Below are 72,089 nucleotides of genomic sequence, written 5' to 3' on the forward strand. Positions count from 1 at the left end.
GCCATATGCTAGTTTAGTTTTGACGTGGGCAATATGCAGATGAAATTTTAAATGTGAATCTAACTTCACACCCAAGCAGAAGCAGTAATCGCTTGCTGTAATTATATGCTGGCCAATTCGAATACACTTTGATGATGCAATAGTTATCTGGCTTGAGGTGAATAAAAGGAAAGAAGTTTTTGAAGGATTAATCTGAAGCATATTAAGTTCACACCAGTTTGAAATATGAGCAAGGTCCTTGTTAAGGTTACTAATTACAGTCGATACGAATTTGTCTGAAGTGAAGATTGTAGTATCGTCCGCATATAAGACGCATTTTGAAGAAGTCAGGCGGTTAGGCAGGTCATTAATATAGACAAGAAAAAGAAGTGGGCCAAGTATTGAGCCTTGTGGTACGCCTATATTAGTAGTTTTTTCATCGGAATAAATGCCTGAAATACTTACTAGCTGGCTGCGGTCTTTTAAGAAATTTTTAATCAGTTGCAATGATGGGCCTGTTATTCCAACCGCTTCTAGTTTCATGAAGAGAATTGAGTGGTTAATAGAATCGAATGCTTTACTGAGGTCTATAAATACTGCACCAGCGCAGTTTCCTGCGTCTATTTCCTTTTTAAGTTTATCTGTTAAATATAAAATTGCTAGGTCAGAAAAGCAGCCTGGGCGAAATCCATACTGAAAAGAAGAAAGAACATTAAATTTATCCAAATATTTGGTGAAGCGTTTTTCAACTAGCTTTTCAATTACTTTGCTGAAAAAGGGGAGTACACAGATTGGTCTATAATTTGTTATCAAGGAGCGGTCACCTTTCTTAAACACCGGAGTGATTCTGCCGTGCTTTAGTTCGTGAGGAAAGATTCCGGTCTTAAACATGCTATTGATGATGTTAGAAAGAACAAGAAATATGGGTTGAGCGATTAGTTTTATATAGCTAGGGTGAACACCATCGAGACCTGCGCTGGTTATTTTTAGAGAGGAAATGATGGAATCAACCTCGTCAGGACTTGTTGGGAATAAAAAAAATGAATAAGGTGGATGATTTGTGCCGAATTCGTAATGGGGTGCCGGCACTGAGTTATGATGCGAGAAGTAATTACAGAAAGCATCGGCAATTTCTCGAGGGCTAGAATAAACAACATTGTCGTGGGTTACAGTCGTTATCGGCACCTGTTGTGCATCTTTATTTACGAATGAGTTAATTACTTCCCACTTTTTTTTAGTGTTGCTGCCACAATCGATAATTCGCTGTTCAATAAAACGTCTTTTAGCATTCTTTAATTGCATGGATAGGCAATTGTAGAATCTTTTGTAGCGAGCGCGAAGCTTGATATTAAACGGTTTTTTCTTTGTCTTTTTGTAAAGGTTGTCGCGCGTGCGCATTGCCTTTAGGAGTTTATCGGTTAGCCATGGGTTTTGGGGTGACGCAATAACTTTTAAAAATAAAACAGCGCAAAACACACAGACGAAAGAATAGAAACAGACACCACAAGCGCTGAGGTTCTATTCTTTCGTCTGTGTGTTTTGCGCTGTTTTATTTTTAAACCATGTATCACCAACTCGCCCGCTTTGCCATTCTGTTGCAATAACTTTCTTGCATTTACGTCTCTGGGAGTTAGCATGAATGAAATATATCAGGAGCGTTAAGAAACTCGAAAAGGCTTGTTGTGGGTCGTTCGCCGAGATAAGTGAAGACCAATCTGCGTTAGTAACTGCAGCGACGAACTTTTCTTTATCAAGCACAACTTTGGTATACGAGATGGCGCTGTGTTCAGGATGGGAATTGAAGCGCATGAAAACTGGGTAGTGATCAGTAATGTCAATGTTCAGAATGCCGGCGTCTGGTGGAAATGCTAGGTTAGATAGCACGTGGTCAATAATGAACCTCCACCACCAATGACACAACGCGTGGGCAGTGTAATCAGGGATTCAAAACCAAAACTTTGAAAACATGTAGCATAATTCACGGTATCAGAGGAGCAGGTATCAAGAAGATTAATATTAATATCCCCTGTAATTATGATGTTCTTAGTTTCGGCAGTTAAAGTCGTCATGACACGTTCAAGAGCAGTACAGAAGTCTGGGACAGATGAAGATGGGGAGCGATAGATGCATCCAAGAATAAAGTTTTTTTGTTCTGTATTTATAAAATTGTTGGCAAGTTCCACCCAAACAGATTCACAGTTAGCGACATTGATTTCTAGGTCGTGCTTGCGTTTATATGGGATGTTGGACCTTATATATATAGCTGAACCACCATGGTTAGTCGACTGCCGATGTGAGTATTACGATGCATAGGAAGGGAAACAGAACAAATCTTTATCATCGACGTTTAGCCAAGTCTCCGAAACAGCAATTATTGAAAATCGGGTACCCAATGATGAAAAAAGACTGTCAAAGTCATCAAAATGCTTGCGAATGCTACGCGCGTTAAAATGGATTATAGAAGGGGAATGATTTTGAAGAAATCTGTTCAGCTCACTTGTCGTAAAATAGGACGCCATTGTTCTTTAGTCGGCAATGCAAACGCTCCAAAAGTGTATCTATATGACTAGCAGATTAGCGCCAGATCAGACTCGTCAGAGATGCGATACACATGGCTGGTGGTTGTTTTTCTTGCTTTTATCTGACAGTTGTCCGTCCACAGAAATTTCCAGCTCTTCGCTTTCTTGAGCCTCAGTGCTTTTGAGAACAGATCTTTGTTTCGCGTGGTTAGGTGGTCATTCACGAAAAAGGGGCTGTTTTCAGGAGTTGACAAGCCAATATCATGCAGACCAAGCCTAGCTTTTCGCGCACCGCTGACGAACTCTGATTTTTTTTGAGTGTGCGCAAAACCTAGCGATTATATTTTTTTTGTCACTATCTCTCGTCGCGACTCGGTGAACAATGTCCAGATCAGATGATGCAAGAGGGCATCCAACTTTGTCTGCAATGGTGAGTACGACGGCCACCCAGTCTTCGTCCTGTGTGACCGGAATTCCTTTAATTTAACTCTGTAAGGTTTTTGGCCAATAGAGGGTGCGCTTCCTGTGTTAATTTTGTGCTGTAGCCGAAAAGCTGGGAAATGGATACCCGATTCATTTGAGGCAAAGTGGAACACTTTGGCATGAGTTATCAAAATGTCTAGCAGAATACGACGTTCATTAGATGGGAGCGGTTTTTTGACCATACCCTCAAACTCAGCACAATATTCAGACTTGTCTTTCGCGGCTTCTCTGCAATCGGAAATAATTCCAACGGTATGAGTCACATAATTCTCAAATCTCGCGACTCTCAAACCAAAAGGAAGACAAACAGGCTCTTCTGACACGTTCACAGCCCAGAGGTATACGCGACCACCTGCCGCCTCCACGACGGAGCGTGGCACCAGAATATTTTTTTTTCGTTCCATTCGAGACATCTGGCTCGACGACTATTGAATGTTTACCCATGAAGGATTCAGATGACTTCACGGGGAGAAACGTCGTCGTCATCGCAGGCAGCAGCACATCTTCTTTCAAGGCGAGAACTCCTTGATAACTCTGAGACATGTCATCTACAATAGCGGGGATAATGTTCGGCTCCAAACAAATTTCACCGGCACTAAAGTGTAAATACCGTAGCAGTCTGGGCGTGTCGGTTATTCATGATGGAAAAATACAGCGCAGAGAAGGACGAGGACAAAATGAAGACTCATAGGACACACGAGCGCTCGTGTGTCCTATGTGTCTTCATTTTGTCCTCGTCCTTCTCTGCGCTGTATTTTTCCATCATAAAGTCTAAAGTCGCACCGCACTCGCGCAAAAAGTCAACACCCAAGATAACGTCATGCGTGGCACGCCTCAATATAACAAATTCTGTCCTATAGCACTCGTCACCAATTACAACTGAAACTGAGCACAGGCTTGCCGGCTTAAGTTTCACCCCCAACTCCACAAAACGTAGTGTTTTTGTCCCACACAAACATAACTTTCTGTCGAAGGCGGTTCTTAAATTAAAGGATCATAACTGACACAGCGGCATCAGTGTCAACGAAAGCATCTGGTTTAACATTATCGACGCGCACTGACACTTTGTTCTTTAGCATGACGATAGGTAGAGGTATGCGTGAAATTGACCGTCCGGCGACCTTACCTCCATCGGTCGCACCCCCCAGTTTCCCAGCGGTGGAAAAACGAAGCGGCGACGTGGGGATAGCGAACGGGGTTGTCGCTGCGGAGGGGAAGTGATGCTGCCATCAGACACAGGGGAGTCATTCTGTGCATGGCGTTGAGGGGAAGAGGGCCGATAGGAGGTAGAGGGTGGCTGTTGCTCCCACTGGGCACCATTCGTGAAGCGCGGTGCTCGTTGGACAGGGGGTCGGGAAATTTGACGACGCGGGCAAAAGCGGAATATATGTCCGCTTCCCCCCCAGCCCTAACATACAGGTGGCTGGCGGCTGTGGTAGTTCACTTCAGGATCCCTTGCAGGTCGAGATGGGGTAACTGAAGCGCGACGAATAGCACCACGAGGCACATCATCCGGATGGGCTGGACGCTGCTGGAAATAAGGGTGCGATGTTGGTTGCAGGGTCCGCTTCACGCCGTTGTTGTAAGATGGTTCGCCATTATTTTGTGCAACCCATGGCATGCGTTGTTCCCATGATGATACGTTCCTCGATGTCGGTTGGTAGGGTACACCGAAATTTGTATGTTGCCGCTGAATATCCAGCGCCTCGCGTATAATCCTCCTGACCATAGAAGCGATGTCTTCAGCCTCCGGAATGTCGATACCGGCAACAGTTGCTACATTTGAAAGACGGCCAACTTTGGGCGCTATCCGACGAGCCTTTAACGCCTGAAGTGCCCGGCTCTGCTTGATGACATCTGCAACTGTGGCAAGAGTGTCCCGCGAAATAAGAAAGTTGTACATATCCTCAGCAATCTCCTTGAGAAGGTGCCCTACCTTGTCTTCTTCCGACATCTGCCGGTTTACAATGCGACAAAGGTTCAATATTTCTTCGATGTAGCGTGTGCATGTCTTACCGGGAAGCTGGGCTCTCTGGGAAAACTGATGCTCAGCGCGGTCCTTCTTCGCAAAGGTATCCCCAAAGGACTTCGTAATTGCTTCAACAAATCGGTCCGACGTCGTCAGGTTTTCCTCGTGGTTATCAAACCAAGTCAGAGCCGTGCCAGCGAGGAAGAAAACAACATTTTACAGACGTGCGATTGAGTTCCATCGGTTGTACTTGCTGCATCTTCCGTAATGTCGGAGCCATTCCTCAACGTCATCTTCGGGCTCACCGTGGAACGTACGCGGCTTTCGCTGGTGGGGAAAGGCCGTCGTCTCTTCAGATGGCTGTTCATGAGTCTGCGTCGTGTGGGTGGTAGCCATTGGAAGGTACTGTTAGCATATAAAGGTGGCAAACCTCCTACACGACGGCTGCAACGAGGTACTGGCGGATACAGAACGTTTTTACCCAGCGCTTAGCACCAAATGTAACAGATGAAATAGTTTTATTACAGGTGAACTTCGTATGAAGGACGGACGCATACAGCTAAAAAAAACCTGGATCAATCTGCACGCGCCTCGCTTCCTCCGCTTCTTCTTCTGCTACTTCTGCAGCTTCTCAGTGCATCGCTACGCGGCGTAACAATATGTATGTTATTTGTTTTTGCCGCGAAACCTTCAAAACTCTATTTGTTGTTTTTCAACAGTCGCCTGCATACAGGCTTATCACTCTGATTCTGGATTGCGTATCAGTTCCGTAATTTTTGTTTGTTAATGCTCGATGTGGCGAGTCTCACCTTTATCAGTTTCGTGGTAGCGCAAGATGCACCGAGATCTATCTCGAAGATTCCGGCCACTCGTGTTTCTTTCCACAATGTTCCAGCCCGTGCTGGTAGCTGTTTGCGACGTTATCTAGATTGTTGTGTGCAGCCTTTAAATTCAGCGTTGACGAGTGTGACGAGCATTCTTTGTTCGACGATCGACGAGCACGTTTGTTGCTATAGCCGCCGCCGAGTTGCTTAGTTCTTTTGCGGGCGCAAGTCAGCCCAATAAAGAGTTAATTTCAGTACCAGCAAGCCTGTGTCTTCTTTTTGGTGTCAACGGCCTTGTCACAACTACGTGACATCTGGTGGAGGTGCCGCCATTGATCTTTAAAGCGAAGATTCCAGCCTTGTTCCTGTTACCCTGGAATAACAGCCAACAGGCCACCGAACCAGTCGCCGGCTTCAAGGCCTCCAACCTGAACACGGTCTGCTGCCGGACCCCATTCGATCTCGGAAGGCAGCGACGCTGACAGTGGCCCAGCCTACAGCACCGGTTGTTTTCGTTCAACCTCGTGAGCCCCCCTGCTTCCATGGATGACCATACGAAGATGCAGAAGACTGGGTGGACCTTTTCGACCGTGTGGCAGAATTCAACGGCTGGAACGACACCGCGAAACTCAGGCAAGTCTACTTTGTTCTTCAATGACATGCCCGAGTTTGGTTCGAAAATTTTGAGGCAGCTATAAAGGATTGGGAGATTTTCAAGGAAGTGTTTTTGACTGCCGTTTCAAGCCTCTTCCGAAAGGAAAGAGCCCAGGCCCTCCTTCAGTCAAGACTTCAACTTCCTAACGAGCCTGTCCTGGCGTACGTTGAGGAGATGAAGCGCTTCTTTCGCCGCGCCGACCCTAACATGACCGAAGGTGAGAGAGTCAAATTTTTAATGCGAGGCGTCAAAGAATCGCTTTTTGCAAGTCTTGTCAGAAATCCGCCAGAAACCATGGCGGAATTTGAAACGGAAGCGTCTGCCATCGAGAAGACGTTGGACACCCGGATGCGCCACTACGAGCGACCACTTCAGCCGGACTACTCAAGACACTACCCCAGCGCATCTGCAAGCGGAGAGAGCCTTCGGGTCCTCACTCGGGAGATCGTGCGAGAGGAGCTCCGCCGATTGATGCCATCCTCGCAACAACCCCAGGTGGCGACGCTTGCGTACGTCCTCCGTGAAGAAGTCCAGCAGGCGCTGGGCGTTCCTCATGCGCCGGCTGCGACTGTTCCAGCACAAGAGGCAACAGCGATGACCTACGCTGCTGTTACGTCACCATGCGCCCCGACGTGATGACTTTCCGAGCCCTCGCCGCTACCGTCCTGTTCCTGAAAACCGCTCCTTGGCCCCCGCCCGCCAAGCCTACCAACAAACCCCAAGCCCCAAGAAGTGCGACGCCTGGAGGACAACAAACAACCGGCCATTATGCTTCCATTGCGATGAGGCCGGCCACATTCTGCGCCACTGCCCGCACCGACGAATCGGTCTCCGCGAATTTGCAGTCGACGCTCCACGACCACGCCCAGGTGAACGACCGCAAGAAATCGACAACTATCTGCATAGCGATGTGATTGCACCACCAAGCCGTCGGTTTAGGTCTCCATCGCCGTACAGGGCCCGCTTTGCGTCGCCAGGCCGTAACTACGATGAAAGTGTGCGCGGAATGTCTCTAAGCCCGCGCAGGGTAAACTAAATAGAGCAACCTTTGGAGGTGAGGTTGCTCAACGGCGAAAAGACGAACATCCTCCGCCGCCGACGGCCACTAACGACGACGCAGCCATTTCACCGCCGCTCCACACGACAACATCGACGACAACACGACCACAGTGCAAGCCGACACCGCCGCCCAGCAAAGTAACAACGGTATGCCCAGGCCACGACCTGAAGAAACGACGGAGCCGAGATCGGACACAAAGGCCCACGTGCAATGCGAGGACGCGAACTAGTGGCCCTGAAGTTGATATCGACGGTCGCACAGTCACTGCCCTAGTAGACACCGGAGCTGACTATTCAGTCATTAGTGGACTGTTGGCCTCTCAGCTCAGGAAAGGTACCACCGCTTGGGATGGCCCACTGATTCGCACCGCAGGTGGCAACCTGATTACTCCATCGGGACGATACACTGCAAGAATAACCGTAAATGAGAGTACTTACCCCCCCCCCCTCCCCCAGCTTTGTGGTCTTGCAGCACGTGATTTTAGGCATGGACTTCCTAAATGGACATAGGGCTATCATCGACCTGCGCTCCAAGCTCATCAAGCTCTCTGCAGACAAAGCCATTCCTGCTACGACGACGACGATGCAACACATTGCTCTAAACGTCCTCGATGAAGAATTGATCGTCCCGCCCCGATCAAGGATCGCAGTCTTCGTAGGTAGCGCAAGTATCGAAACCGCTGAAGGCATCGTCGAAGGAAATATCAAATTGCTCTTAGAACGGGGTGTCGGCATCGCAAGAGGCATCGCGAAATTCCGGAGAGGTCAAGCTCAGGTTCTGGTAACAAACTTCACCAAAGAATACCGGCATCTCAACAAGGGCACGACGATCGCTTTTCTCGACCAATCAGCCGACCTCAAAGACGTATTCGCCCTCCACGACCAAACGCTGGAAAACGCACCGGACCAATTCCGTCACCCCAAATTTGACATCAACCCGGCATTGCCCCACATCAGGAAAGACCAGATTATCAGTCTTCTTCGAAGCTACGGGGAGTGCTTCTCGTCATGATCGAAGCTACGACAAACACCACTGGCCAAGCACCACATTATAACGGACGAACACGCACGACTTCTGCGCCAAAGCCCTTATCGTGTATCGCCGCGAGAACGCCAGGTTATACGCGATCAAGTTGAGGAAATGCTGCGTGATGACGTAATCCAGCCATCGAACAGCCCCTGGGCGGCACCAGTCGTTTTGGTAAAGAAAGACTGCACACTTCGCTTCTGCGCTGACTACCGCCGCTTGAATAGCATAACGAAGAAGGACGTCTACCCGCTTCCCCGCATCGAAGACACTCTCGACCGGCTCTGCAATGCACGGTACTTCTCATCGATGGACCTGAAGAGCGGATATTGGAAAATTGAGGTCGACGAAAGAGATCGCGAGAAGACAGCATTCATCACACCGGGCGGTCTTTTTGAGTTCAAGGTGATGCCATTTGGCCTCTGCTCCACACCAGCCACATTTCAACGAGTAGTGGACACAGTTCTGGCAGGCTTGAAGTGGCAAATTAGCCAGCGCTAAATGCTCGTAACTAGAACGCCTAATTGCTGAAGAGACGAGTTATTTGTGTGGTCATGCATCAGCCGAACATTTGTTTGAAGTGCCTGCATAATTGGACCTGTCTTTCTCTGGAAGTGTTCGGCCCAACCTGCAAAAATGAACACGCTTCTTCCATACCGCCCTGATGTTTCTGAATCGAGAGCAATAAAAAAAAACACATGTATTTCCACCGTGTGCTTTTTCTGAGCACTGGCGTTTCTTTTTCCTATGCTTGTGAAAGAGTGGCCGCCAATTTCTCAGGCTGCTCGAAGATCGTTGAATATCTTCACCCACTCTGCGCGCTGCAGAAGTGCTTGCAACATTGCAAGACTATGTTCTCGCTCTTGTGTAACAACATCGTAGACCATCTGTTCTGTTTTCACCTTGGCATCTTTCGTGCGATCTACAGAGGACGGCATGTCAGCTGGAATCACTGCTGCGGGAACTTCCTCTCGCACATACTTTACAGAAGCCGCACTGCGAATATCTTCGACGGAGACTGAGTTTCTGTGCTGTAATTGTCACTCATATTTTGATCAGGGCGACTGTATGTGCTTCTATCGTTTTCTTTTGGCGGCTTCTGGGAGCCTCGATTGAAGTCGCTATATCCTATAAGTCCTTGCCAGTCTCGTACCCCCGCAGGCCGATAGGTCGATTCGTTTTGATGGTCGCTCTGTGTGCATGTTGCCAAGCGCACGATCCACATGGTACGCTCATTTGCAATAGTTCGTTGGAGGTCCGAAAACAGTCTCGCTTTCAAACAGCACAGAAGCCTCTGCTCACCTTTCAACGGTCGTAATTGGTTCGATGCTTTTTTTACTCTGAGACAGCCCTATCTGGATCGGTGTCTGATTGCAACAGGTCTCACCAAAAGTGATTCCTACAGTTCAATAGGCGCTCCTGGGTGACTGCTGACATCGTTCTGAGCGCACTTAGAATCATCACTCCTATCAATCACCGTCCGTGATGTTTCGGTGTACTGGGTCTTAAGCACTGATTCGGGAGATGGAAAGTCAGGCATTGGTATGACTTCGTTGGAACTTGCGACTTGCGTCATTTTAAGTACAATGTGAGAATTGGCGGTTTAATCGATAAGGTGATTTGGCGAATAGCGAGTGAAGCTTTTAAGGGCTTGTGTACACTGCAGCTAGAGGACGCTGGGTAGATGAAGTCGTCTGGAACGACTCGAAGTCTTTCTTCGTGCCGTTACATAAATTCTCACTACGCCACGCCACTCTTTTGAAATTTCCCTTGCAGCTTTCTACATGTCCAGAGAATGACTTCTGAATGGAAGGGTAGTTTTCCCGCCGTGCGCTCCACTTTCCCGTTACGTTTTATCCAGCGGCTTCTTTCGTATAGGATGCGGTTGCTGCAGGGAGCTCTACCATTGTCTGTCGGCAACAAAGACTGTCGGCAACTATAGTAGGCCCTTTAACAACCTCGAAGTGGTGGCAGAGGAGAGTAACTGTCTGTAAGGTAGTTTTCTCGTACTGTAGTGCAGCTGCGGCGTATTTTGCACAAACGGTGCCTCTAAAAGCCTGCAACTTGTCATTCAGTACGCGCAATACGTCGTTGCATACTTTTAGTCTCGCCTGAAAGAACTTTAGCGCAAGAATATTTACTGCGTTCGAACTGAAAAGTTCTATTGCCTGATGTAACTGCCGGGTCAGAAAATATTGTTGAATATCGCGTGTCCTTTTGATACGTTCCATGGTGTTTTCATGCAGCCCTCTATCTGTCCGGTGGGGTTCAATAGCGAACCTCCTGGTAAATTCCTGGATGGTCGTCGGTGTTCTTCCTGCTAACTCCAGGAAATATCTTTGGAGGAGCTCACAATACCTTCCCGGGTTTTGGCCCCATTAATTATACAAGAAGTAGGGCAGACACCAGGACTCCTCTAACACTGCATTTAATTCCCGGCTCTCGCCTCGATTCTCAATGCGCCAACATGGCGCTCAGCCTTTCGCGCACCCTCAGTCAACACACCTCGTCTTCCTTCTTCCCGTCGTTCTGTTTGCAGATTCTTGCCTGAATCTGCAACAATGATTAGGGGTCCTTCAAACATTCACCAGCACTCTTATTTTTTAATTCTGCGGTAAATGCAATAGAGACGAAGTGCGATTGTACGCACGCAGAGAGAACAAGGTTGCGAAAGAATGCAGAATTACTAAAGAGCAGTCGACTTGCTGCGTTTGGTTCTTCATTTAACGATGCAGTAACTACACTGTTGACACTACAAAAGGGGCCCAATGAGCGCTATATGTCCCATGGGAAGAAGTCAGAATGCGTCTGGCTCTGTCTTTCTTCAGAAATGTGAATTACGGCGAGAAATGTTTCAAGCCTTGCAGAGAGCCCGAACTCGCGTTCATTTCAAAAGTGCTCTACCTGTTTTGTCACATCCTACTTTCTCATCTTTGCTTCTCGTTAAAGATTGTCATCGTCCCTCTCTGCTAATAGCATTGTAAAGATTCGCATGGGCTTTTAAGAATCTAAAATGCTGTTTCTCGCATGAAATGAAGTGATTTGTTTAAGCGGTCGCTTGTCGGTCATTCCTTGCCTTTTATTGCACTATCACGAGTAAGATAATAACACTCAAACATAATACGTACAGAGCTTGCCATTAGTCTCTGCTCCTAAGCAATGTTTGTTACGGTCAGTGTTGGACACATACTCATCAATTTCTTCCGCCACTCACCTCTGGTATCCTACATAACTCAGTAACTCAGCTTCAGTCGACCTGCCTTTCACGAGACCAAACTGAGCATTTGTTAATATGTTACACCGATTAACAAAACTTATCATGCGTTTATGAATTAACTTCCCCAGGCATTTGAAAAAGACAGGCAGAATTGATATTGGTCTGCAGATAGATAACACGTCCTTGTAACCACGTTTAAACACTGAAGTTACTTGTGCAATTTGGAGTTTTGAAGAAAGCAAGCCAGAAATAAATACATTGTTTATGATTTGTGTATGTGGTTGTGGGATTAGGTTATATAGACGCTTAATTGGTAGAATTTGCAAAGCATCTACGTTACAGCTTGTGGGGCCCCGCAGCCGCTTTTAGTGTTTCAAACCTCGCGCGCTTTTTTCTGTTTGTGTTGGTGTCCGCCCGGGCAGCGCGAGTATGCATGAGCGAGCTGCCTGGAGCGGGGGCGGCATGTTATCGGCGCGAGACCGAGGGTAGAGAAGCGCGTCAGAAGCATGGCTCGTGGCTTTTTCGCCGGGCGGCCGGCCAGCGAAGGGCGGCGAGGCAGCGTCCCAGGCCGGCGGGATGTACACGGACGACGGAGCGGGGTCCTGCCTGACGAAGACGGACGCGGTGCCTACAAGAATGCTTTAGCAGTATTAGCGTGAGTGCTGCCACGCGAAAAGCATTGCTTTTGTACCGTCGTAAGCGCTTTGGCCCTATTACTCGCCCTATCCGCGCCGCAGTGTGCTTTTTGTTGCTGCGGTGAAGCCCTGACTCATGTCCCGTATTATTCTGCATATTCCATTGTCGCGCACTTCGACGGCACGCTTGCAGCGCAGTTTTGAGCAATGCTGTTTATTTTTATTTTATGCTTTTCTGTTGATCCGAAATAAAGCGGTGTTTTAAGAAAGACGGTTTTTCACTCGTCGGGCGAGGCCATCGCTCGCGGACCCGTATTCCAGAAGGCGAAGCCTTCATTTGGCGCCCATTGTGATTTCTGCTCCAGCTTTGTCTTGCCCCGCGAGTGTCGCAATTTGAGGTTCATGCGGACTTACCGGGTGCAAGCGACCAGTTGGCAGAGACAGTTCGGCCTCCCACACAGGCGGGTTCCGGGCATGAGCAATCAGAAGACAGGAAAAGCGAACTGTCGGAAATTTGTTACGGAATTCTTGGCCTACTGTTCGAGCTACTTAATCAAAGGCACATTTCAGAGAAATGGTAGGAAGCGAGGCAGTTTTGATAAGGCCCACTCCATTGTATCGCAATAATCAGCTGCAGCTGAATTTGACCGTGCCAAGGTTTGGAAGATACCCCGACAAGAAATCTGTTTGCAATTTTCTTTATGAAATGGACGATTATCAGATGGTAATGGCAATTTCGGAGCGCGCTCTGATCACGCGTGTGCTTCCCGTAGCTTCGGTAGGTTCGGCAGCAACCTGGAAGCGTAGACAGCGGCCTTTCACTACAAAGCAGGATTTTATAGACCGTTTGCGAGAAGCTTTTTTGCCGCCTGAGTATGACATCCGTGTGAAAGACGAGCTTTGCACCAGGACGCAAGACGAAAACAAGGGTTTGCTTGAGTTTTTGCGCAGTTTTCAAGAGCTGCATGAGCGGGCAGATCCTGCAGTTCCGGAACCAGAGAAGGTGGCTCATGCCATACATCGGTGTCATCCAAGGTACCAGCCATATCTCCGGGGTCGCCAGTTCGCGGACTTCGATGACATGGCTAGAGAAGCATCTCGCATCGAGGCATCTTTCCTGACGGAGCTCCAGTACAAACCACCTCCCCCGGCGGAGACCTGCCTTGAGCCGTCCTGTGCGTGGCTTGGATCATCAGCAGCACGCAGCCTGGAGACGCTAAGCTGCCGTGCGGGGGCTGGCGATTTGCACGGGGTCACAAGCCCTGATGCGCATACTCAGGTGACGAGCCGATTGCATTGGGTGACAGGTCAGACGGGGCTCCGTGTCTTCTTGCCATACGGAGACGCTGGGACCCCTTGTCTGGCAGCAGTTGGGTCATCGAAAGTCAGAACGCGCAAATCACGGACACCACCTGCAGGAACTGCCGTCTACCATGCACCTACGTGTGCAGCGTGGATGTCAGCTACGTGTGCAGCGTGGAAGTCACCTGCGGGTGCAGCGTAGACGTCACCTACGGGTCCAGCGTAGACGTCACCTACGGGTGCAGCATGGACGTCACCTACGGATGCAACGTGGGTGTCGCCACTGGGTGTAGCGTAGACGTCACCTTCGAGTGCACCGTGGACGTCACCTTCAGGTGCAGCGTGGATGTCACCTTCGGGTGCAGCGTGGATGTCACCTTCGGGTGCAACGTGGGTGTCGCCACTGGGTGTAGCGTAGACGCCACCTTCGAGTGCACCGTGGACGTCACCTTCAGGTGCAGCGTAGACGTCACCTACGGGTGCAGTATGGACGTCACCTACGGATGCAACGTGGGTGTCGCCACTGGGTGTAGCGTAGACGTCACCTTCGAGTGCACCGTGGACGTCACCTTCAGGTGCAGCGTAGACGTCACCTACGGGTGCAGCATGAACGTCACCTACGGATGCAACGTGGGTGTCGCCACTGGTGTAGCGTAGACGTCACCTTCAGGTGCAGCGTGGATGTCACCTTCGGGTGCAGCGTGGATGTCACCTTCGGGTGCAACGTGGACCTTTACCTTCGTGTGCAACGTGGGTGTCACCACCGGGCGCAACAATATCACCTTCGGGTGCAACGTGGGTGTCGTCACGGGGTGCCATAATGTCGCCTTCGGGTGCAACGTGGGTCTCGCCACCGGGTGCAACGTGGGATTCACCTTCGGATGCAATGGTGTTGCCATCAGGTGAGACGTGGGTGCCGCCGCCTGGCACAACTTGTCCTATGATTCTCAGATTCAGGAAAACGCAGGGGAGGGTGTTTTGGTCATCACACCATCCAGCGGCCAGGCCGCACAGACGTGGCCAACCACCGGGAGGGCTGATTCAGTCGCTACCTTTCTTGCCTGAACAGATTCAGGTGCCTTCGACCCAGGTGCCATTGATGCAGGTACCATCGTCACCACCTGCTATCCTTGAGACAGACCCCGAGAAACCCTACAAACACTCGGTGAGTGCAATCCAGTCAACTTCTTTTGAGGAAAGCCAACCAGACAAGAACCCGCTAGTCTTGGTCAAAATTGCCGGACTGGAACTTCCAGCCCTTTTAGACACATGGTCTACGGTGTCAGCCTTCGGCGATAAGGTAAAGAATTCCCGTGAGACAAAACATGTCCGGTTACGGAGTGTAAACACTAACCTTCGTATGGGGTCGACTCACATAGTACCCGCAACCTCAGCAGCCCGCCTAACTGTTAATATAAATGGTAGAAAGATTAGACAGCGTTTCTTAGGCCTCCCCGGACTATCCTGGCCAGTCATACTAGCCCGTAACATCATAGTGAAGGCAGGAATCGTGATTGATCTCAGTGAGGTAACCTACCGGTACGGCACTGGTACCGAAGCCTTTCAGTTCAAGACCAAGGCCGCTGAGCCACAGTCACAGTTGCTTGCCACGAATGGCCATTCGGCGAATTTAACATGAAATAGTATTTTAACTGTTATGAATTCCTTCACGGGGTCACCAGCGAGAAAATGCAGAATCGAGATAGTGCTCAGGCCCTTTGCAGCAATGTTCATGGAGGCTCCGGGAAAGGCCAATGTACTAACTCACAGGATCGACATCGGCGATGCTCGTAATATCCGATTCAATCCAAGGCCCTTGCGTGTCCTCAAGCGAGTGCTGCTGGATGGGACCCTCGACGAAATGGTGGCTACCGGTGCGGTGAGACCATCAAAAACCCCTGGGCGTTTCCTGTTCTCGCGCCTAAGAAAGATGGCACAGCACGGTTGTGTGTCGATTATCGATGTCCGAACGCTGTGACAGTGCGAGACTCTTACCCTTTCCCGTCAGTTGACGCTGTCATGTACTCACTTGGGTCAGCAAAAGTTTTTACTTTTTACTGCAGTAGGGGTATTCTGCAAATCCCGATTGACCACTGCGACATTGAGAAAACGGCTTTCACTTGCCACCGGGGACTGTTCGAATTTGTGCGATTTCCTTTCAGTTTGTGCAATTCATCTGCTACTTTTCAACGGGTAATGAAAATTTTGCTCGGAACGCGAAATTTAACTACGACATGTTCTACATGGATGACATAGTAGTGTTCTCAGAAAGCTTAGATGAGCACCTCATTCATCTAACGAATGTCCTTCAACGAATGCAGGATGCGGGCATCACCAATAATCCCGGCAAGGTTTAGTTGGTGACAAGCACAATCAACGTTCTTGGTTTCATAGTGGAACAGGGCACAGTTCGCCCTGATGAAGAGCAGCTTCAGGCCATTCTGCAGCTCCCACCACCAACCACCATAAACAGCCTCCAGCGTTTCTTGGGCATGGTGGGATTCTACCGCCACTTCATCCCGAACTGCGCTGACCTGGCTCGACCTCTCCATCAGCTCCTGCGGAAGGATGCCCGCTGGTCCTAGACAGGAGCCTAGCAGGGATCATTCCGTTCACTGTCTGCAGCCATCCCGGATAGTGCACGCCTGCGGCTTTCAGACCTTAACCGGCCATTCACAGTACAAACGCATGCAAGTGAGTGCGGAATAGGTGCGGTATTGCTTCAAGAACATCAAGGAAAGCTTTGCACATTGGCGTTTGCTAGTCATACACTGACGGGACCGGAAAGCACCTATACTGTGAAGGAGAAAGACTGTCTCGCGATTATATTTTCACTAAAGGAATTGGATATGTATTTGAATGGCGCAGAATTCACTATTCAGACCGACCACCAATCCCTATCGTGGCTTTCAAGGTTGCAAAATCCAGCTGGCCATCTAGCCCGCTGGTCACTCGCTCTCCAAAACATAATTGCAGGTGTAGTGAACTATGCGAAGATATTATGAAGACGGGGATGAACTAGGCGAGGATATCACAAAGACGAGGAGAAGAACGACGAAGTGCCACTGCGCTGCTAGAGCTCGCTTGTGGAGGCCTAGACTGACTGTGTACTTGTCTGGTTATCTTTACAACTTAGAGAGGGCTCTTATCCCTGTTAAAAGACAGTAAACACCCCCTTTCACTTGGTGGAGGTGCTGGGACCCAGTGGTTCCGCAACCACGAGGCCGACATCACTTCGTGGTCTGCTTTCAAGACCAGTTTTGCCGATATCTTCGGCCAACCTGCCGTGCGCAAGCTACGTGCTGAGCAACGCCTGCCCGGCTGTGCGCAGATTCCTGCGAAAATTTTACCAGTTATATTGAAGATGTTGTAGATCCTTGCAAGCGCGTGGACGCTTCAATGCCAGACTATGCCAAGATTGGTCACATTATGCAAGGGATTGATGATGACGCGTTCCAGATGCTTCTGGCCAGAAATCCAGCAACCGTCGTCGATGTTATAAATGCATGTCAAAACTTTGATGAATTACGCAAGCGCCGCAAAATCACTCGGTCTTCGCTCTCACACCAGGAACCTCTTGCAGCTTTAACACCTGACATAGACCAGTCGTCCTTGCTGCAACAAATAAAACAGTTTGTTCGAGAAGAAGTTGCCCGTCAACTATCACTCCTTCACCAACGTTCTGACGCTCCATCTTTTTTAGTACCGAAGTTGCAACAAGTCATCCGCGAACAAGCCGCAGAAGCACTTCCCACGCTTCCTGAAGCTCCTTCTGTTGTTCCTTTGACATACCTCAGAGCACCAGTCCAGTATAGTCAATCTGCTGTTCCAGCCCCTTTGACCTACGCGGCTGTGGCTGCGCGGCCACCGCCTGAGCCGTCACTACCCATGCAGCCTGTCATGCGCCCTGCACCGCTTCCTCAAACGGCTCCGCTTCATCCTTCCACTCCGCGCTATTACAACCCTTGGCGTACTTCGGACAATCGCCCAATTTGCTACTACTGTGGTTTCGCTGGACATGTGGCTCGTCGATGTCATCGTCGCATGGCCGCGCCTCCCGAGCCTGCGTCTTCTGATTACGCCCCGCCGCTGCTTCATTCTGCCCCCTCTCCGCCTACGTACGCCACAGAACAGCGTTCGTATACAACCCGTCGTTCTCCTCCGCGGTGCCGGTCACTGTCATCAATGCGCCGGCGACCACCACCTGCTGACGAGCGAAACTAAGCTCCGCGGTTCCTGAGGCAAGAACTGCGCCCTCTGCGAAAAGCTCAAGGCTTCAAACTTTGTCCACGAACGTTATAGTGATCTCTATCGATGGTCTGTCCGCATATGCGCTGGTCGATACGTGTGCTTCAGTGTCAGTGATTCATGAGCGACTCTGCCGACGATTACAGAAAGTTACGACGTCATTTGATGGTTTGTCACTCCGCACTGCCAGTGAAGAGAGGATTGCACCTTTAGCAGCATGTACTGCACGTGTCGCCATTGAAGGTGTTTTGTACAGTGTTGAGTTCGTAGTTTTGTCGTCTTGCTCCCACGACGTGACCCTCGGATCGGACTTCTTTTCTAAAAATAACGCAGTGATCGATTGCGCCCGAGCTGAAGTGGAATTTTCTGCACTGTGCGACGCACTGCCCGACGAGAACAGTTCAGTGTGTCCTCAAAAGCTTACCATCGCTGAAGATGTCGACGTAGAGCCAGAGGCTTGTGCCCTTGTGCCTTTATCGTGTCCTGCCGCGTCAGCCGTTCGTGTTTTATTTACGCCGGCTGCATCCTTCCTCCCTCGCAAGCACCTGCCGCTGCTGTCTGCTGTTCTCGATGTTTACGGTGGCTTCACGATGCTACTCATCTACAATCCGTCTCCGCGCCCGATTACTCTGCTACGTGGGGAATCTCCCGGTTCTGTTCAACCAGCGAACCTTCTCTCTAACCTAAACGCCTCCGAGACCTACCGTAGTAACTACGTCGATGCTCTGTAGTCCGATTCGACGCCTGATTCGTTGCCAGATGACTTCTTCCGAAACGCCATAGATGACGCTCTTCCTTCCACCTGCCGGACGCAGCTTGTGGCCCTTTTACAGCCGTTTCGCTCCGCTTTCGACGCCGCCCACACACCTCTCGGCCGCACTTCCACAGTGGCGCATCACATTCAGACCGGCTCTAACTCGCCTTTTCGACAGCGACCCTATCGTGTGTCAGCGGCAGAGCGTCGCGTCATCAGTGAGCAAGTTGAGGACATGCTACAACGTGGTGTAATCCGCCCGAATCCGCCCGTCTCAAAGCCCCTGGTCTTCACTAGTGGTGCTAGTAAAGAAGAAAGATGGCTCAGTTCGCTTTTGTGTCGATTACTGGCACCTGAACAAAATTACCCACAAGGACAATTACCCCCTGCCGCGTATAGACGACACTCTTGATTGGCTCCAAGGTGCTCAGTACTTTTCGTCTCTTGATTTACGTTCCGGTTACTGGCAAGTACGAATGGCCGCCTGTGACAGATAGAAGACCGCATTTGTGACCCCGGATGGCCTCTATGAATTTAATGTAATGCCCTTCGGTTTGTGCAACGCGCCCGCCCCATTCGAGAGGATGATGGATAACATCTTGCGAAAGTTCAAGTGGCACATCTGCCTCTGCTACCTGGACGACATTGCTGTCTTTTCCACCGAATTCGCCACGCACCTACAGCGCTTGCGGCAAGTTTTGGTTTGTCTTACTGACACCGGTCTACAACTGAATCTCAAGAAGTGTCACTTCGGTGCCCGGGAGTTGACCATTTTGGGGCACATCGTCTCCAAGGAAGGTGTTCGCCCTGATCCGGCCAAGCTGCGCGCAGTGGCGGAGTTTCCTAAGCCGGTCTCGCTCAAGCAACTTCGAAGCTTCATTGGTCTATGCTCCTATTTTCGGCGCTTAGTGCGGAATTTTGCTTCTATAATTGCACCCCTTACGAAGCTACTCGGGAGAAGCAGTGACTTAACTACGTGGTCGGTCAAGTGCGACGAAGCGTTCACCGCATTGCGCCGTCTTTTGACTTCGTCACCAATCCTTCGCCACTACGACCCCACAGCACCTACCGAGGTCCATACTGATGCGAGTGGCTTTGGCCTCGGAGCGGTTTTGGCTGAACGGAAAAATGGCTTTCAAGAATACGTCGTTGCGTACGCGAGTCGCGTCCTCTCCAAAGCTGAATGCAACTACTCAGTTACGGAAAAGGAGTGTTTGGCCATTGTGTGGGCACTAACGAAATTCTGACCCTACCTGTACGGTCCCCAATTTGACGTCGTCACGGACCACCACGCGTTATGTTGGCTGTCCTCTCTTAAAGACCCGTCCGGCCGCCTCGCACGATGGGCTCTCCGCCTTCAGGAATTTGACATCCGCGTTATATATCGCCCTGGCCGTAAACACATGGACGCCGACGCTCTGTCTCGTTCTCCCCTATCCATCGAATCTGCTTGCTCCTCGGCGGCTGATCCCGTCCTCTCGTCTCTAACAATCGCTGATATGCCTGCGGAGCAGCGAAAAGACCCGTGGCTGGCATCTCTTATCGACATCGTGCCCACTTCTCCAATCGCTGCGCCTTCTCGGACTTTACGCCGTCAAGCAGCACACTTTGCCCTACGAGACGGTCTTCTTTACCACCGCAATTATATGCCTGATGGTCGACGCTAGCTTCTCGTCATTCCCCGCCATTTACGACAAGATATTTGCGCCCCTTTCCATGCCGACCCTCAGTGTGCCCATCCTGGTGTAGTCAAGACGCTTCAGAGAATTTCTCAACGCTACTATTGGCGCGGCATGTACGGCTGTACTCGCAAATACGTCCACTCCTAGATCGCCTGTCAGCGCCGCAAGTCATCCACACCTCGTGCGTCCGGCCCCTTACAACCACTTCCATGCCCGGCCCGCCCTTTTGACCGCGTTGGCGTTCACCTTTACGTGCCACTTCCCTGCATGGTCTCTGGGAACCGCTGGATTATCGTCGGCATCGACCACCTCACCCGGTATGCCGAGACCGCCGCTTTACCTGCCGCTACTGCCCCTGAAGTTGCCCTGTTCTTGCTACATAATTTTGTTCTTCGCCACGGCGTGCCGCGAGAGCTGCTGAGTGACCGAGGACGCGTCTTCCTTTCCAGAGTCGTTGAAGCTCTATTGGCCAAATGTCGCATCATACATCGGACCACAACAGCCTACCACCCTCAAACTAAAGGGCTGACTGAGCGCTTCAATCGTACTCTTGGAGATATGTTCACAATGTACGTTGCCGCTGATCAGACCAACAGGGACACTGTTCTTCCTTTCGTGACGTACGCATACAATACCGCCACGCAGTCAACCACTGGATTTAGCCCTTTCTTCCTGCTTTATGGGCGTGAGGCATCGTTCACGATGGACACTATTTTACCATATCATCCCGGCTCCTCCAAGTGGAATCTCCTTTCAGACGTTGCCAAACATGCGGAAGAGTGCCGCCAGCTAGCCCGCAGTTTAACATCGGAATCGCAAGGCCGCCAAAAGTATCGTCACGACATAAATCAGATGCCACACGTTTTCCCTACAGGATCCCTTGTTTGGCTCTGGGTTCCTGGCACCCCACCGGGATTGTCATCAAAATTTGGAACCGAGTGCCACGGCCCCTACCGCATTGTCCACCAAACCTCCCCTGTGAATTACATCGTGGAGCCACTCACTCCATCTTCGGACATGCCTCATCGCGGCCGCGAAACTGTGCACGTGAGCCGTCTCAAAACGTACTACGATCCGCTCCTATTGCCCTAACCATAAGTCGCCAGGATGGCTCCTCTTCGCTCCGGGGGAAATTGCAGTGAACTATGCGAATATATTATGAAGACGAGGATGAACTAGGCGAGGATATCACAAAGACGAGGAGACGAACGACGAAGTGCCGCTGCGCTGCTCGATCTCGCTTGTGGAGGCCTAGACTGGCTGTGTTCTTGTGTGGTTCTCTGTGCAACTTAGAGAGGGCTCTCATCCCTGTTAAAAGACAGTAAACACCCCATTTCACAGGGTAGAATACAGAAGAGGCACTTTCAACAAAGTGGCCGACGCCCTGTCCCGAGCTCCAATTCCCGGTGAGGGAGAGCGAGCACCCGTGGCCTGTGCTATGACAGCGTCTGCAGACACCCGGAGCACACTGGTGTCCCGTAAACAGCTCCTCGATGCACAGTTTTCAGAAGACTAACGCAGCCAGATACACCAAAGCCTGAACAGCGCCAACCCTGCAGGGAGCCGGGCAGCTAACGGAAGCTACGACAGCTACTTGGAAGCAGACGATGGCTTGATCCTGCGGTATATACATGCTGCGGACACCGAGAGTGGTGAGTCCGCTTTTCGTGTGGTCGTTCCTAAGGGCCTACGTAAGCATTTTCTAGAGTACTTGCACGATACACGCCTCGCAGGCCACAGTGACGGCAAGAAAACTTATGACAAATTGTGTCGCGTCACAACATGGCCCGCATGAGAAGGGTTGTCCTGGCATAATTGGTATACCGGCCAGACCACGAAGCCAAGTGGAGGGAAACCACCGGGCCTCGTGCAACCTGTAGACAGCCGATACCCATGGGAAATCGTAGCCTGCGACATAATGGGTCCCTATCCCAGATCAGAGAAAGGGAATCGCTACTTGCTAGTACTCACTGATCATTTCTCAAAATGGGTAGAATTGTATCCCCTGAGCAGGCTAGACTCGAAGATAATTTGACATAAGCTACTAGAAACATTCACTCACTTTGGTTTCCCAGCTCAGATTATCACTAATAACGAATGGTATTTCACTGGTAGGATATTCAGTAACACCAGAAAAGTTCTTGGCGTGCAGCACAAAAAGACTACGCCCTACCACCGTCAAGCAAACATTAAAAAACGAGTGAATCGAAATCTCAAGACTATGATGGTGGCATTACGAAGCGGCACAAGGGCTGGGACGCTCGTATCCAGGAGATGGCCTTCGCCACAAGAACCACGGTAAACTGGTCAACAGGTTTTGCACTAGCGGCCATTCTCCTTGGTCGTAAGTTCAGGTTCTCTATTGAGCATGCTCTGAATGGCTCTGACTTGCTGGGTCTTAGCCATTCTAAATTCACGCTTGACCTTTCCAGCCGCTTGGCAGAGACTCCGGAAGAGGCAAGGGAAAACTTGGACCTTTCCCGCCTGGAACACCGTAACCAGTACAACAAGGGAAGGCGACCTTTGGAGTTCACAGTCGGCGACAAAGTCCTTCGCCGCACGCACCCAGTAAGTGATGCAGCAAAAGTGTTTGCTGCTTCTCTCGCTCCATGATGGACTGGCCCTTACACGATAACAAAGCGCGTGTCTCGGCTTTCTAATTTTATTCTCCATGTGCAGGGTGGTCGACAAACCGGACCAGTCAACGTGGCCGATCTCCGAGCTAACCACGGCCGTCCATTAGCCACATAGAACCACTTCACCTACCAGCCACTACAGCTATCCACGCTCGGCGGATACGGGTCCGCGAGACCATCGCTCGCGGACCATTATTCTAGACCCTTATTCTAGGGGAAGAAGGAGGTGAAGAAAAGGCACGGGCCTGCTACTGGCTCTGTAGCTGAGTCACCTCCGGTGCCTCGTGCGGACATAAGAGTGAAAGTAGAGAATAAAGAAAGACAAGAGGGAGAGAAAGACACGCGCCCCAACAGCCGTGGTCCAACACCTAAGCGGTGGCGGGCGCAGAGACGGCCTGCAAACGATATACATTCAGTGGCAGGCTAGCCCCCGCCGCAAGCGGCGTTGACCCACCTGTGGCCCCAGGCGTGGCTTCACACATTCCGTTATTAAGTGATCTGGTGATCCCCTTTTCTTACACAATGAACATAGGTCTGATCGTATTTCCGGCCGTATATGGTTGTCTAGAATTCGGTTCGGGTATGCATTTGTCTGTAGCTTTCCCCATGCTACTGCTTCCTTTTTGCCTAACGTGGGAACTGGTGGTGGTAGGACCCTCCTGCTTAGTCTGAAGTGCGTTGCTATTTCGCTATAGTTAATCAGGTCCTCTTGTTTGCCTTGCTCCGGTGGCACGTCTCTGAAACATTTTGATCCACAATTCGACGGGCTGTGCTCGCACTGTGAGGAGGTTGTCTCACATCTACCACATGGTGTGGGCCTGCCAGAAAAACCCATCTTTGCCCCTTATCCTCAGTCCCACCCGAGAGGTCTGGGAGGCAGCCCTGTCTGGCGGCAGCACCCTAGACGCCCAACGAAGCGCGCCCGAGCTGCGGCAAACGCCAATGGAGTGCCTGTCTAGGCATCCCACCTAGTGTCTAAAGCTCTATGTACATATAACAATAAACGTTTTCACCACCACCACCAGCCCGGTGTGGGAGATCTTGGACTAGTTTGTGTGTCGCCTCGTTTCCGGGCACGCCTCCGCGGGCTGGCATCCAAACAAGTGTGATGTCTCTTTCTGTTCGCTTTTGATCGAGGATTCAACCCGCGGAGAAATTTTCATCGAAGAAGTATATGGGGAGGTGAGCACCGATTTCGGCAGCCAGCCCACCTGGTGTCAGCAGATCATTACTGATGTTTGTTATGAAAGCGTTGAGCAGGGTTGCTACATTGCGCTCGTTACGCGTAGGGCTCTCAATGACTTGTAAAAAGGCAAAAAGGCATTTGCGCATGGAATCTGTACAAACTCTGGTAGCAGCTTAGTTATCAAGAAGATTTATGTTCCGGGCACCACCAAGAGCAACTTCAATCTGCCGGTCATAAGTCACAGCTAAACTCATTTTCAAAACAAAACAGAAAAACGTGGTAACACTTCCAAGAGGTGGTCTGTAAGCGACGGAAAATACATGTCACACTGCATAACAGTATTTCGTAGTCCTCTGTTATCTCGGTACATTCTTTGGAAATGTTAAATTTAAACTCCTTTTTTGCTAGCTTCCCATTTCAATTTCGTTCATATCACTCAATTTCAACGAATGTCTGCACTCCCACACTTTGAATAACCTGCACTGCTGGAAATGGCTGCCTGCCTAATTCACACCTGGATAGTTTTGAATGCAATAATAAATATGTGCTTTCAACTTATTTCAAAAAGCAAATGCAAAAAGATTTCAGGCAAAAGAATGTTGCGGGCAGATTCCTTTTTTTCTATCCTAACTTTGTCGGCTAGCGAAAAACTTATTTATTGGAGTGAAATCGGCGCTTCCTCAAACCCTGAAGCGTAATAGCCTCAAACGAAACACGAGCTTAGCTACCTGCCTATGCCATGAAAGACATTTGGTTTTCGATAGTACTATACTGTTCGCATATGAAATCGGTGCACTGACCAAACATGTCACTGTCAGGCCATCACCCATTTCTGGGGGTAACACCGGCGCATTTCCCAGCGGAATACGTCCTCGTCCTTACCTTGAGTTCCCAATGAGGAACTCGCAACGGCAACCTGGACTTCCACAACCAACGGCAACGCCTGGCTGCCTTCCATTTGCCTAGAGCAGCACCTGCGCGCTCTCCAAACGACTGGTTGGCTATGTACAGTTTCGAGAACATTATGTATTTGCAATGATAAGGGTCGCCCGTACTGTTACGTTAGAAACGACAAATCGACCCTAGGTTTCAGGGCAGTTGTCATACACATACATGGTGTTGGCCGTCCCCTAATCCAGGGTTCGCATGCAGTAAGGTGTTGAAGAAAGGAAAGCCGCAGTATCTGTCATGCTTGTGTTGACACCTATACCCCGCTGTAAGAAAGGAAGGAAGGTAGGAGTGAAATTGGAAAGAGACAAAGAGGAGCCAAAGTTAATGGGTACGGAGTAATTTCGATCGCCTGGGGATCTTTAGCTTGCGCTGATAACGAACAGCACACGATGCCTCTTCGCTTCGCCTCCATCGAAATGCAGCCGTTGACGGTCGGGATCCAACCCGGGTATTCCGGCACAGAAGTCGGGCGTCTTACCAATACACCACCAGGGATGGCAGGGACGCATAAAAAAAAAAACTTTATCTTGTCCCGGCTTAGCTGCTTGAGTATGTCAAACATTTCTTTGTAGTGCCTACATAAGGGCCATGTTTTTCCATGGAAGTCTTCCGCCAACCTGGAAAATGGACAGGCTTCTTCCCTACCGTCGTGATGTTTATGAACCGACGCCACTCTCGGACGCCGTCCAGTACTCAGAAGAATGCAGTCAGCTTGCCCGTTCACTTGCAAAGGGAAACTAGTGACAACAAAAACACCACCTTCACACAGGCGAGATTTCTTCTTATTCCCTTAACACTGGTGTCACTCTGGGTCCCTGCCATACCCCCGGCCTTTCCAAGAAGCTCCTTGCTCGGTACCACGGTCCCTACGCGTCCTTCAACAAAACATCTCCTGTCAGCTACGTGGTTGATCAGTGTCGCCTTCTGCGGATTAACGTCGCCGTGGACGCGAAACAGTCCTTGTAAACGGAGTCAAGCCTACTACGATCTGTCTGTCCTTTTGGCTCCGTATGTCACAAAGATGGCGCTTTCTTCTTCTTCTTCTTCTTCTTCTTCTCCTCCCTCGTTATAATGTCACATACCCACAGTGGGGGATTGGCCAGAATTTGTTGCAGGTGACATCCTTCTCTACCTGGGGGAAACTTTAGTGTGCTAATTTTCGTCGTTTTAGCCACTGGCATGCATGCATCGCGTGTTGGCCCACCCGAGGAAAACGATGTTGGTTGCTGTCTTCGTGATTATCTGCGGTCGACGCTCTGCTGCGAGCTCATCCTGAGCAGCTGTATCCATCTCGGTCGCCGTAATAACTGCACCCCTACACTGGAAATTTTGAACTGTAATAAATAATTTTATATGATTTCAATGGCCACAAGAATCGGTAATATTTTAATTTAAGGCAAACATGTTTAGACTGCGTAGGCGGCAAAGAATGATAATACTATCTTTTTGAGCACATAAATAAAGATAGTGGAAAGAGAATTATATGCCAATAGGAAAGCCGCCACCCTCAAAAGCCACCGAAAACAAAAATACTACTATAAGCCTCTCTCAAAGGTCGATTGGGTGATGATGAAAATGACACAAGGTTAGGTAAATGGAGGTTTGTCACCCTCCCACCCACGTTCGAAAAAGAATACTCGAGTTTGCTACAAAGAAATTTGATGGCGGATCATGTCAGCGTCTTTGGAAACTGCTACTGAACAAAACATACTATGTTCATCACCCCGACACTAGCTCTCTTAAACAGCAAGCGCAGCAACCGTTTCAAGTGATAGTATTCCCACCAACCCAGCACACGACGATTTGTAAGTACACGCAGGAGGATGTGTACGTTCTTTTCAGTAGATACCCCTTTTTGGCACCAATATTAGCATTATCACACAGAAACGACACTGTCTCGAGTCCGCCATGGACACTTGTAGTGCTGATATTTTACTAGTAACGGAAACGGCCTCGCTGAAAAATTTGAGACGGAAAGTTACTTCCTGCAAATAACATCCACCTACAACTCTAATCACGTCGGCCAACAAAGAGTGTGAGGTCTGCTTGCTACCGACAGAAAGTTTGTTTCCCATTGCATGCACATTGATACGCCATTAAACATGTTTTGGTAATGCGTCGTTTCAATCTACTAGGAAGTTATCATTGGAGCCTGTTACCTGATCCTGGACTGTGCAGAATATTGTTAATGAATTCCGCGCTAGACAAAGATCGTTTAGAACTGTGCTCGGATTTTCTCTCGAGCAGCTCATAACAAAGCCAAAAAACAAAGCATTATGTTACCAACAACCTTGATCTTGTCCTCGCTTCACACCCTGACACGCATATGCGATCACTCATTACTTTCTATTCACTTGAATCTCGCGAAGCCTAAATGTGCAAAAAGATTAGTGTCTATCCGCGCACCAGAATCACGCAGACATTGATTCAATTAACAATGCATTATGTTCCTTTCTTGGAATCTTCCATTACGAGCTGCAATTAACATTGTATTATGTTCCGTTCTTGGATTCTTCTATAACGATTTCAACAGCCGTACATTCGACATGCAATTGGCAATGTAATGTGTTCAAATCTCAGAATCTTCCATAAAGACTTCAACAGTCGTACAGTCGAGGTGCAATTAACGATCTATTATGTTTTGTTCTTGGAATCTTCCATAGCGACTTCAACAGCCGTACAGTCAAAATGCAGTTAACAATGTATTATGTTCCGTTCATGGAATTTTCCATGAAGACTTCGAGAGCCGGACAGTCGCAAAAAATTCGGCTGTGCTCATAATAACAATGCTTAACCAAGAACTAAGTACATTCCTGTTCAAAGTGCCCCAGTCTGCCTGGTATAATACTCAGATAAGGCGTACATTGAGTCAAACGGAGCGATTGCATTGGTCAGCGAAGGTTTTCAATAAGGGCCGTTGTAGCGCTTACAAATTTGCTTGCAGTGTATCTGCATCTGAAATAAAAACCGCCGCAGACATCTTCTTATATTACATTTTCCCGTCAATGCCACCCCGTACAAAGACCACAGATTGGCGCGCAAGGCAATAATGACAGTCATGTTGACTACACTGAAGATACTATACCCTATGACTTTTACGCGTACTGCCGGGCTAATTTCTAACGGCAGAGCATACAATCAGAAAATAAGGGAAGGCGATATGACTGCGAACTGTCCCATTGCCTTCTGGTATTTCCTGATTGTGTTCGCTGGCGATACAAATAGTACGCGTCCGTTCTCAATGAAGCGTTACGTGAAAGTGTTAAGCGACTGTATCGCTTCCCCTGCAGCCATTAACGCTGCCATCATATGCTCTTACTAAGCCGTTGGTACCTGTAACCGCTTGTGTCATAGCGTTTGTGTCAGGTGGATACCGCTGTACTGGCTCAGTACGGTGAATTCCACCACATTCGTGCACCACAGTCGTAGACGTCCTATATGAGCAAGCAGTTTGGGTATATTGCAGAGGAAAATGCCTATTTCTAGAGCAATACCTACAAGTAATTTCAATTTAGGAAGTCGAGATATGCACATGTACGTATAAATAGTATGGCGCCATTTGGATTAGGTCACATTAGGTATGGAAGGAAACATTCTTCGTTACATCTTACGATGGCGATGCTTTGCACTGTGAGATTGCTTTGCATGGCGCAAACTGCGAGCCAGTCGGGGATGTAGTGAGGCCGAACGAAACGAGGGAAATGGTGAACAAAGCTCAAGGTAAGGATTCCTCTTTGTTTAACGTATATTAATCGCCAGGTCATGTATGACCCTATCAAATAAGCTACATATTGCGCACGGCGCTTCCCTGCCCTTGCGAAACAAAAATAATAATGCGGGACAGTTGATCTTTGCTTTTAGGAGTGTGACGCGACGGCGTCAGTAGCTTCTTTCTACGGCTCTTTTCGCGGATTCTCATTCATATGCCTGCACTTCCTTGCTCGCTAAATTCCTAATTCCTCAATTTCTTCCTCTATCTGTCGCAAATACTCTTAAGCCCAGCCGTAATATACGCTACGTGATATTTATTTTACACACTTCAAGTCCTGTAGTCGCAAAAGAATTTAGGGGTGAGGTTGACATTATTTGTGGTACAAAACAAAACGAAATGCTAACTACAAGGTACTTTGAACGGCAATCTTGAATTTAGTTGTGTCACAAATGCAGACTATGAAGGAGGCGGAAAGGCGGTTTCATTCGATGGCGTTTCTTGGCAAAAAACGAAAAATGGCACAACAAGCTGACGCTCCAGTTTTGTGCAGATGGTCGACCCGAGATGACTTGAAGCTTGGTGAGGTAAAACATTTTATTTCAGGAAAGCATTGAAATAGTATACTTTATGAAAAACATGAAGGCGAGGCTACTTGCGACGTAGCGAATGGTCCGTAAACGGCGTGAATGTGACGCTAGAATGACGTGAATAATTAGAGAAAATAAAACGTGTGGCACGTTTCTGAATGCTTTCAAGAAAATAGATAAGATTGGTAATAGAACAGTACCAAACGACGCAAGCATACTCCAGCTTGGGATGGAGACAGGTATTTTGTATAATGTAAGTTCGAGTGAGGCAGGTCCTGGTGCAAAGTTGCGTCTTAGGTCGCGTAACGTACTCTTAGCATTATTAGTGACGTATTCACAGTGCATGTTTCATGAAAGTAATATGTAGGACAAGGTGCGTACAAGCGTTAACGGCCGAGAGGAATGTGAAATTTGAATATGGGACTGCACCTGAAGGGCTACAGCGGGAAGACACACACATACGCTCGTACGTTTGCATTTATTAGCGTTAAAAATTATTAACGATTTCTTACACACGATAGATGCACTATTAATCTTGAAGTTTCACGGAATCACTGGGGCTAGTTATTTTGTGGTCCATGTAAAAATTGTACGCGAATACCCGAATTTTAAAATAAGAGGTAGGAATTAAGGTCGTTGATGTAGGGAAGAAAAAGCAAGGGACCCATAACTGACCCTTATGGTACACCGGATGTTACGGATCAGGGTTTAGACGTAAATTCATTAGCAGTTACGTACTGGGTCCTGTTAACGGCAGCATTCTTAATCCATGCAATGACCATTGGGTCAGCACTAAAGAAAGAAAAGCTTGAAAATTAGTAAATCATGAGAAACAGAGTCGAAAGCTCGCAAGAAGTGCAGAAAAATAGAGTCAGTATCAAGTTGCAGATCATCAATAATAAACAATTCGTTAGTCAAAAACAGGAAAATTATTTTCTAAAGCCATGATGGTGCGTTGTTGAGGAAATATTTGTCTCTAAAAATATGATAGACCCCGCCACGTATTTAAGCCCCACTTTTACTATGCTGTACGCATGAGCCTGCTTGATGTAGAGACAGTATGCCAAACTTGGAATCTAAATTCGGTTATTATGCCATCCTTCTAACACAAAGAAGCTATTCGGAGTAGAGGAAAATTCCCGTTGCTTCTCCAGAGGGTTGCGGAATAAACAGAATTGTTTCAGCGAATAGTAAAATGTTAGTGACTTGAAATGGACTGCGCTCCCTTGTACAAACGAACGTTTGCAGACACACCGACACATATTTTGTCGATGTTAGTAAAATGAAAACGAAAAATAATATAGAGGCACGCACTTCATAGGTATATGAAATATACAAAGGAAAATGAGAAGGGCAGTAGATTTTTCATTGTCATCAGCACATTTTTAGGCACCATACAATATCGAGTATATATATACAAATTTATTATGTAGTGTCACACCAACGCTCGGTGATTGTCGACGATGACAAAGACGACGAGCGTACGTCGAAAGGCGCGTGCAAAAGAAAGAAGACGGCAAACAAAAGACGAAGACGCACGAGACTGACGCGCTAGTTAAACGGTCGACCTGAACACCGACCTGAGCTTCAATGCACCCCTTACATTTAGTGGAGGCTGCTCTTCGTTCCCTCCTCTCAAGCTGGAGCTTCGCAGCCGCACACTCGCTCCGCCACCCGCTATGCCTGAGGCAACAAGCCAGACCGCCACTCCACACTCGACTGATCCCACCGGTTCCCCTACCATTCTGTGCTCTGGTGGGCTTCGCCAGCGTGACCCCAGCTTTTTCAGTGGCGCCGACGACCAAGATGTAGACGATTGGCTATCCTCCTACGAACGCGTAAGCGCCTACAACAAGTGGGACGACACCACGAAGTTAGCCAACGTCCTCTTTTACCTGACCGATGTAGCAAATTTATGGTTCCGCAACCACGAACCCGACCTACCCACCTGGTCGGCCTTCAAAACGAGCTTTTCCGAGGTGTTGGCCGCCCCGCTGTGCGCAAACTGCGCGCCGAACAACGCCTCGAAGCCCGCGCTCAGAATCCCGATGAAACGTTCGCCAGCTACATAGAGGACATTGTGGATTTTTGTAGACGTGTTGATCCTTGCATATCCGAAGCTGACAAGATCACCAAAATCGTGAAGGGAATCTCCGACGATGCATTTCACATGTTGACGGCCAGAAACCCCCAAACCGTCGTCGAAGTGGTTCAGCTCTGTCAGAGTTACGACGTCCTCAAAAGGCAACGAGCTTCTACCCGGCGTTCTCTCGTGAACGATCGGTTATTCGTACCTCCGACAGCATGCAGTCTCACTTCTGAACCACCTTCCCTCCTTCCTGAGATCAAGGCCTGTATACGGGAGGAAGTGGCTCGTCAACTATCGCTCCTCCCTGCTTCTGCCGCAACCACCCCATCGATAGATTCTGCACTTCGACGCACCATCCAGGAGCAAGTTGCAGAAGTTTTACCGCCAAGTTCTCAAATTACGCCTGTGACAGCCCCGTTAACGTACGCCGCTGTCGCCGCCAGACCACCACCCTGCCCTGTCGCGTATGCTGCGCCGTTACCACCGCCACCACCTCTGCCCCGCCCTTATCTGCCTCCTCGACGTCCGGTCAACAATCCATGGCGGACCTCCGACAACCGCCCAATCTGTTATTCATGTGGCGTTCCTGGCCACGTCGCCCGGCTTTGTCGCCAGCGCACGCAGTCATACTGCAATGGCCCCCGCCTGTACAGTTACAACTACAGTTCAAACTTTGAACCTTCCCCTCCCCCTGTCCCTGCTGGCACTTCTACGGACTCATCTTATCCTGACCGCTCCTCCCACTCCTCCCGTCGATCGCCGTCTCCCCGCCGTCGTTCCCTCTCGCCGCTGCGCCGTCGCTCTCCTGCTGGCCCGGAGGAAAACTAACAGCCGCAGTTCCGGAGGAAAGAACTGCGTTTTCCTCTACTTGTGAAAGTCCTCCGTCTTCCCCGACCAACGTTATCGAAGTGTTTGTTGATGGCGTCGCAGTTCTCGCTCTTGTGGACACTGGCGCCGCTGTGTCTGTTATAAGTGCCAACCTTTGCCGCCGACTTCGTAAAGTTACGACGACTGTTCCGAAATTTTTTCTCCGAACTGCCAGCTCACATCGCATTCAACCGCTTGCGGCGTGCACAGCTCGAATTGTCATTCAGGGTGTTTTGTACGTCGCCGAATTTTTTTGTGCTGCCTCACTGCTCTCACGAACTGATTCTAGGTTGCGACTTTCTCACTAGTCATCATGCCATTATTGATTGTGCCCGAGCCAGCATCGAATTGTCTCCGCTTTCACCGGCCGCCTCGTCTGACACACCGCTCTACGTCGATAAGATAACTGTGGCCGAGGATACTGACATCCCCGCCTGCTCTACCGTCCTCGTGCCCGTTTCCTGCGCCGGCTTTTCTGATTCGACAGCTCTGTTCACTCCGACTCACGCAGCTAATCGTCGCCATTGCTTAGTCCTGCCTTTCGCCCTTCTGACTTTCTGTGGTGGCTACAGCGCCATATACGTCGCTAACCCGTCGCCTTGTCTGTCAACGCTTCTTCGTGGAGAACGTCTTGGTCATGTCGAGTCCTTTGATGACGCTATGACATCTGCCGTCTCAGAAGACCCAACCCCACTGCAACTCGATACTATTGACTTGCCCGCTTCTGTACCGAACGAAGACTCCACTGCAGCTTTTTCTGGCTATCTGGATGACAGCCTTTCAGCAGATCAACGCGACCAGCTCGTCAGCTTGCTGCAGCGCTTCCGTTCCTCATTCGACCTTCCTCGGACATCTTTGGGGCGCACATCCGTAGTCACTCACTGCATCGACACCGGTACGCACGCCCCGGTACGCCAGCGCCCTTATCGGGTATCGGCTGCTGAACGTCAAGTCATCACCGAGCACGTTAATGACATGCTTCAGCGTGGCGTCATCCAGCCTTCGCACAGCCCTTGGGCTTCTCCAGTTGTTCTCGTGAGGAAAAAGGATGGCTCTATACGGTTCTGTGTTGATTACAGGCGTTTGAACAAGATAACGCGAAAAGACGTATACACCCTTCCACGTATTGATGACGCTCTCGATTGCCTTCAAGGTGCCGAATTCTTTTCATCTCTGGATCTTCGCTCGGGCTACTGGCAGGTACCCATGGCAGCTGACGATCGACCAAAAACCGCCTTTGTGACACCTGATGGTCTCTATGAATTTAACGTCATGCCGTTTGGATTGTGCAACGCGCCGGCCACCTTCGAGCGCATGATGGACACAATCCTGTGCGGACTCAAGTGGCATGACTGTCTTTGTTACCTGGACGATGTTGTCGTGTTTTAAAAAGATTTTACGTCACATTTGGACCGTCTCGAGCGTGTGCTAAAGTGTTTGGCTGATGCCGGCCTGCAACTAAATTTGAAAAAGTGCTGCTTCGGGGCTCGCCAGCTTCCTATATTGGGACACGTTGTTTCGAAAGACGGTGTTCGTCCAGATCCTGCGAAACTCCGTGCAGTGGCTGAGTTTCCACGCCCAACTTCTCTAAAGGAGCTGCGTAGTTTTATCGGGCTGTGCTCGTATTTTCGTCGCTTCGTCCACAATTTCGCTTCGATCATCTCGCCGCTGACTGATCTCCTTGCCGGTGACGCCATTCTTTCGTCTTGGACATCCGACTGTGATGAGGCCTTTTCGACACTTCGGCGCCTGCTAGTGTCGCCTCCGATTCTCTGCCATTTTGACCCTACGGCGCCTAACGAAATTCACACTGATGCCAGCGGTGTAGGTCTCGGCGCTGTCCTTGCACAACGAAAGGCCGGCTACCCAGAGTACGTTGTTGCTTATGCCAGCCGTACCTTAACAAAGGCCGAAAAGAATTATTCTGTAACCGAAAAGGAGTGCTTGGCCATCATTTGGGCCATTGGGAAGTTCCGCCCATATCTCTACGGTCGTCCCTTTTCTGTTGTTACGGACCATCACGCACTCTGCTGGTTGTCCACCCTTAAAGACTTATCCGGCCGTCTTGCTCGTTGGGCCGTCCGCTTACAAGAGTACGACATTCAGGTCACCTACCGGTCTGGCCGTAAGCATTCTGACGCCGACGCCCTGTCTAGGTCACCTCTTCAATGTGGCTCTGACTCGACAGCTATCACCATAAGTGACTCATTTTCGCTAGAAATTGCCGACATGCCCAATGAACAAAGGCAAGACCCTTGGATCGCTTCTCTTCTCACGCTTTTATCTACACCTTCTCTGCGCCCAGCTTCACGAACGCTTCACCGCCAAGCTCGTCACTTTTCCATCCGCGACGGCATGCTTTACCGCCGAAACTACCTTTCCGACGGACGCAAGTGGCTCCTTGTCATTCCTCGGCATCTCCGTTCGGAAATATGCGCCGCTTTTCACGCCGATCCTCAGTGTGCCCACGCCGGAGTGTTGAAAACTTACACTCGTCTTCGCCTCCGCTATTACTGGCAGGGTATGTACCGCTTCGTGCGTCATTACGTTCGCGCATGCCAGGAATGCCAACGCAGCAAAAACCCTCCACACCACTCCACCGTTCCGATGCAGCCCTTGCCCTGCCCCAGCCGACCATTCGATCGTGTTGGTATTGATCTTTACGGGCCACTACCAGTCACTCCAGCTGGTAACCGTTGGGTCATCGTGGCTGTTGACCACCTTACCCGCTACGCAGAAACATCTTCCTTACCTTCTGCGTCGGCGCCAGACGTTGCGTCTTTCGTCCTGCACCATCTCGTTCTGCGCCATGGTTCACCTAAAGAATTGCTCAGTGACCGTGGCCGTGTTTTTCTTTCTGAGACCATTGAAGCCCTTCTTCAGCAGTGCCGCATTGTCCACCGTTCTACCTCGGCCTACCATCCGCAGACAAATGGCATGACGGAACGTTTTAACCGCACCTTAAGTGACATGCTGGCCATGTATGTCGCGTCCGACCACTAAAACTGGGACCGGCTTCTCCCATTCGTCACGTACGCTTATAATACTGCCATACAAAGCACGACCGGCTTCTCCCCCTTTTTCCTTCTATACGGCCGTGAACCCACCTCAACTATGGACACGATACTTCCTTATCGCCCTGACACCTCCGAAGCGACCACCGTCTCTCAAGCCGCAGCATATGCAGAAGAATGTCGCCAGTTGGCCCTCTCATTTACAACCCAGAACTAAGGTCACCAGCAGTTCCTTCGCGCACCGTCTTGTCCAGCTCCTTCATACACCGCAGACTCCCTCGTGTGGCTTTGGGTTCCTGCCATCCCTTCCGGCCTCTCTACCAAACTTGCTTCCAAATACCATGGCCCATATCGGATTATTTGCCAGACCTCTCCGGTGAACTACGTTATAGAACCGCTTGTACCGACACCGGATATGCGTCGCCGCGGGCGTGAAACAGTGCACGTTGACCGCCTCAAGCCCTGTTACGACCCGCCTGTTGTGTCCACACCATGAGTCGGCAGGATGCCTCTTTTTTCTCCCGGGGATAATTGTAGTGTCACACCAACGCTCGGTGATTGTCGACGATGACAAAGACGACGAGCGTACGTCGAAAGGCGCGTGCAAAAGAAAGAAGACGGCAAACAAAAGACGAAGACGCAAGAGACTGATGCGCTAGTTAAACGGTCGACCTGAACACCGACCTGAGCTTCAACGCACCCTTACAATTACAATATATTTTTACAGTGCCATATACCAAAATAAAAACATTTTTGGGTATAAAGTTAGGCTATGTACCACGTGAAGTTAATGTGATGAGGAATGTTAATTGTTCTGGTTTAACAGGTTGGAAATTTGATATCAAAGAATTTGCTTGCCGTAATTAGTACGAAATTAAGGTATGTAACATGATTCATTCTTACTATTTGCATAAGGATTAGCTCTCGTTGTCAATTATGCCAGTGTATTAAAAATGTTTACCTTGTCCTGATGTAAGTATGATAGCGACGCTATAATATTTCGCAACATACTTTTACGACTCGCATTATTTCGAGTGAACAAAATATAGGTTCGGTATGTATGGCATATGGTACGCCAGCAATAATACGCACAGCACCTTTTGTAATTTTGACAATTTAGTAACGTCTGTAAAAGTAGTGGAACCCCACACTAGTTGGCTGTAAATTATCTGAGAAAGAAATAGTGAGATATAAATTAGCTTCTTAACCGTGACGGGCAATAAATAGCGAACTTTGTGTAGAATGCCGATGGTCCTCGAGAGTGTTGAACAAAGATCAATAACATGAACATTCCAAGACATAATTTCCGGTGTTATGATTCCGAGGGTTTCTATTGATGAAACTATCTCTACTTCAGTTCAGTTTCGCGGCCACGACATTATTTTTAGCCCTGAAAAAAACTGATTTGGTTTTTGTTGTGTTTATTGATAACAAAGAGGTTCTGCCCAAGATAAATAGCCTTTCCAGAGCTGCGTTCGCGTTTAGAGGTAATTCCTAAACAGCGGTGGGTGTAAAGAATAAACTCACATCATCTGCTTAGATAATAAATTTGGCTCTATCACTAGTTTGCACAATGTCATTTATGTAGAGGTTTATTAAAAGCGTGCCTAGGATGCTTTTATGAGGAACACGCGAGAAAATAGAGGCTTTACAAAAGTTAGCGCCATCTAGTGAAAGAAACGGAAACTGTGCGCGGCGGCCATGTTTTGTTCAGTCCGCCCGCGCCCTCCCATTGAGTACGCTGTCAACGTGCGCCTTCGTAGAACCCGGGCATGCACAGAGAGGTGCATTGGAATGCTCACAAGCGATTGTTTCATTTTTTAACATTACAGCAGTCGCTGTTAGCTCTAAGCTCTATTTGGAATGATGCCAGCATGTTGTTACGTGCCCTTTTGCAGCCAGCGTACCGTCGTAGACGAGCACGGAATCAAGTTATACGCGTGTATGCGACCGTTCGTTTGCGGTCCTAATCGGCTTTACAAGGGTCACTTGCATCATGTAAAGCATTACTGCACGTTCCTCTGACTGGGAGCTAGCTCACAGAACGTGCTGTCACCTAAAACATCAAGGTTGTTTTGCGTGCTATGGAGCCTTGTGAACTTGAAGGATAAGCTTATGCTGCGATGGAGGACACGGGAGAAGTAGCAATGCATGTATAACGAATGCTATAGTGCAAGTACGTTCTTTGAAACATTTTGTACGTAGGTTGCTTTACCATTGTGTATTGGATTTAAGACACGGGCATGATAACCGAAACTACTTTTCACAGTCGTACGAAATGGTAGTGCTTGGTGCAGAGAGCAATACGGTTTTCTAGTGCGCCCGAGGTGCGTGTTTCGAGCTGAAAAAACAAGCAGCTGCTAAACCCGCGGCGTCTAGATAAGAAGGAAAAGATGACATCCAACTAGTGTGTTGTAACATGCTCACGTGCAGCCCGTTTCGACCGGTCCACGTCCAGAGCGCGCCGCTCGAGTTTTATACCTGCCAGCGCGGCCGATAAAATAACGAAGCGTGCGCTTCATTTTTGTGTGTTTTTTCGAGTCACCCGATGGTCCGCTAATTCACAGCTACCTGAAATTCAGTGGAATTTTTAAATATGCCGATTACTTGTTTATTCCCTCTTTCAGAAAGTAAACATTTGAAGCCGTAATCTCATATGAAAGCGCTGACATTGGAAGCTTCGAGGAATTCGGCTGAAACGAAAAGAAATTTTAAAAGTCAACTCACATTACTGAAAAGTGTTTGTGCTTTGTGCAACTTGCTGTGTTCATTAAGTCAGATTTATATTATACCGTATCGTTATATAAAAATTAGGGGGTCACTTAAGCTCCGCCGTTGAAGGTATAACGCGATTGTGTCTCTCTCTCATACACACACACATGCACTATATTGTCACGTAGTGGTGACGAGGTAGACGACGCGGCAATATTTTCTTTATTCGCGTGTTAAATTTTAGCTCTTTTATTTATTTATTTATTTTATTTACCAGATACTGCAGGCCCCTACTGGGCCCTAGCAGGAGGGGCGAAAAGAATACAATGCAGTGAAGTATGAATTCATCAAAAGTAACATACTACACACAAGTGTAGTATGTTATATGTTTTTATATATGTTATATTTCTATATTATGTATGTTATGTTATATTTCTATCATTTCTTTAATTATTTTTATTTTAATTGGTGCGTTATATTTTTATACACCAATACGGATGCGTCAGCAAGAATCGGCTTTCCATTCTGAGCAATTTGACACTTTTGAACACATTCTTGAACTATTTCAATTATTCAATTACACATTCTAAATTTTCTTCCTTAGCATTACCAAGCAATGGTTTTTCATTCGGACACCTATAAACCCTTAATTTCCAATTTTTCTTTTTCGTTTCTTTATTTCATTAATTGATCGAATAATTACAGATTTTATTAACTCGTCATCGCCTATCGCACACCAATCAATATTCAATCACTGGAAACACAAAATACCATGGCCTTTTTTTTTTACGCAACCCCCGATTATTTTCGAGACTCATGTCAACTACTGCGTCGACGGCACGGAAGGGAAGTGCTAAGCGCCCGTCCAACTTACGTCAAATTACGCACGATCCTTTTAATATAAAATGCATCCTCGCTCATTTCACAAACCAAGTATCTTTCAGTGGGATGAGCGACGGTGATTGCGCAAACCAAGCAAACAATCTCGCGATGATCTCTTATAGGCGTTTAAGTGAACAGCAAAGGCGCACAGAAAAAAAAAATCTACATTACAGAACTCTGGATACTGTCCCTGGATAGGGATGACGCTGCGGATTGCCGAGGGGCTCATGCATGACTCGTAGAGCAATTTGTAACTGCGCTCGGCAGCACGGCCGGTGGGCCCCGCCACGTCTCGGCTGTCAAAATACGCTTCTAGGCGTCGCTAACAGAAACCGCCAGAGACCGAAGAGAGGTCTAAGCACAGCACACCAGGTTAAAACGTGAAAAGCGCGAACAGAACGACGAGCGCTGACAGACGGGCACGAAGCGAACGGATGGAGCGAACAAAATATGGCGGCCAGCGCGGCGATGGTGATGGCGATGGCGATATGATCGTACCCTTTTGAACGGGCGATCACCCAGTGGGACTTGACCAGCAGAAAAAAAGCTAAAAAAAAGAAAAAAAAGGAAAAAGGAGAGTATAGATGTTAGTTCACCCCACATCTTTGCGCCGCTCCGGCAGCACTGCTCCTCGTGTCCACCAGAACTCCAGCCGTCTCTTCGTACATTCCACGACTGCACCAAAGGATTCTACTCCGCTCCCCTCTTCGTGTGGCGCCGAAGCTCCGTCAGTGCTTCCTTCTGCCGTGTCAGCCGTGCTGCCTGCGAAGCCAAGGGCGACCGGCAGCGACGCCGTGTGAGGGGCGGGAGAAATCGCAACACATCCAAGTATCACGTGCTCCAAAGTTTCCTCCTCCGCTCCGCAGAGGGCGCAGTCGCATACGCACTTGCTAGTGAACCTAGATCGCCACTGCCGCGTCTTCAAGGCTCCGCACCTGGCTTCAGCCAGTAGTCCGCTCGCCACAGAGTTGTTATAAAATGGTTCTGGGCTAATCCCTGTCTTCTGCGCGCTGTACAATGCCAGGGATGACTTCACCTTTGCCCTGCGCATCCACTCAGCTGTATCAGCTTCCTTCACCTTCAGCTTGAGCTTCTTCCCCTGGCTCACCGCCGGTACATCCCAGAGGCATACTGTTGGCAGATGGTACCGTCTCTCCAGCCTCGCTATCCGCCTTGTCCACTTCGTTGCTATTCCAGCATACACCAGGTGGATTAGCGTCTGATGTGCCAGGTTACTTGCCGGGAGGCGCATCAGTCGGTCCTCATATTTTGCTTTGGCCGCCCCCTCTCTCGCTGAGAAAGAGGACCATTCGACCTCGCCTTGGACTCTCCCCACCGCTATGTGTTTGGGCACCCCTAAAGCTACCCGGCCGACTGTCCTCTGCTGTCGCTCAAGAAACTCCCGGGTGTCGGCGGAGATGCACAGAACTGCATTGGAATATGTCAGCGCTGGCACCGCCACCAGTTTCCATAGGGCTCTCGTCACCTCGTAGCGGTTAAACGCCCAGAGCGACCGACGGCCCAACATACCCCTACAGCGAGCCGTTTTCCCCCGCATTTCCCTCTCGTGTTGCCCGAGGTAGTTTGCCCCTGCCGACAACCGGACGCCGAGGTATTTGGCGGAATCCACCCTCTCTATCTGATTTCCCGGAAGTTCCCACCTGTGCCCGCTCAGCTTGTCCCTTTCGCCCCATGCGATCAGCGTGCCGCTCACGGTTTCCAGACTTACTTTTGTAAACCCTCTATTGGCTTATATCGGACAGGCAATTACGGATAGCAACTTTTTGGTGGCGGTGTTCCAAGTAATTTGTGAGAAGCATTTTGAAATTATCTCTGAACACATAATGCTCAAGTTTCCTGAATAATAATTTATGGTTAATATTGTCAAAAGCTTTGGAAAAAGTCTGTATATATCCCAAGCGCGAAGCACTGTGCTTGAAATGATTCTAAAATAATTTCTTTCTGGGTTAGTAGCTCAGGTTCAGTCGACCTGCCTTTCACGACACCAAACTGATTAAGAAAACTTATTATTCGTGTATGGATTAAATTCCCCAGGCATTTGGAAAAGACAGGCTGAATAGATATTGGTCTGCAGCTAGATAACACGTCCTCGTAATCACGTTTAAAGGTCCCCTGAAACGGCCACCAAGAAGCCACTGAAAAATGTGTTCAGTGTGTAGAACAAATACGTTCGAGCATTAACCCAAAGTATAATTCCTTGGAACAAACCCAGCGATTTATTATTAATTTTTAAAAACAGCGTTTTTTGAAATTCGCGGGCAAAGAGGTCGTCACTTGGCGGTGTGCGCATGGAACTATTTCCTTAAACCGTGACGGCACGGGTGAGCGGACTGGCAAGGCTTGCTTGGAGCTGCCATTCGCTGCGGACACTGCAGCCATGATGTGACGGACACACTTCCGGTAGCTGCGAAAGTCGTCTGCTCGTGCGCTGCTCGAACTATGTGCGGGTTGTTGTTACACAGCTCGCCGCCCTTATCGGTTAGGCGGCCATTGCCCATCAAGTACAGCAACCGAAGCGACGCAGGGATCGGCGGAACGAAGCTGCATTTACAAATGTCTTATTTATATAACGTGGTTTCAAGAGTACTGGAGTGTCGCCCGACGAGGCGTCAACAGCATGGTCAAGCACCGTACGATGGCAGCACCTCCTCGACCGCCGTAAACACCGCCGCTGCGGCCCCTCCTCCGGCATACCGTTTGCGAACGAAACGGCGGATCGTTAGCATAGATGTCTGAAATAAAGCGTGTTAAAATTTGTTGGCGTCAGGAATACTGAGCCGAATACCAAGTATGAAGCCCTCGTGAGAATCACTGACCAGCAGCAAAGTGCTGGTAAGAGCGATAGCCGTGATACAATCTAGTTTCTGCTCAAACCAGCTGCCGCTGGTGCATTTCGGCTCATCCGATCTGCTCGTACTGGTTCTGCGATTAATGTGTCGCAAGAGTTAATCCTATAATTATTTTACTATGGCAGGATTCACATAAGGCAGTTTCATAAGTAGGCGATTTGCGAAAGCGTTGATCAAGTCCAAAGCGTCGACCGCCGCGGCTTCGAAGAGAAACAATTCAGGCCTAGCGACGACTAGGGACGGTCACGCACGGCGCCGTCGTTCGTCGCGCTCGCGCGCCCCACACCCGCGGTAATTGTGTAACGTAGATCAACCTGCTCGCGGCAGCCCGTGCAGCAAGCGTTGCGAACTCGTGTACTTTCATAGCTAAGGCCGCGCATTTTTTGACGTTCTGCTCAGCAACAAGCCGTTCAAACGATACTGCAGGCAAGACAAGGATTCAGTACGCAGTCGCTGCGCTGTCGGCCGTAATCGAAGACATCGGGCGGCACCGTATTCTATACATCGATCTTTAAACATGAAACACTGGGTAAATGAATAACTTTGTGAAGCAGACCCGCTCATACGTTTCGCGCATTGGGGCGCCGGCGAGTAGCCTCCGTCAACAGACGCCGCCATAACTTCGGTTAACGACGCAAACCGAGGTCGCCAAGCTCGGTTTACGATAACCGCAGTTAGTGGTGTAACCATGGTTTGGTCTGAACATGGGCTAACCACGGGTTCGCGGTTACACTAACCGTCGCTGCGCGAACTGGGGAACTCCTCAGGCGTGAGCGAGCGAGGACGGGTTGACGCGAGTACGCCAGCAAGCGAGCAAGCGCGCGGCAACCGGAAGTTCGTCGAAGTGACGTATTTCTGGGCGGAGCTTTGAACTTGCTTGTATTCTTTATATTTTTATGGCTCACTTTGGCGTACGAGTTGAGAGGGAAAATTGGAAGGGTCATTTTAATCGCCGATATCTCTGGTGTTGCAGAAGCTAGATCGAAAATGTTTGCAGGGGAATGATGGGTGGTTCAATATCTGTCAGTGTTATGGCTTTGTTTATCTTTTTGGTGACCCATTTCAGGGGACCTTTAAACACTGAAGTTACTTGTGCAATTTAGAGTTTTGAAAGAAACAAGCCAAAAATAAATATATTGTCTATGATTTGTGTATGTGGTTGTGGGATTAGGTTATATATACACTTAATTGGTAGAATTTGCAAAACATCTATGTTACAGCTTGTGGGGCCCACAGCCGCTTTCAGTGTTTCAAGCCGCGCGCGCTTTTTTCTGTTTTTGTTGGTGTCTGCCAGGGCAGCACCAGTGCGCATGAGCGACCTGCCTGGAGCGGGGGCGGATGTTATCGGCGCGAGACCGAGGATAGAGAAGCGCGTCGGAAGCATGGCTCGGGGCTTTTTCGCCGGGCGGTCGGCCAGCGAAGGGCGGCGAGGCAGCATCCCAGGCCGGCGGGATGTACAAGGACGACGGAGCGGGGTCCTGCCTGACGAAGACGGTAGCGGTGCCTACAAGAATGCCTTAGGAGTATTAGCGTGAGTGCTGCCACGCGAGAAGCAATGCTTTTGTACCGTCGTCAACGCTTTGGCCCTATTACTCACCCTATCCGCGCCGCAGTGTGTTTTGTGTTGCCGCGGTGAAGCCCTGACCCATGTCCCGTTTTATTCAGCATATTCCATTGCCCACGCCTCTTCGTTTCGCCTCCATCGAAACGCAGCCGCCGAGGTCGAGTTGGAACCCGGGTACTCCGGCCCAGCTTAATTCAATCTCCTCAAAGGTAGAGTCCCGCCACTTCTATCTCGTCACTGGTTGCCTCTGAGCGGGTTAAACGGCGATTGTTATCGAGAGGTGTGTCTGAGCGCAACCTAAAGGTAACATACACTCACTAAAGGCAGGAAACGATTATGTTGTAATTAAATCGTTTAAGCGTTGTCATTGTGTTGTCTCGTGGCTGTATTCACGGCAGGTATTGTGGCTATTAAGAATTAAAAAACATCTTTTTTTCTTTATTGCCTAATTTATTCTCAGAGTTTGCACATATAGAACATCACACACATACACACAGAGAGAGAGAGAGAATATTACGCGACAAATACACTACATGGGTTAAAACCACGCGATTTGGGCTGCGTGATCCATTGCAAATCAGTCATTTGCAGCAACACTTTCATTCTCGGAAGCCGCTCAGGCACTTCGTCTGGTGTCTTGAAAACTTCAATAACACTCGCAACGGCTTCGAGAAAATGCTGCCGTATTTTCCTCGCATCAACGTCTGCATGCCTGAAAGCCATTCAGGATCGCCAGATACTGTGGAGGCCCAATAACATTATCATGTCCAGCGGTAGCCCATCCTCATCTTCAATAGGTAAAAATCGAATTCCGAATGCATCCACGCGTAGGTCTTTTTTAATTGTTCGGTGTAGAATGTCCCAGAAGAAAAAGGCTTCCCAACAGTCTAAGAAAACATCTTCGATAGTTTCCGGTTTGTGGCATATGAAGCAGTGATTTCCCCAAGGTACAAAAAAAACTTTCATTTCTAAATAAGCCTTAACTTCTAGTGTATTACATGATGCAACCTAAAGGGAAACTCTCTCCAGGAAAGATATTAGTAACGTATTTTAATGTTTCAATTTAAAAAAAAAAACAAATTTTGAAAAACGTTAAACTCCGGATTCGAACATATTGTTATTCGCTAAGTGGTCAGGTACGTAATGCAAATCCATTGCGCCACTGAGGCTTTTTTTTCTTTCTTTTCTGACACGGCATTTATTATACAAAAAAGGGTTATGTACACAGACTATTTACAATTCATTCAGCCATTGCTAAGATGCACAACAGAAGACAACTTTTTAAAAGGCAGGCAAAAATAAGCACCGTGTCACCAGCGGAAACCAATCAGGTTGAAAGTCATTTTCATCATAAGTGTCCTTCAGTTGCAGCATCATTCTGCTAAAATTGAGTCTAGGTAGAACAATAGGTTCAGCGTTGCGATCCGACATGTGTGTCTTCCACAAGCTATGAAGTCCAATAAGGAAAAACATGTCAAATGGTTCGTAATCAGATTGTGTAACAGCAAGATACCGCACACTACAAATTCAGAACAAAGTCTTTCTTTAGAGTTCTTTGCAGCACATCCCAATTAAGAATTGCGTCTTTGCAATTAATGAAACAGTGCTCAATAGTTTCGGGTACATTACGCGGACGGCAGTTTACAGAAGATACAAAAACATTTTTTCTATGGAGCCATGTGTTAACAGGTAGAGCTTCGGTGTGTAATTTAACGAAAAATGGTCTCGTGCAAGGAGAAATCTGCATTTTGCGCACCCTTTTTAACACATCATGACCTTTAAAGCCAAAGTATAAAGAACGATACAGTGGTGGCGAAAAAAGCATTGCTACCAAATCCTTGTATAGTATCTTGCGCGAAACAGAATATAAGTACTCATTCGAGAATCGTACTGTTAAAAACCTCACCGAAGCATAAACTTCTTGCATAAATCCTAGTAACTGCGGGCGATCAGTAAATTCTGAAGAAACCACTAAGTCGGGAAGCAGATTCATGAAATTAACTTGTAGGAATGCTCTAATAATCGGATGTGAACAATCACGAAAAAAGAAGAAACGGGCAACTAACTGCCTTACATACAGATGCACTAAGCCGAGCCCCCCTGTACAAACAGGTCTGAATAGGTTATCACGCCGAATCGGTTCAAAATTGGATGACCAAATGAACGTTGCAAATATTCGGTGAAAGCGCTGGATGTAATGCCTAGCACAGTGGAGGACCCGAAGCACATAATAAAGTTTTGTCGCCAAAAACATGTTACAGGCCTGAGCCCGACCGAATATTGAAAGCCGATAGGGGACAAATGTATTAGCATAACGCTGGACTACTCGAACGCGCTCTTTCCAGTAATTTGAACTTGACTTAAATTCATGCAGTGGAACGCCTAGATATTTAGGTGGCACACATGACCATTCAATTCCTGCATATAGGGGTGGTGTTGAGCCCCACGAACCAAACCAAAGGGCGGAACTCTTGGAGTGATTCATCTGAGCACCAGGAACAACGCCAAATTCTTCTATGCTGGATATAACTTTTTCTATGCTTGGTTTGTCAGTGCAGAAAAACGCAAGATCATCCGAATATGCAAGCACTGTAACCTCATTTCCAAGGAGAGGGAAGCCATGGATACTACTGTTATGTAAAACGCTCTGAGAAAGTGGTTCCAAGTAAAGAGCAAAAAGCAGTGGAGACATCGGACAGCCTTGCTTCACAGAAGAGTTGATTGGTATGGGGTTTGATAGGTGGCCATTTACAATTAGGCGAGTCGAACAATTTCTATAGCAAAGTTGCACCCCCTTCAGTACTACAGAACCAACGTTTGCTCGTTCCAGAAGAGAAAACAGGAAAGAATGACGAACTCGATCAAATGCTTTTGCGAGGTCGACCTGAAGTAAAGCAACCTGATCGTGAGAGCCGGAGCACGATTCGCGGACTGTCCGCGCAATATGTACAGTCGTGAGCAAAAGTGAAGAGACCATGCGCTTTGAGAAAACTGCCCGCCAGCTTTTCCTGAAAGTGAAAGAGTTATTTCTGAGAAGTGCATTAGGTACCATGCATATTATACTTGCCTCCTTGCCCAAACAATTTTCTCTGGCACATCTTTTTATACATCAAAAAAGCAATCGTAGCAGTTAGCGTGATCTCTCCACTTTTGCTCACGACTGTACATTACTTTGTACGGCTCGGCCCCTCAAGCCGCACGTCTGGTGAGGGCCAATGAGAACCGACATTGCGAACTGTAGGTGATTTGATAAAATTTTGGCAAAAATCTTGTAATCCACACTTGCCAGTGTGATTGGTCTATAGTCTTCCACTGAGCGTAATTTTTCTTCATCAGTACTCTTTGGAATTAGGACTGTGTGGCATTTTGTAAAAGTCTTGGGAAGGGCTTCTAGATCAAAACTTATCGCGAAGACATCTAGCAGGATAGGAACAAGAACAGTTTTAAAAGCTTTGTAAAATTCAGAGGAAATTCCATCAGGACCAGGCGTTTTTGAGAGAGGTAATTGATCAATTGCCACTTCTACCTCTTGCTGCGTGAAAGAGCTACTAATTACAGAACAATCATCTTCTGATAAAGTGCTCACCAGGGATGTGAAACGCGAGATGTTAGAATTTCTTACAGGAGGAGTGGCACTAAACAACATCGAGTAATAATCCACGAATGCGGACGTAACCTCATTCGTACTCGTAACCAATGTGCCATTACGCATAATTCACGGAATCAGCTTTGTAGTCGTATGATGACGTTCATCAAGCAAAGCTTGCCGCGTCGGCCGTTCGCAGTGGAAAGCACGCTTCACACGAGATCGAATTAAGGCACCCCTGTATCGTTCCGCATTATGCCTTTGTAACTGACTTTTGACACTAGCAATTTCGTCCGTATATGATCCAGGGGATTCACATTCTAGCTCATACAGGTTGCACAAGTTTTTGTTAAGTGTCTCCTCCCGATGTTTCCTGTAGAAAGATTTAATTGAGCCAAGTTCAATTGCTATCGCACGTACTTCCTGCTTGAACATATTCCAAGCGGCGAACAATGGTAGATTCCTGGAAAAACATGATTGGAGCTGTGAGCGCACACGAATGATAAATTCTTGATCATTTCCCAGCGTTGAGTTTAACTTCCAAAGCTCCCACTGCGGCCTAAACTTTGAATGGTCATTGCCGCCGAGCCGGGCTACTACCATGCTGTGATCAGATAACGAAACCGGTATAGTTTCGCAAACAAGCCAGCGGGAAACTAATGTACAAGATGCATAGATCCGGTCTAGACGAGCGTGAGAATGCCCCTGAATGTGGGTGAATGATCTAAAAGCACGGCAGGATGCCCCTGTATCAACCAGTCCCGCATCTTCTGTAACACGGAACAAAAGTTCCCCACTCCTGTCACTGCGTGCATCTGGACTAGAACGACCTATGGGGTTGCAAACACAGTTGAAGTCACCCATTAGCACAAGATGTCGGTCACAGTCAAGTAAGCTGGCTATGTGTTAAAAAAAAAATTATGCGCTGTGTAACAGTATTAAAAGCATAAACATTAATTATCCGGTGTGGCTTCCTAAAGAGTAGAAGATCGCAACATATCAACCGACCCTCGGCGTCGATATTATAAGTTAGGCCAGTACAAGGCAGCGTCTTTCGCAGAAAGAGAAAACAACCTGCCGACAAGCCCACAGCATGCGCAACAATGACATTAAAATCTGCCAAAAAGGGAGCGCCCTCTCGATTTCCTCCTCTCTCTCTATCTTCGTCTCTTGGACTGCCACAATATCTAGACGCCTGCTGTGCAAAAGTCGGCGAAGTTGCATCTGTCTCTGGCGAGACCTAAGACCCCGTACATTGAGAGTTGCAAGCACTATCTCTTCAGAGACCGCCATGGTGACAGCACATAGTTTTGTCTACAATTCCATTTGCATCTCGGAAGACGGCGAAGCCGCCTCCGAACCACCGCCAGGCCTCCTCGACCGCGAACGCCGGCACTTCCCCTTGTGCTTCGACGCTCGACCGCGACGACGATGCTTGTTGCCAGCTTGATCGTCCTCCTCACTGGACTCGGAGGCACATGATGCACGGCGTTTCAAGACTGGCTCGTCGGCAGCCGCGAGCCCGTCAGCCACAGGAACTTGGCTCTGGTCTGGACATTGTTGCACAGCAACGGCCACAGGGGTCACAATATCCGCGGTGACATCCGCTGGGTGTTCGGGAGCGATTGGCGGATCGTCTGCGGTTGGCTCCTTGTCCGAAGCTTGACACGACATCTTGTCCAAGGCCTGAGACGCTGAGTTGTTCTCAATACCCTCGGACGCATGAGCAGTATTTTATTCCTCAGTATCCTGTGGAGTAGCACTTAAGGGCTCGGTCACAACGCCGACAGGAAGGTCGCCAGACGCATCAATTATCTCAGACGCGTCCATGATGTGCTCCCGTAATGCTTCGTCAGGAGGCCGGACTCGGTGCCGAAGCTTGTCCGCGTATGTAACCACACACTCCTCTGCTGTGTGGCCGGAACGCCGGCAATCTCCGCAACGCGGCGTACGGCAGTGCCGACGAATGTGTCCTACACGGTTGCAGCGGAGACAGAGAGGTGGTCGGCCAGGTATCAAAACGAGGCTCTGCACTCCACACACAGTTAGCTGATGTGGAACGTCACCAACGCTAACCCCTTCGGCAAGAGTCAAAGTCACATCTCGGCTGAGCGTCTTCATCTGTTCCATATCAGCAATTTTCCAGTTTTCCCTCGAAATCGAGTTGACTTTGCTATAAGCTTGTAGAGCTTCACAAATAAAGGAGTCATCCAAGCGTTCAGGCAGCCAGAGAAGTTTCGCCTTTATCTCCTTCGGTTCTGGATCCACAACAACACAGCGACGGTTCTTAACCAATAAATCTCCACATGAGACTAGTTTTACTTTAGAGTGCGCTGATTTACATGTAACCATCCAGACATGCGACATTTGAAATTGTCCGATAGAGCTTATTTCTTCCAAATCCACCACGTTCCGAAGGGCGTCTCTGAAGTCTTGGGCACGGTAGGGGCGACCGGCGAGGTCAGCATGCAGAAAACAGAATCGACGACAAGCTTAGCAGTTGGGAAACGGGGAAGGACAACACGGTAATCATTGCTGCTGGCATTAATCTGAGCAGTACCTCGGCCTGAGGCCGACTGAACCTTTGTAGCGGAGAGCATCGTGAAACGCTGCCCGCGCCGCTACCGCGCGCACCACTCTCCTGCACCACGAGGAGAGACCTTTGATGGTTCTCGCGCCACTTGCGCCACTGAGGCAACGAGTACGACAGGCTTTAAACGCGCCCAAATTTATTTTTACAATATTTCCGCCATCTGTCGCCAGGTGACGCTGCTCAGGGTACACAGGTATAGATTTGATCAAGAAAGGGGCAGTTTAGTGTCTCGTGTGGATGATTTAGAAAATGAAGTACGTTTGTTAAGAGCGGAAAATCAGAAACTGCTTGGACAGCTTACTCAAATGGAAAAAAAAAAGGGCCGACTTTATCCTTGGAACCAACGATGACGAACATTCCAATGAGGGCCACGTGGCTGGGGTCAGCACTGGCATGGAAGGCATAAGCAAAGTAGGTCAGGCGGATCCGAACCGTCAGAGTTATTTAGAAGCAGCTAAGACGCCGGAAAAAAAGGAAGAAGTAAGGAAGAATGAAAATCCCAGAGATAAGGACACAGATAACCGAAAGCAGGAGCCAACTGTTGGGAGAGAGAAGGCCCAGGTGCTTATCGCCGGAGATTCTAACATGAGCAGGTGCAAGCAAGATATCTTGGAACGTGCAAAGGGTGATAAGAGAGTGTTGGTTGGAGCCTTCCCAGGGAGAACAATGAGGGCAGTGCTAAAAGAGAGTCAAAATAGGCTGTTGAAGAATTCCGCAGAGCGCAGTATGCTAATAGTAGCCGCGGGGCGAAACGATGTCCTAAATGGTGACGCTGCAGGAGTGGTGGAAAGTTTAGCTAAGTTGACGAGATCAGGGAGATAGCACAGCAGACGCAGATAGTTGTATGCACAGTACCAGAGGTGCTAGGATTGAACGGAAAGATGGAAAAGGACGTGGTGACAGTTAATCAGTGCTTTCAATCGTGTGCATGCATTTTTGTATGTATCAGCACGTGCAAAATATTGAAGTGTGACCAGCATCACCGGTGCTTGAAACGAGGATATGGCATTGCGCAGAAGACTACACTTGACGTGGCGTAACATGGGGCGGTGTTGTGTTCCTGGGTTTCGCGGGAACTATGACACTGGTCCTAAGGTGCGTGTTCTCGCGTTTCCAAATGATGCCAGTAGGAATGAAGCGTTGTCCTTGTGTTTGTGTGTGCTTCTTATGTTGTGCGTTGTTACCTGCTCTGATGCCTTCCAAGAAGTGAATCGTGGATTAGAGTCATCCCGCGGAAGTATTTCACACCCAGCGTGCATTCAATGGTGAGGAACTGAAGTTTATGCCGTACTCCTCATGTCCCACGTGCTCGTCCAGAAGGTCAGGTAGTGCTTAAATAATGTTTGACGTGAAAAGACTGGCAGTCTTATGAATTTGACCAGGCCAGAGATAATGAACAGAAGTATGCAGTACTGTGCTGGACTGCTTAATAACACGCAAACTATGTAATAGTGTGTCCATATACCGGCAATAAGTGACTACATATTTTTCATACATTGAGCAAGTTTGTGAAATTCAATTCCAAGAGAAAGACCTAATGAAGAGGCTATCACACTTTGATGCAGCAACAGGAGAGACTTAGAGACTTTGAGAGTTGACAGTGGCGGGTTTCATCTGGTGTCCAATGCCGTACCATCTATTTACCCGAACTGCACAGATTACTTGAACCAGCCCCAGCCCCGTACGGCCATGCCGTTGTCCACCACCGAAGCGGTGGCGGGTGAAATGACGGCCTACAAGATACAAATCCCGTGGCAGGCTAGCCCCGTAGGCATTTCATTTCTGCGAGATGCCGCCTCCGAAACCTGTAAAAATGTTCACACACCAGAAACTCTAGTGCGGCATGTAGTGCGTGCCGCAACAAACGTCACTTTGAACAACTTTTGTACAAAAGAAACGCTCATATTCAAAATGCAGCGCAAACAACAAAGCTGCGGACAGAAAAATGAAGACATTAAGCATTGGCCGCTTCCAACCGTTCCTGTCAATAAAACCATTTGTATAAAAGCATTTGCGACTCTATTTCAGAACGCTGTTTACAAGTCTAAAAGCTACCTTAGATATTGGCGGTGTATGCCTCGGTGGTGCGACAAAAATTATACTCATGTGTTAGTTAACCCCTTAATAATTACCGAACACAAAAAAAACCTGCAACAGACGCGCACCTGGGTGTCATTAAAACAAGCAGCGCTCGCTTGTGTCGGTACCAAGGCTAAATTAATACTATGCGATAGCAAAAATGCGGTCAGAAATTTTGGGAAGGGAAGAATATCAGAAGAAGCTAAACGAGTCCTGGAATCGAGGTCGCTTGAGCGCAACGTGGAAATTATATAGATACCAGCACATGAATCCATCGCAGGGAATGAGGCTGCTCACGAGTTTGCCCGAGCTCTCTATACATATAAATATATAAATCATTTATTTATTTCAAAAAAATTACATACAAATACGAGCCTGCCCAAGCCAACAATGGGCTTGTGGGGCAGCGCTCGGCAGAATGGAGCAAGCCCAGGGGCGGCACAGTAAGTCAATTGCACAAGACTCAAACTAAAAACTAAAGAAAGGCAGTAAGAAATGACGGGGAAGAAAAAAAAAACAAAACAAAGAAAGAAAGAAAAGAAACAAAATTACGCATACAGATCAAAGATATAAGATTTTACTTCTTTCCGCGTGCTGGAAGATAAAACATTATCTGGCAGGTCGTTCAACACATCAGGTACATAGAAGGCACGGACACGTTTCCCGTATCTTGTCCGTACTCTTGGTAAGGAAAAACGGTCGCGTGGACGTAATGTTCTGGCGGAGACATACGGGAGGCAGAACTCATTGTTCCATATATAGGAAAGGATTACTGTTTCTTTGAATAACAGCCTGAACGAGGGCATGTGCGAGCATGAAAAAAGACCGGGATTGTTACTAATGTGCACACCATACATCACCGCCCGAATTATGGATTTTAGTAAAGAATCAACTTTATTGCGCCAAAACACTGAACAGAAATAAAACGAACAAATTCCATATCTCAGCACACTGTACGCCAATGCATGTGCTATTGTTTTCCTTACGTAAATTGGGCATAGTGCTTTAATAGAATACAGCAGGCAGGCTATTTTGCGCAGCCTTTCACAAACGTTAGCCAAGTGAGTGTTCCAGGACATGTTAGAATCGAAAGGAACACCGAGATAATTGACACTTGAGAGGTATGGAATAGGAGAGCAAAAACAATTGTTACACAGAGGAGAATGAAGAAACACTGGAGTGATGACAGGAATAGATTTCAGCGGATCGTGAAAACGTACTAATTCAGTTTTATTTTGGTTAATAGAAATTAAGTTATTACGGTACCAACTGATAACATTTGTAGTGTCAGTTTGTAATTCAGCCACGGCTTGATGGTAATTAGTATGACGAGATACTAAAAGCGTATCATCTGCGAATTGAAACACCCGACAGTGAAAAATTGCTTGACTGAGATCATTAACGTACAAGTTGAATAAAAGGGGAGCTAAAATCGACCCCTGGGGTACTCCAGCGCTCAACTGCCTAGGTTTGCTTTTAATATTTCCGAGAACTACTACTTGGATTCGACCGTGCTAATAATTCTCAAGGAAAGATAGGAAAGGCCCTCGGAAGCCATAGCTATGAAGTTTACGAAGTAAAATTCTATGGTTTACGGAGTCAAAAGCTTTTGATACATCTAGAAATAATGCGCAAGCGAATGCACTAATTTCAAGAGTACTGTTAAGGTAATCGGTTAATTCATCTAATGCTAATCTAGTGCCACGCCCACAAGTGAATCCGTACTGATTAGGCGACAGTATGTTGTGCGCATCAATAAAGCTCTGCATTACGTGAAAAATATGCTTTTCAAGTATAAGAGCAATGCACGAAAGTATCGAAATTGGCCTGTAGTTTGTGACAACATTGACCTGTCCGCTTTTGAAGAGAGGAACTACAAGCGCTTCCTTGAGGCCAGGTGGAATTTCTTGCGTGGTTATAATGTTATTAATAATTGCTAAAAGAACATTCTTCAGGGCCTCGAAATTTCTGCGAAGGACGTCCACAGACACACCACCTAATCCAACCGACTTGTGCTGTTTTCAGTTAAATAAAATATAGCGAATATCATCCTCGGTACACTCAGGCAGGAAGGCAGACTCAACTACCGATTGTGGCATACAATAACTAGCCGTATTACCGGAAAAACTTGCTGCAGTAGACGAGAAAAAGGAATTAAATTGGTCTGCTAACGTTATAGATGGTGGACCGAAATTCTTGGCAATAGTTTGGTAAGCGCCTTTCCGGGGACGACCCCTTAATTCGTTAACCACGGACCAAGCCTTGGACGGGTTATTTCTAAATTCAGAAAATTTACCTTGGAAGTGCTGTCGCTTGGCACCCCTAAGCACAGCAGTGACTTTATTCCGAGCCATCTTATAAGCTTCACGAAGATACTGATTATTAGGTGAGCGACGACAACGCGCCCAGGCTAGTTCTTTTTCAGCTATGGCGGTTAGAGCATTTCCATTTATCCACGGGCATCCCGGCTTTCGTTGCTTTAAGACGACTACGTTTTTGCAAGAGTGCACTGTCTGCGTATAAACGGCAATAAAAGATTTATAGAGGTGACTGGCAGGAACTTCTGCTAGGAAAGATTTCCAGTCGTAGCGTTGCAACAACGAGTCCAGCTTTCTTTTATCAACAACCTCTATCTGTTGATACTGGGTTGTTAGCCGCAGCATGCTGAGACGATAGAAAGCTACACCCAACATAGAAGTGATCGGATAGCTTTTGCTCAATAATAAACGGAAATACCTGGTCGTTTTCAGTGCGAACGTTGACGTGATCTATGCATGAAGACACAAGTGATGTACCCAAAATTTCGACACGTGTGGGAAGGTTGATAATAGATTCTATCCCAACGTCAGCAAGCGTGTTCAAGTAATCAGCTACAATGTGTCGTTCTTTCTTCAGCACGTCAATGTTAACATCACCTATCATGCACATGTGACCAGATGGAAAAGCAAGTAGACGCAATTCGTCCACAAACTTTCTGACACTTTCATTTGGCGGCCTATAAATAGCGAGCAATGTGATGGCAAAAGATTGTGTGTGAATACGAAGGGCCAGCGATTCAGCACTTGTGAAAATTATGTTTAGAGGACTTGAAATCCAACCATTTTTAATGAAAATGGCAATTCCACCGCCACGGCCGTCCTTGCGCGTCAAAAAATGATTGGGATAACCTTGGAGTTGAAAGAGACCAGTATGTTCCTGCCCAATATTAATTTCAGTTAAGACGAAAACATCAGCTATATCACGTACTGCACCAGCGTGGACACAAAATTCATTCCAGTGCTTGCGAATACTACGCACGTTTACATGAAAAACAGTGAATGTGCCTTCACCTGGTTTTAAAAGAACAGAAAAAGAAGGAAAGTCTCGAAATTGTTCGCACGAAGCCATGAATCAAGGAAAAAGATTACAACAGACAAAGCAGGGAATAGAAAAGGTCAGACTAGCCGAGACAAGTCACACGGGCTCATTATGCGCACAACTGGGTCGCCCTTCTTCTTACTGGCATAAATTTTGCCATGTTTCACCCATACGAACCTGAATTCGGCCTCCTTGGCCTTAGTCTTTGTCTCCCAGAACAGTTCTCTGTTGTATTTCGTCAAGTTTTCGACAAAGAAAACCGAGGGCTCATTTTCCTTCGCCAGAGATTCCAGTTTCTTTCGCTTTGCCAGCCAGCTGTCACGTATGCCCGCCGAAAGGAAGCGCACTAGAACTGGAGCTGTTTTGCTCTTCCTGGGCAACCGGTGCACAGCTACTACATGACCTGGCAGGAATGAATCAATGCCCAGTTGAGCGGCCAGTTCAGCAACGGTAGCAGTCAAGTTTTCACTAGGAAGTTGGGGTAGGTTATGAATTTCGAGGTTTGAGGACCTACTATACTGTTCAGATGCATTTATTTCGCCTCTAAGATCTTGAATGACAGCTGCCTGAGAAGCGACCTGATCCTCAAGTACCATCACTCTAGAAGACAATTCAGAAACCTGTTTCTCTCGCGTTGCTGATTCTTTCAGCAAGGAACATATTTATTTGAAAGAAAGTCAACCGAGTCGTGTATTTCCTGCATTTTTGTTTTCACTACTTCGATCTCGGACTTGAGGCACAATAGTTCGTCTATTTTCGACGGAACCAGGGAAAGAGATTCAACTTTCTCGCGAATAGAATCCAGCAGCGATACATTTTCAGCAATAGGTGTTAACTGGCTAGAACTGCCTTGGGAAGAATCCGTTGATCTGCATGTTTTGCAACGCCACTTTTCTCTCTTTTTCGGGCCCATCGACGAGAATGTGCTTCAGCCACGCCTGAGCACTCATGACCGAGGTGATACAACGATGCACAGTTCGAGCATTCCATGCACCGGTCTTCGTCAGCAAAATCATCCTCACATGAGCACAATTTTGTCCCTCCATCACACATGCGTACAAGAGAACACACGCGGTAGATCAAGCAAATGGCAGTTTTGCAGTTGGCGGCATGGAATGTACAGAAAAGTCGCTACAGCGAAACCAGCTCAGCTGCAGTAACAGAACAAATCGTTTAGGGCCGGCTCTGGACGTGCCGCCAACTGCGCTTGCTGCTTGCAAGCGATGCGCTTTTATGGGGACGATGGCGGCGCTTGTTGATCAGAGCACTATCTTGTGACGCGAACCGAAGTCAAGAAGAACTGGAAAAGTTCCACGTATTTTCAGCAGAGCTGCCACACCTACGAAGCCATCCGTGCAAAAGAGCATCCGACGTCCGATGACCACTTGAAACTGTTGCGACGTAGTTGCGCACCTGCAGTAACAGAACAAATCGTTTAGGGCCTGCTCTGGACGTGCCGCCAACTGCCAACCGCCAACGGTGATGGCGGCTGCTCGGCAGCCGCCATCACCGGGCGGCAGCCGAGCAGCCTTCTTGCATGGATATAAAAGATAGCCTAATCTCGTATAAAGAGGTTACAGAGCACTATAAACTAAGCAGAAGGGTCTATCCGCCGCCAGACCGTTCCCTCGGAAACGGGGAGGCAATTGCATGGAAGAGACTACTAGGGGGCAATCATATTAGTCCCTTTTGGGTATATGCAACAATTTCAAAAGATGAAAAGGATCTACACTGCATAACATGTGGGAGATGGGGCACTCTAGATCATATTATTTGGGAATGTAACAACAGCTCAGGAGCTAAAGAAAATATAGATAGAGACGCCTGGGAGACCCTGCTGCGAAGCGAGGACCCCGCTCAGCAGCAGCAAGCCATCCGCCAGGCGGCTGAGGCCGTGAAGCAACAAGCATATTCACCAGACAGTTTGCGAGGCTCCTGAGTAAGGCTCCATCAGGCCTGCGTGCCGGGGAGTCCGAAACGGAGCTTCTTCTCGGTGGAAATAAAGGTTTTCAACAACAACAACCGCGAAAGATTCAACTCGAACGCCAGGAGGCCGAAAGCAGCGTCCGGGGTGTCGTGGGCAACTGGCGTGACGTCACGGCCTCCATGGAAGGGCCTTAGTGAAGAGGGTGTTGCCCCAGCTCCATCCAACACCATCTCGACTTTTACACCCCATCAGAGATTTGAGCCCACGCAAATGTTTACCGCTTTTGCTGTGGCTGTCGCGTGGCGTTCCTTGGCACGCGTTCAAGTTTGCGATTGCACATGGCAGGAACACTAAACAAGATGAGACCTCTGGAGGGAAGGAACAGTATCTCACACTTTCTCCAAGAAGTGTGCGTTTGCCATCGCTCCTGTCGCGTGGCGTCCTTGGCGCGCGTTCAAGATTGGGATTGCAGGTAACAGGAACGCTCCTGATGCGCTATGAGAAGGGTGGGCCATAATATGGCGGAGTTTTCTCCACCCTTCGAGGGCGCGAGCGTGCGCGCATCGAGGCCCTCTAACTGGTGGTGCCGCCTTTCATTGGAGACACTTCGCCTCTTGTTTTCGCAATCTCCTAGGCTTAACTACAGCTAAGCCACTGTGATTTTTTTTTCTTTATTGCCTGGCTTTAGCTCACGACATAACACGAAACTCCGACCAAACATGAAAAAAGTTAGTTGTGGTTTAACTCTGGTTAACCCTAGTTGAATTGCGATAGCAATGGCGGCAACTTCTTTTGTCTCCTACATTATTCCTCTATCACGCCATATCATTGTAAGGTGCTGCATTATTGGGGGCACTTAAGCTCATCCTTTAAGAGTATGACGTGAGAGCATAAGTTGTCAGTTTTCTTCTTCTGCTCCTCCTCCTCCTCGGCTGTTCAAGGTCAAGCGTGGCCTCCGCCTGCCGTGTGCTGTGCGATGTCAGCGCACGTTAAAGATCCCCAGGCGGTCGAAATTACTCCGTAGCCGTCCACTACGGCTCCTCTTTCTTTCTTTCCACTTTCTATCCCACCTTCGTCCCTTCCCTTACGGCGCGGTTGAGGTGTCAACAGAAAACAAGTGAGACAGTTACTGCTCCCTTCCCTTCCTATAAATCAATCAATCAATCAATCCGCCGGGACCACGCGACGGCTCGAAACCTGGCGCAGTATTGATATAAAAACACGCGTAAGGCAATGTACATCAAAACATGTCACGATCAGCCAGTGCTCGTGAAACGCGCTTCATAATGCCCCTTGTCTACCGTGAAGAGAGCGGGAATTCAGCTAGTATTGTTGTTGTGGTCGTATGAAAATGGAACAAAATGCACGGGCCTGCAACTGGCTCTGTAGCTGAACCACTTCCGCTGCCTCGTGCGGACAGGAGAGAAATCAGAGAAGAAACGAAAAAGAAGAGGGAGAGAAAGACGCGTGCTGCGACAACAGCCGTCGTCCACCACCGGAGCAGTAGCGGGTGCAATGACGGTCTACAACAAATAAAATTAGGTGGCTGGCTAGCCCCCGCCGCAAGCGGCGTTGACCTACCGTCCCAGCCCCGTAGGGACAGGAATTGCCACCCTTCTCCACCTCCCCCGCTCATCCTCAGCGAGAAACACCGCGCGTTGCTTTTCCTGTAAACGAATTGTAGAACGCCAGCGAACTTTGATGCGTTCAGTGAAATGCTGGTTGTGCTCAACAAGGGGCGCGCGATGTACCGTTACGACAGGTCATGACGTCACCAGTCAATTCATGCATATATAGGATGCCTATAGAGTCTGCATGCCAGTTTTTGCAGGCTCTCTACCTGGAAGCAGTTCAGTTGGGGAAAAAAGGGCGCCGTTAGCTCAACTGGCAACACTGGTCTTTAAAGGGCGGCGGCAAGTGCCCTTTCAAAAGCTGTTGCCAGCCTAAAAAACGGACATGTAGATCTCTAAGGGTGCCTCGATGCCAGCGCCGCCGAGAGAGGGTGGCAGTTCCTGGCCCCACGGGGCTGGTACCCACGGCCGGCCTCAAATAGCGCGCTAAGAGAGGATGGAGCGCGCGCATTGAGAGCGGCCGTGCTGGTACCATGGCCTCCGAGATTACCCTCGCGCCAGTCGTTTCGAGCAGCTCGAAACGACTGGTTGTGCCAGCGCAGCGCTCCTCGCTCTACTTCATCTTTTTTCGCAGGCAATCTGTTCCGCCCGGTCGCCTTCTACGACACCTGGGCCGCTCCAGGGCCTGCGGATTCCACCTCTACGTGCGCCGGCGGCCTCCGCGGGCGGACAGCTAGATCCGCTAGCGGTTTTTGGCCGCTTTTCCGCGTTGGGACTTTGTCACCAGCGCCCAACCCTGCGAACATCATCTGCGCCGTCAATTTAAGGGGCTCTCGGGCGGACTGAAACGCCTCGATAACTGAACCAGGTGGGATCTGCGCCTTCCGATCCGTGGGTGCACCCGGTTCTCGGGGGTGACTTCCCCGGGTCACTCCCGATTTTACGGCCGCTTTCCGCGGCCTTAGGACTTGGCGCCAGGCTGGCCTCACTGACCGGTGGCGAGGCTTAACTCCGGCCGCATCCTGCAACGGTGGTGGCCGGGTAGGCGGTCCCCCGCGACCGCGGACATGGACAACGCTAACCCCTCTCCCGCTGGGTCGCCTGCGGGAGATACTTCAGGTGCGGCATCGCCACGCGGATTATCGCCCGACCACACATCGCAGCCGGGCCCTTCGATGGCTCGAACGCCACCATCCTGGTCACCGTTCTCGGACTATGGTGATGCGGTCATGGCTCAGGTGCCTCAGAGGGCATCAGATTCGAGTCCGAGTGCGGCGCCTGACATCGGCAACGCAGAACCATCAACCACCTTGCGGCAAACGACTTCGTCGCCACGAGACCGCGGTCTCGATGACCGCGTCACTAGCGGGACGCGGCTCGGCGACCCGGAGTCAGCGACACCTCCTGCGGCGGGCTCGCTCCCGCAAACCATCTTGAACTTGGGCTTCGACGCGATGCCCCCTTTCACTACCGTCACGGATCACCACGAGACCTTGGTGGGCTACTTGAACGCCCCGGAACATAAGAACAGCGTCCAGACCAGGGTATTTATTACCAACATTTTTCCGAAAATGCTAGAATGCTGTTCCACTTACCAGGCGCTGGCGTCCGACGCCCGAGGCCGTGCTGAGATCCTCCGAGGCATGTGGTACTCCGAGAAGGACTCCGCCGAAGCCACGTCTCGAGCGGAAGCTGCGGAGGCCCGACTCAGGGCTATGCCACCTACCAAATCTCAGCCCGCGTTTGCGGACTTCTCGCGCGCCGGCACTGCTACCACCGACACCCGGCTTCCGACTCAACAACAGACGCAAGTTCCACCTGTGCGGCAAATCAATCATGTCGCATATTTAACATCCGCGGCACGGGACTCTGTGACGCCAACCCAGTTAATTTAGGTGCTAAAATCGAACATAGTTCCCGAGGATGCTGGTATCGGGCCAGTAACGCTGCGACAAACCGCTGCTGGCGTCACAGTTTTAGCACGCGGCCGCCAGACGGTAGACAATCTGCGAGTGGCCGTTGAATCTAACGAGGTCACTACAAACGCATTAACCATTCGCGTGTGACCGGCGACGACCTCACGTGAGAGTCTGTGGTGTTGACCCCGATGTCGCCGACGACAACGTCATTGCGAATATAAATGCCAAAAATCCCGGCATCAACCCCGACCCAGAAACGACCACTCGCAGATACACGTTCCGATCGCGCGACGGAACAAAAACCCACGTTTTGTTCATGACGCCAGACGCCTTTACTAGAGTAATTTCGAAAGGTAGACGACAATCGGTCGGTCGTCAACATTAGTTGACGAGGACTTGCACGTACTAATGTGCACTTTCTGCGCCACTTACGGACACTCCAGGTGCAATTGTAGAATAAGTGCGGATGCAAAGCACGCTGTCTGCACGCGATGTGCAGGTGCTCACACAATCAACGACTGCACCGCACGCGACGACTCGGCAACTGCCTGTGCGGTGTGTCGTAGGGCGGGATGTGAGGGACAGCCACATAGGGCGGGTTCTTCTGACTGCCCTATCCTAGTTGCACGCCTTGCCCGCTTGCGGTCCCGAACAGATTACGGACAAACTTAGCTTTTTATCTAAGGGAAGGGGAGACCAGGGAGCCGCTCCGTTTTTTATTCTTAGCCTAAAAGACGGGTGCTTTGCACACGATTGCATGCACTCGTCGGAGAGCCTCTTAATATCGTTTTTTATGAAATACCTTGTGTTAACAGCACTACCTTCTCTATGATTACTCTACTCAATCTAACTTTCCGATACCTTACCATAAACCTCTTGATAGGTTCACCGTTTCTAACACAGCACTGTGCTGTTACATTCTTCCTCTCGCTTCCAAAACCAACTTTCTTCAAGGGGCGGCTCCCACGTTTTCCCCACTTAGGTTTTTTCTTCAGTTTCCTTGTATACAGTTCGTTAAGAAATGATTATAGGTATAGTTATGATGGCGCATCGCGGTATTCATGGTTCATTTCTAGTTTCAGTTATTGGTGCGCGACTCTGGGCGGTTCGGCTGGAAGGGGTCTTTTCTTTTATTTTTTACTCATCAGAGTGCGTCCAATTTGACGGCCACATTTATTTTTAGTGTGTGCAATTGGGAGGGTATGGCAGATAGTGAGGGGAAAGTAAAACTTTCAGCTGATCATTCGGCCCAGCCGTTCATAGGATTGGCACACGCACTAGTAACAATTTTTTCTTTTATATTATATTTTATAATCTAATATAAGCTAATATTATTTCATTTTTTTCCTATCTTTTCGGTTACCACTGTGCCCGCCATTGTTTATTTTTTTCTTTTCGGAGGAACATTTGTTTCACTTTTGTATACAGAGGGTCGTTTCAGGTTTTCAAAATTTCGATTCTACATTCCGATTCCGTTAAACAAAAACGACAGCGAATCTTTCAATCTCGTTCATTCAAGCAAACTTAGACCACAGTAAAAACGCGACCCCTGTATTAATAGACAGCATGGTCAATGGTAACTACGATTATGCACTTATATCAGATCCGTTGCAGACAGAATTACGGGCATTCCTACGAATTGGATTACATTCGCAGCACCGTCGAAGCCGCGATGCGCCATCATCGCTACACACATGACCTTTAACATGTTTCCTATACTCATCACACCTAGAGTGGTTGCATTAGTATGTAATTCAACTACCGCATCATTCCTCCTAGTAAGTGCCTATGCGCCACCTCACTTCCCAATGTCTCCAACATTACACGACATTACACACGCACTAACACTAACGGAGGATATGCCGGTGATAGTTGCTGGAGATTTTAATGCCAAACATGCAGTATGGGGCCCAAGCCAATCCGACGCGCGCGGAAGCGAATTCGCAATGGCTTCTGGTTTAGTAATCATAAATGACCCGGCATCTCCTCGCACATACACAAACTACTACACTGACAGCTGGATTGACGTCACCATGGCATCTCCAGCGTTGATGCTTTTGGGGCCGTCATGGCAGGTGTCAGACACGATCACATTTTCAGAACATAAACACACAACAGTGACATTGGGTAATACACGTCGAAACACAGAACCACGACTAACAAACTTCGGATTAACGAGATTACTGAAATCCATATCCAAATTGCACTTTTTCGATGCGGTAGTTGGCGCTTATTTGAGTTCGCCTGAGTCACTGGAATTAGTCGTCACCAAATTCTATGATATTTTTGAACGCTTGAAGGGCCTGTCACACTAGCGCGACACGACACCGACGCAGACCCGACAACGACACCGACAGTCGGCCAACTCGTCGGCCGACCGTGTCTGCGGCCGACCAAGCTGTCACACTAGGCCGACGACGACACCAACACAACCGAAAACCAAATGTCTTCCCAGTGTGACAGGTTTTGGGGCCGGGGACACCGACAAAACCAGTCTGCCGACTGTCGGTGGCCGAGTCTTCGAGAGATCGGTCGCCGAGCAAAAACTTTCTCGAAACGCAAAACCGACTCAGTACACCACGTCGACAGCGAATACCTTTCAGGACTAATATACGTAAAAAAGTAGAATCAATGCTAATCCCTGACCAAAACGCGAGCGTGAGCCGCCAAATACTCGAGGCCGCCGAATGCGTGTGGAATATCAACGGCAGCGTTTTCTTTTCGGGGCGAGTGAATTCGGGGCGCATAGATTTGTGGCGCTCGTCGGGACCGTGAGCAATCTTTCCGCTTTTCCGAACTGCACAGAATAGTGCAAAACGAACATAGTACGTAACAAAGAAATGATGAAAAGAAGCGATTATTTTCCTGAAGCCAGCAGAGATGCCGATCCTCCTGCGCACTTCGATCATTGTGTTTAACGTCTAGCCGCTGCGTCGCTACTTCGCAACCCAATTTCAACGCTATGTTACTCATCACGCAATAATTTTTTGTTGCATAATTCAATGTGTTTCAAGAATTGTGTGCGCAAAAAGCGCAGAACTTGCGTTTAAACTTTACAACAGAACCAACAGCAGTCGTGGTCCCGCGGCCGGTCCTGTGAAATCCGCCTAAGGTTTTAGAAAATCCGCCGAAAGTTTTACCTGTTACTGCACAACATGGCATGATTCAAACTATCTGCAGTTTACTCCCAGCAAGCTGGACAGTCAGTTAAGCGGTAAACGCTCCTACCACTCCTACTACCTTCGTGACTTTCACACTGCAAGACAGCGTATTAGCTAGAACCATATCTCAACCTCTGAAAGTGCCGGTTAGGCCTAACTTTTGTGGTGCAGTGGTTAGCGCAGCTGGCTATCAAACAGGAGGTCGTGAGTTCGATCCCAAGGGTAGAGTTTTTTTTTTCTTTTTTTTTCAGCTTTTAATATACACTGTCTCTTATTCGCCGTGGACAGCTTTTGTTTTTCGAACACTGACGTCGTTCTGATCCGGCAACCAGAGCCGTAAAATACTGGGCACTATTCAGCCTCGGCAATCACGGCTGTTGAGGCGCATGTTTTGGTATGGTCGAATATATGAAATAGAATTAAAATTAAGCGTTCCATAAGTAGTTACGAGAATAAACCATGAAAAATAAGATAGGGAGTAGCTACAGAAAGGAGAATTTCGCATGGTAGAAAAAAAATAAAAGGATTAAGAAAATGAACGTATAATGACACGAGAAGAGAGTGAGAATGAGAGGACCTGGTCGGTGGACAAAAACGTTGTCGGTGGGGAGGTTTCCCACGTTGTCTGGCTAGTGTGACATAGGAGTTGGGCGACCGTCGGCCGACAGCCGTCTTGCGAGCGACGCGGCGCCCACACCGACTGTCGGCCGACTGTTTCCGTCGGCATGTGTGACTATAGTATATTCTAGGCACTATAGTGTGACATAGACGCAGACATCAGGAAGACGCGCTGTTGGCAGACCAAATCGGCGTCATGTCGTGCTAGTGTGACAGGCCCTTAAGACGGAAGAATTTATCATCACGATCAAACAAACCAAATTCAACGACAAATTTCAATAATTGGTGGACACAAGAATTGGCATTAGAAAAGTTAAAAGTCAGGGCAGACACCAAAGAACAAAGGATTATCTATTGAGGCAACAATTTGGCAAGGAATATCATCAGACATTAAGAAAATATAGAATCAACGTCGCACATGCTCGAACCTCCGAAATGAGAAATATTGCCAAGGATTCATTAAAGTCCAATATATTCGGTCATACGTTCAAAATCGCGTTTTGTAAATTACAAGTCCTGGTCATCCTTCCCCCCATACAAAGGGAGGACGGATCATTAACAACGTCCCCTTTGAAAACTGCACAACTATTATTGAACAATCAGGTAGCTTCAGATAAGCTGAACATTGATACCCCATTACATTTAGAGATTCGAGCACTTGCGGCCGATCCAAATTTGGGAGGACTCGATGATGTTTCTTTCACGTATGGGGAGATTCATTTAGCAGTCTCCAGAGTGAAACAAGGAACAGCATCGGGTCTAGACGGCATAACGCCACGATTTGTCCAAGAGTTATGGAAATTAAAACCCAATTTTTTATTATTCATATTTTCTTCCGCCTTGAGTTTGGGACGTTTCCCTTTGATATGGAGAAAAGCCTTATATTTTTCTCCCAAAGCCAGGCAGGCCGTCAGAGGCGACATTTTCCTACAGACCCATAGTGACGAATTAAACACTTAGCAAAGGTTGGAGCGCCTCATGTATGGCAGGTTATATCATTCCTTGGCGAGACGAAACCTCTTGTACACAAACCAATTCGGCTTCACAAAACAAAGAAGAGCAGTCAATGTTCTTCACAATATAATTTCAAAAGTTATAGAAAAAAGGGCAGAGGGACTCCACGCACTGCTGATATATATAGATTTCAGAGGAGCTTTTGACAGTGTCGGGCATCCCCTAGTGCTTGCATCGCGTCGACAATGGGGATGCCAGAGAAATCTCTGTGCACTGCTGAGGTCGTTCCTATCCGACCGAGAGGTGGTGTACTGCTCTAAAGCGGGCGACGCGGTTGCGCGTCCCACCCTAGGCAGCCCACAGGGTTCTCCCCTGTCACCGCTCCTCTGGAATATAGTGGTGCGTGTATTGCTGGAGCAGCCGATGCCGGATGGAGTGTCGCTCCAGGCCTATGCGGACGACGTTGTCGTCAATGTGCCTGGGCCTAGCAGGACAGTTCTACAGACTTTGGTAGAGGATGCACTCGGACGAGTGACGACATGGGCAAAGACGGCAAGAGTCACTATCTGCGCACAGAAGACGGTGTGCGACCTAGTCTCACCTCCTAGGAGGGCATGGGGCGCACTCCACCAACCGTTCGCCAGGATGGCGTCTGTCTTGAATTCAGAACAGCTATCCGGGTGCTCGGCGTCTTCATTGATCGCACCTTGTCGTTCATAGCCCATGGCGAATACCTCAAGGAGCGTTCTGAGATGCTTGCGGCGCGTCTTGGAACTCCCTTGCGCATGAGCGGCACTCTGCCAACGGAGCGGCTCAGCGCATTATATAAACAAGTCATTCTGCCCACTCTCACTTATGCGTCCCCTGTGTGGTGGACTGAGTGTCCCCGCTCAGGACTTCGTGCTAGGTTAATAACTGTGCAGCAGCCCCCGCTAATGGCGTTGGCGGGAGCCTATTCCACAACGAGCACGCGGGTGCTCCAAATATCAATGCATGCCCCTCCTCTGCAGTTTGACCTAGACAGGTTAAACGCAGAGTTTAGATTATTCGTATTAAGATCAGATACCTCATTCGGACAAAAAATGTTCCTTGCTCCTGAAATGGCATCACCTTTTGGCGAGGCTCTTCAGCATCCGTCGGAGGTCACTTCTTTTGATCACGTTCGTTTGGACATGGCTGCGGTGGCGGCGATGGCGTTGCGACCGGCGCTTCATGTATTCACAGACGGCTCATATACCTCCACGGCTGCAGGTGCTGCATTCGTTGCTCTTACACAAACCGGCCAAATATTAACAGTACGCCGGGTTCGGGTCGAATTGGCTAATAGCGCGTATTGCGCCGAAAAAATAGAGCTCGACGAGGCATTGCGGTATTTGAAAGATCAGGGAGGAATATCACCTCTATATATTTGTACAGATTCTCTGTCGGTACTGAATGCCCTTTCGAATTATCTCATATCGGACGGAAACATCTGTACCATCAAAACCCTTTTAAGAACTGTCGCCTCTGACCGACCCGTAAAGCTATTTCATGTTCCTGCCCACAAGGGTATTTAGGAAATGGGATAGCAGATACCATTGCTTCTCAGGCGTATAAATCCACTAGAATTAGATTTTCTTCAACATCCAAAATTTCTGTACGCAACGCCTTCAAACATTTCGTCAAAGCGCCATGGCAGACCTTGTGGCGGGAGAACAATCAGGGCACTGTAATTTATGATTGGATTCCGAATGTTTTTAACATTCCAAAAACATTTCCTCCAACGAAACCACTCTTTACACTCTTGAAAGGGCACGGCCGTTTTTCGGCTTACTTCAATTGTTTTGGACTAACCAAATCGCCTCAATGTCCGTGCGGTCACCCAAATCGTAACGGCCATAATTACATCACAGATTGTCCCATCACATCTGACATAACATCACGTCTACCTCGTAACCTTGCTGACGACCAACCGACATTCCATTGGAGAGGCTGGCTAGATAACACAAAATGCGGCACCCTTTTGTTAAGAGTGGTGGTGGTGGTGAAAAACTTTATATTTGGGAGCCTTAAGGGATTACATTCTAATGACGGGTCGGCTCTTGGCTGCGTGTTGTGGCCGAAAGCTGGTGCTTCACAGCGACACCCAAAGCCCAGTCTGTCAGCCGCTTTTGAACGGCCGGGTCAGAGCTGGACACCGCAGCCTCCCATCGCTCGAGGTCGGAGAGTTGCCAAGTGGCTGGAGGGTGGAATTCCGAGCATTTGATCATAATATGCTCAAAATCAGCTTTAGGTGCCCCACACAGGGTGCACTGCGGCGAGAACAGTCCTGGATGGATCAAAGATAAGAAAGCAGGGGATGGGAATGTACGGGACTGAAGCTGGCGCCACGTCACCTGTTGTAGCTTAGTCATAGATTTATGAGGAGGAGGGTAGATGGTTCGTTGATCACGGTAATGGAGAGAGATTTCGTGATAGGATACCATGCGCTCGCGAGCATCTCCCCAGGCAGTGGCAGTCCCTGCTCGGCTGACGTATCCTCGAGCAAAAGAGTGAGCTGCTTCGTTGCCTGGGTGACCCGTGTGAGCGGGCACCCATATTAGTTGAATAGGGTGTTCGGGTGGGGAGAGGGAGGCGAGGAACCGGAAGGCTGGGGTAGAGATCCGACCGCGGGCGAAGTTCCGTACGGCGGATTTAGAATCGCTAAAGATGGTTGTGGCTCGGGTGGTAGCTATGGCGAGGGCAACCGCCGCCTCCTCCGCCTCCAGGGAAGTGGAGGCAAAAGTTGTACCGGCCGCGACCAGTTGCAAAGCGTTGGAAACAGCGCTGAGGGCGAACGCTGGGCGGGAGGGGTATGAGGCAGCGTCTACGTAAACGGTCTCTTGCTGGAAGCCATAGTTTTTGTGAAGAGCTTCTGCGCGTGCCTTGCGGCGATCGACATGGTGCTCTGGGTGCATATTCTTTGGCAGGGGATGCACCTTAAGAACGCGGTGTATCGCAGGGGGAAGTGTATGTTGTGTAGAGCAGTGACCGGGAGGTGAGAGATGGATGCGAGCAAGTATGTTCCGGCCGGTGAGGGTAGATGATAATCGCTCCAACTGGGCTGAGCGGTGGGCTTCTGTGAGCTCAGCTAGGGAGTTATGGATGCCCATGTGAAGAAGGCGTTCATTGGAAGTGTAGCGGGGTAAGTTGAGGGCGGCCTTGTACGCCTGTCGGATAAGGGCGTTAACCTTGTCTTCCTCCACCCGCGTGAGGAACCTTGCTGACGACCAACCGACATTGCATTGGAGAGGCTGGCTAGATGACAAAAAATGCTGCGCCCTTTTGTGAAGAGTGGTTGCAGTCATCAGTGCAAGTTTGCCAGATTATAGGTGGACACAGAGGAGTTAACGAATCTGCCTTTTCCTTTTTCTGGGATGGGCCACTCAGGACAATTGAGGCATACAGTCCTGTCAGCCCTTTCTAGAATGGAAAATGTAGTTTAAATTGCAGTATATGCAAACGACTTTTCCTTTATACAGTTTGTGATTTATTTATTTTTGTACTTCTCTTTTCTTTCCTTTTCTGTACATAACCGTTCTTTCATTCTCTGTATATAGCTAGAATGTACATAATGTATACCTATAATGTGTATATACACACCAAAACGTCTGGATTGTATAATTGTAATTATCATTACATGTACTACTTCTGCTCTTAGTTATGTCTCATGACTCATATTTCTTTGCACAGTTTTCTCTTCTACCTCTGTACCACTACTCATTTCATGACAAATAAAGGCACACCTTGTTTCGTTTTATTTTTATGCTTTATTATTTTCATTTTTCTTTCATGTATATAATTCTTATTTTTCTTCATTCATTTTTTGTGTACTTCTTTTATTCTTTCTCTGTTATTATTTCCGTCTAATTTGTTTTATAATTTTTTATTTACTTGTTATTATTTTCCCCTATTTATTTTTTTTCTGTCTGTGTCTGTGTGATTTATTCATTTCCCATCCTTTAGGATGTGTACATAAGAAGGCCACCACTTGGGCACCTCTACTGCCTTTAACCTATTATTATGAACAATGAACCAGCTCTGCGAGGCTCGCCCACCCTCTGTGCTTGTTGAGCCCTTCGGACACGGATGCGTTACCGTGCCCACTTTTTATTCTTCCAATTGGCTTTTCCCACCAAAATAAATCTTTGGCCGAATGGGCCCTGTTCATTTATTTTCGATTGGTTTAAGCCTGATATAGCTCAGCTGGTGCAGACTATTTCTCACTCCGCTTCATTTTTGAATTTATTTTCCAACATTGTCAGGAGTGAGACTTTGGATTGGGGCTGGTACCATGGCCTCCGAGATTACCCTCGCGCGCATTGGCTTTTCCCACCAAATTAAATCTTTGGCCGAATGGGCCCTGTTCATTTATTTTACAGGGCCCATTTATTTTACAGCGATCGGACGTGTTTGAGCAGAGCTCCCGGTGCTCGCGCTAGTGTTCGATCCTCTTCCTCTTTCAGTGAGCTTTCCTGGGCCTTCCAGGGCTTCTGGATGGCCTCGGAGCCTCCCGTTTTCATCTGCAGGAGTTCCGGCGGCCTCCGCGGGCGGACCGCAGCGTCCGCTGGCGGTTTTTCGCCACTTCTTCAACCTACGGACTTTGCCGGCGGCACAACATCATCGCCACGGTTGTGTCAGCCCTGCGGCGGGCTGCCAGCGGGTCCGGTTCCGCCCTACCATTCTGCCGCGCGGTCCTGCGTCGTGTCCGCGGCTGCCGTCAGGGAGTAGCGGTTTTTCGGAGGCTTTTCTGTGGCGGCTGGACTTCGTACAGCCTGGCCTCGCGGCCTTAGCGAGGCTTGGCCTAGGCCTAGCCCTGTCCCGCTGGTGGCCGGGCAGGCGGTCTCCCGCGGCCGCGCCAATGGCGGCCTCAGGCCCTTCGGTGTCGTCGCCTTCTCCGGGGGCGTCGCCCGCACCACCTGCGTCCCCGCAGCCAACGACATCGGCTGCGGATGGCCTCAACCGAGCGGCGACCCACTCGGTGTCGCCTGACACTGCATCGGCGACGTCGCCATCCGGTGAGGGTGTTCCGTCGATGTCGCCCTTCACGGATTCCGGCTACGCCGCTGTCGCGGCGATTCCTGACGCGGGAACTGATCCGGCGGAGCCTTCACTCCCCGCGGACCCCGCCGCTGATGCGGCCGCACTTGGCAGAGGCCAACACGACAGCCCGCTTGCTGGGCCCGGTGCTTCCCTGGCCGGAGTATCGCGGGCGTCGGACTCCGGTGCGGATGTGCCCGGGCTCGTGGCGGCGGGCGAGACGAACGGCAGGGAGGGCTCGCCTCCTGCGGAGGGTCCCACCGGCCACACCGATTCATTCGAGCCCCTCCCGTGGCTCGATCGCATGAAATCAATTCAGGAGCGCCTCATAAATTTCATGAGCGCTCCTGAAAACAAGGTAGGGGTTCAAGCCCGCAAATATATAACACAGATCTTCGCGGACGTGATGATTGCCTGCGCAGACTATCATGCGCTGGCATCGGATGCCCGAGGCCGCTGCGAAGTTCTCCGCGCCATATGGGCGGCGGTGCGACGGGAGAGTGCCGAGCTGCGCGAGCGGGCGACGACGGCGGAGCTCCGGTTACGGGCCTTTGTGCCGCCTGCGGTTCCGGCGACGCCAGCGGCCCAACCGACATTCGCCCAAATTGTCGGAACTTCGCCGCGGTCAGCGCAGGCACCACCACCTGCGACGGCGCCAACATCGACAAATGGGCAAGTGGCGGGCCACTTGGCCTTCATAACTGCGACGTCGCCAGAGGCGACCACGCCATCTGAGGTCATCCAGACCATAAAATCCAATATTAATCCAGAAGACGCAGGAATCGGCCCTGTTACTATAAAGACACAGAACGGAGTTACAATAGTCGCCAAAGACCGCCAAACAATAGAGAATCTCCGCACCGCGATAAGAAACAACGCGGTAACAACGAAATGAGCATTCGCATCCCCGAAAACCGTCGCCCACATGTGCGCATCAGGGGAGTCGATCCCGACGTAGCGGACGAAAATTTACTAAATAACATGACATCAAAGAATTCGGACCTACAGCTCGACCCTGCGACCTGCACGCGCCGGTACACGTTTCGTGCCAGGGACGGCACGAAAACATACATCATTTCGGTGCCAATCGACGCCTTCCGCAGAATTATATAAAAGGGGTGTGCCACTATCGGGTGGTCCTCGGCGCAAGTGGCCGAGGACCTCCACGTTCCCATGTGCACATTCTGTGCTCAATACGGACACTCGCGGCGGAATTGTCGGGCGGCTTCGGGTGAGTCGCGTGCATGCTGCACAAAATCTGCAGGAAACCACACGGCGGCGGCGTGCACTTTGGCCGCATCAGACGCTTCGGTCGCGTGCGCGGTCTGCCGCCGTGCTGGAAGACAATGCCAGCCGTACAGGACGGGAGATAAATCCTGCCCTATACTGCAGGAGAGAGTGGAAAGGATGCGACAAAGAACAGATTATACAGATCCATAAGAAACATGGTTGGAAAAAGGGCGAGAGGGAGGCCGAGTTTCCTTATTTTCTCTCCTTTCATCGCCGTTGCTGCAACATGCAACGACAAAACCACATTATCTGTTATTTACTATGTCCCCGTTTTCTAGAGGAGAGCTGGTTTATACTACCCATTTTATCTCTAATAACTTCACACATAGTTCCCTTCTCGCTTTGGGCAAAGGAGTGCCCTCCGACTTCCATTTTTCTTTCTTTCCTTTCTTAATAACAATTACAGCTCTCCCCGAAACCCTACATCGCACTCGGCCTTCCCTCTCGCCCTAAACCACCTTAACCACGCACAGAGATGGCGCTTTGATCCAAAATTCCACAATGCACTATTTTCATTTTTAAGTTTCTTTTTCCCGATTACATACACGGTTTG

Source organism: Amblyomma maculatum, chromosome 9 (assembly GCF_055883805.1).
Source record: "Amblyomma maculatum isolate TAMU_Amacu chromosome 9, ASM5588380v1, whole genome shotgun sequence".
Classification (NCBI taxonomy): Eukaryota; Metazoa; Arthropoda; class Arachnida; order Ixodida; family Ixodidae; genus Amblyomma; species Amblyomma maculatum.